The sequence below is a fragment of the Arachis ipaensis genome, chromosome B5, assembly GCF_059453495.1.
Source record: "Arachis ipaensis isolate K30076 ecotype BB chromosome B5, ASM5945349v1, whole genome shotgun sequence".
NCBI lineage: Eukaryota > Viridiplantae > Streptophyta > Magnoliopsida > Fabales > Fabaceae > Arachis > Arachis ipaensis.
This window is the reverse complement of record NC_142440.1, coordinates 152,996,091-153,068,179: the sequence shown is the minus strand read 5'-3', so window position 1 is coordinate 153,068,179 and position 72,089 is coordinate 152,996,091. Positions and strand designations below refer to the sequence as shown.

Below are 72,089 nucleotides of genomic sequence, written 5' to 3'. Positions count from 1 at the left end.
GCAACCATGTGTTAGGCATACAAATAAATTCAATAATTGTGATTTAATAGAATGGATACTAATATAATACAAAAGGGGAAGAGAATTTGAAGAATTTATTGATTTGAATAAGTATCAAATTTTAAAATCAATTATAATAATACAAGAGAGGAAAAGGATATAAAAAATCGTATTGAATTGAATGCTTGTGATATTATAGAATCAGCAAAAGAAAGAAAAAAATTAATCTTAAGAATTGGATTAACTTGAATGATTGTGATATTATAGGATCAATAGAAAGGAGAAAAAGAAACTCAGGAATTAGTGCTCACTAGTGTATATTTCTGTGCACTCCATTGGTTATTACATAAAAATATATGAAGTTTTTAATTAAAAAAAATAAACAAAAATTAAAATATATAATAATTATCACTATAAATATTTTACAAAATTATAATTAAAATTAAAATTTAACAATTTTTAATGTTAAAAATATTAAAAATAATTAGTATTTATCTTAACTAATTTGGATTGATTTTGTGATCATCTCACTCGTCCAATTGAAGTAAGTATTAAAGATTCAAATTCTACATTGTGTATGTAACAACTTATTGACTAGCGACAGACCTTCCTGCTGAGTTGGAAAATAATATAAACAAAAAATATTTGCCTTTAAAGTTGAACAATTTCTCATTGATAACAATATTATATTTATGGATCGGAGATTTTTCTTTGTTAAAATTTATTTATAAAAATTTTATTTATTGTTATCGTATTTATTATTGAAGTCAAGACAAAATAACCTAATGTTATTACTTGTTAAAATTTCGTTCTCATTTTATTACATATTTTCAAGTTCTAAATTTATGGACTTATAACGTTACAAAAGCTATTAAATTACTTAATATTCTTTGATAATATTACCAAAACACTATATAATTGAGTATTAATTCGTGTGAAGAAAAATTATAATAATTTTTTTATTCAATATATAATTTATTCTATTTAAAAATAAATTATTATCCCCTAGATTAGTAAATATATTTTTCTCTAATTTTTTACACCATAATTATCATTAAAAAAACGATTACATTATCCGATAATATGATATATAAAATAATTTTTTATTTTGAAATTAAAAAATTACATTATTCAATAATTGTAATCTAATAGAATGGATGTTAATATACAAAATAAAGAGAAAGAGAATCTGAAGAATTTATTAATTTGAATGAGTGTAAAATTATAGAATCAATTCAAATAATACAAGAAAGAGAAAAAGAATATAAAGAATTGTATTGAATTGAATGCTTGTGATATTATAGAATCAACCAAAAAAAAAGAAAAAAAAAATCTTGAGAACTATATTAAGTTGAATGATTGTGATATTGTAGGATTAATAGAAGAGACAAAAAAAAATCTCAAGAATTAGTGCTAACTAGTGTTTAGGGTTTAGGATTTAGGGTTTCTTTCTTTCTTTTAGTTGAATAAATATAAGTTCATTCTCTTTTAAGTAATTTTGCAGTATTATGTACTTTTTTTTCTTTGTTTGATTTTTTTTGTTTTTATTCTTATTAAGAAAGTAAAATAACAAGAAACTTGAGAATGTAAAACAAGAAGAAAAAGATGAATAAGAAAAAAAAAAGAAGAAGATGGTGATGATGATGAAAAAGAAGAAGAAGAAGCAAAAAGTGAGGAGAAGGGAGAAGAAGAGTTTTGAATTATGCAGAACTTATCAGTACATATACACCAAAAATTCTTAAACAATACACATAAATATCCTAGTTTTATACCGAAATTTGCTGTAAATACACCAAAATTTTTTCTTTAATACAGAACTCCTACATTACATTCAATTCAAACTATCAATGATGAACAAAAATTTTTACAAACAAAAATAACATTATTATTCCCCTACAAAATCATAAACTACTAACGAAAACATTAACTAGAATCGAGCCACACCTCAGTCACTTGATTGGATTCAAATCAATAATCCACTTTGCTATGATTCAATTGACAATCACTACAAGAAAAAATAATATTTGTAACAAAAAAAATTATTACAAAAAATCAAAATTTTGAAATAAAAAGATTTTGTAACAAAAAAAGGATCGTTGCAGTATGCCTCGTTACAAAAAGTTTTTTTGTAACAAAAAATAGAACTGTTAGAATTCAAAGTAATATTTTGTAACAAATTTTTTTGATACAAAAAAACAGAAAGTTATTACAAAAGTGATAACAAATTTTATCCAATGAGATGTTTTTCGTAACAATATAATTTTTTTTATCACAAAATTTTGTTGCAAAATATAATTTGATTTTATAACATTTTTCATTCCTCTAATTACCAAAGTACAATATTTATTTTATAACAATTTTTTTTAATACAAATTACACACATAATTTGCCAATTTGTATTTTTTAAATTAATTGATATATCACTACAAAAAATTACAAAAATAGCGACCGATTTAGCAACCGATTTTTCTTGAAAATCGGTCGCTAAACCCTTATTTCATTTACATGAAAAGGAAAAAAAAACCTATGTACATTCAGAATCCAAAGACAGAAATATATTTAAACAAGGACTCATAATGTTACAGAGTCTACAAATACTATAACAAAACAAAATTCCTGTATTCTACTTTTCATTTTAATCTTTGGAGTTCGATTGAAGGCAAATAAACTCAATTTAACTGAAAAAGTTTATGATCACCATATGGTAAACCAAATTGCAAAGAACAACATCAGCAAAAGCACGTTCAGGAGCAAGATCCTGCAGTAGCATGAATAAGCAAAATTTTATAAAAATATGTCATGTGAAGAAAGCAAACATAGAATAACTATGCTTGCTATTTTAGTATCAATACCAAACAATTCCTCTAGCATATTTTCATTTAGCAAAAAGTACATTACTTATGCAATGCAAACATGTTTATAAGTTTTAACTTACTATAAAAGTCTAGCACCATCCCCTATAATCTCAAAGGATAAGAGTGACATATTTAATTCAAGCATATAGATTCACTATGATTTTCACTAACTATAAAAGTCTAGCACCATCCCCCACAATCTCAAAGAATAACTACTGTATATACCTAATTCTAAAACAGAACTAATTAAAATAATAGCACTTCCAAAACAATTTTTTTAAAGATAAAGATAATTGCTCAAACAACCAACAAAATTATTACCAAAGATCTGTTTGGATTAGCATGATGCGCTGGAGTTTAGTTTTGACAGTTGAATCTGAGCAGTCAAGTACCGAATCAAGTTCAGCTTTCTCCGGATGATCTAACAAAGGGAGTAAAGACCTCTGCTCTGACTTGCCTGATCAAAACACCAAGCAGAAATAAAACAACCCGCATTTCAAAGTAAATACCAAGATACCATGCACTTGAACCTTAATAAAAATAAAATAATAGTAACAATACTTCATTTGACTTTAGCTCTTTTGTAACCTAAGAAGTAAGAATTCAACTAATTAAATTTTCTCTAAGTACTAAAACTAAAATCTTGATCAATAACTAAATTAGTTAAACCTTAACTTCAATTATTTTTGGCTCAACTCCGATCCCTTTTCAAATATTTCAACTTGGGGAAGTACCAAGCAAGTCAGCTAACACATGAATTAATACAAGTGAATACAGGTGTACCTTTGACAAAACAATGACATAAAAAAACAATAATATGATAAGAAACTAATAGAAAAATAATATATGATAAAGAATTGAATTTGAAAAACCTACAAGTTTGGTGCTTGAATTAGGCTGGTTGGATGTGTTCAGATATAGAAAAATCTTAAATATTCAATATAATCTTGTTAAAGTGTAGTTATTTTCAATCATGAATGTGCTAGATTCAAAGAATAGTGTATTAGCATTTGGAAGACAACTTACACAAAATCTTCTGGTTTAGATATCCAATCTTGCAGTGGTCCAGTTAGATAGTAATTAATGTCTTGTATATATGAAATAATGGGACAAGGGTCCTGCAGTGGAAAAATAATTGCACAAAGAACTATAATCAGAGTTAGTTGGACTGGTTACATTTTAGAAAAACAGAACATAATAGTGAATTAGTTGAAACACTTTCTTTGTATTCGTTAAAATTTTCTCATTAACCTTTAGGCTTTCAAACAACTAAACTTAGTATTTCCTTATCCTAACCTATAAAAAGAATTCTCAAATAAAGAAGCCCACACCATTATCCTTTTCTAGTTTCACTCCCATTCATTTTGTTTAAATCATTTCAAAAGCTCTAGATTTCAATACCTAATGAGTATATGTATAATCACATACAATAGCAATTATAAGTTCAATTATATGAGTTAAAATATAACATAACTCAATGTTAAAATTTCAAATAATAATCATTAAAATTACCCTAAGTTGAGACTCATATACCTCTTTTTCTTTTCTTTTAGCCACATATGAAACTCAGTAGGTTTATATATTACAATAGTAACAAGAAATAGAACAAAATCATAAAAGACACTCAAAATCATAGAACAAACAAAATCAAAATCAACTTCTCAAAGAAACAAAAAAACCAAAAAATAGATTAGCAAACAGATTATAGAATAATACATTCATAGACAACAAGAATATTAAAGAACAATATTATAGGCAACAATATTCAAGTAATCTTTACCATCAGCAGATAAAAAAACCAGCAACCAAGGGACGAGCAGCAGAGATGCACTACTGTGGAGGAAGGAGAACGACCGAGATGAACCAGGGTAGCAGAGATAGAGGACTAGGGACCAGGGATCAGGGTAGCAGAAGCAGAGGAGCAGCACGAGCAGGAACGACGACGCAGAGGATGCGATGGCAGACGAGCACGAACGGCAATGACGCAGAGGAGCACCACCGTGGATGACAGAGCAGGAACCGACGATGACGTACAGGAGATGACGAACACGAACGTCGATGCAAAAGAGGACGGCGCTGGTAGATGCGAGTGCGCAGGAGAGGCAGAGATGAGATATTGCTGACGACGCAGGCTCTTCCTCCAGGAGCTCTATTGTTGAGGACTTGAGAAACTGTGGGAGGAGGTCAGAGGAGAGGCGCAGCGCAGAGAGTGATAAAAGTGCGAGGGTTAGAAACTTAGAATTAGATTTTTACTTTTTCATATTTATTTTTATTTTTAAGTTTTAATTATTTTTATTTAATTTTAATAATTAAATTTTTTAATTTAAAAAATTAGTTTTTAGTCAATATTTAGAAATTGATTATTAGTAAAATTATATATTAATTTTTCAAAAGAATATAAAATAACATCTCTAATTATTAAAATTAATCATTTAATCTTTAAATTTTTTACAAAAAATAATTAATTAATACAAATAATATTTTAAAAAATTAAATTTTTGAAACAAAAATAAAATTATTTGTAAAAAATTTAAAAACAAATTTTTTTCACCTTTAAAAATTCTAATATTTTGAAATAATTTTTTTAGTTACAACAATGTCTTTGTATTTTGTGACAAACAAATAATTTGTTACAAATAATATTAGATTTTGTGACAAATTAATTTTTTGTTACAAAACAATTGTACCTTTTGAAACAAATGAATATTGTTACAAAATATTTCAAATTTTTGTAACAACTTCATCTTTTATCACAAAATATTATAAAATTTTGCAACAAAATACTGATTTATTACAAAAGCTAACATAATTTGTAACAAAAAAAATCAAATTGTTACAAAATATTAGAACATTTTGTAACAAATCGTATTGTTGTTACAAAATATTGTTATTATGTAACAATCACTAATTTTTGTTACAAATATTTCATTTTCTTGTAGTGAATCTGAACTTGAATCATTCATTATCTTCAACAAGGAGATAACTGTTCAAAACTAATTTCAGAGCTTGATTTAAAAAAGTAGAGAACAAAGGAAATTGCAAAAAACAAAGAAAGAGAACGCAGAGAACGAACAAAGAGAAATGCAAAGAACACAGAAATAGAAGATAATAAACCACAGTCAAGTGTGTAACAAAATAGGCCACACAGCCAGAACCTGCTGGTACAGGTATAGTAAAGATTCCTATGAAGGTGACTATGAAGGTGGAGGATATGAAGAATACAACAATGCAAGTAATCAGACCTATAGCAATAAAGAAAACTCTCAGAGGGCACTGTCTTTGTGAGGATGTCAGCTAACTGTACTGATCCTGGGATATGACTGACACAAATTTGCTTATTGTTGACATGATCCCTGACAAAATGCAAATCTATTTCGCAATGCTTGGATTTGGAGTGGAGGATAAGATTGGCAGCAAGCAAAAAAGCGCTCAAGTTATCACAATATAGAATTGATCAACAACAACTCACTGGCAATGAGAATTGTTCAACCACTAACAAAGAAGAATAAAGATCACTGGAGATGATGATAGGTGTTATGGCTTTTGTTCAACAAAAATAGAATGAAGACAACTAGAGATAATGATAGGTGTTGTGGTGTGTTTAGCATAATTTTCAGTTAATTCTGTTATAAGTCAGTAAAAGTCACAAGTCACTCCCTTTCTCCATTATTTTTTTCTGCCAATTCTGTTAAGTTAGTTAGTAATTAAAAGAATGTGCTAGAGCTTCATGTGCTAGAAGCTTCTCTTGCTTTCTAGAAGTAGTGGCCTGCTGCTTGTACAGAACTAGATTTTCATTCTTTCATTCTTCAATCATTCCATTCTTCTCTCATTCCTCTGCTTTCTTCTTCTTCAGTCTTTCTTTTTCTTCGATCTTTACCATCTAAGATTTGGTACCTTCAGAAAAGAACGTAAATTGAAAACGCTGAGAAAATTTGAAAACGGAAACGAAATTATTTTGAAAAAGGCAGTTATATATTCGCGCATTGATTGAAAAGTTAATTAAAGATAGTAGCGCGTGAGGTGAATTAGGTTAAAGATACTTGTATGGACTTGTATCGAAAAATGACTTGTATGTAGAGAATATTTGTTATATTTATTGTCTTAGATGATGGCGACTTAAATTACTTATTTCGCATGTTAAATAATATAAATTATATTTTTATATTAAATTTTTGAAATTATTCATATATATTAAGAGAAGAAAAATTATACAATAAATCATACGTTATAAAGATTAGTTGGTTTATACTTAAATTATATTTACAAGAAAAATATTTATCATATATAATAATCTTTCATATATGTAATGTCATGTATATATTAGAATGATCTTTTTTAATTATGTGAATCATTATTATTATTTATTTATTTTATTACATTAGTAAATAATATTTAAAACTAAAAGAGAGAAAAAAAATTAGATTTTTTTTTAATTTACAACCTTAGAGAGTGATAATGATGAGATCGTCATCTTTAATGTGTACTATGTTGCTGAATTTTGATGATGATGAGATCAATCAATTTGTATATATAGAAGAAGCTAAGGCTTTTTTTTTTTTAATACCATCTTGGTATCATTGAAAGGTGTCATTGACAGTTACTACTTATGTCGTTATTTAATTTAATATTGTTATTTGTATATTAAATTATATAAAAATAGTTACTATATATTTATGTATAAATATATGTAAATATATATAATTTAATATATTTTTAATATATATTTTATATTTTAATTATTATTTTATATTAATAATTTAATTTATTTATTGATTTTAGTATATACCTAAAATAATTATATTTAATTATTACTATTTTTGACTCTTATGGTAAGATATAGACAATAAATTATTAAATCATTTCACGAAATAACTTATTTTATGTATGCGACCATGTGTTAGATAGGGGTGTTCGCGGTGCGGTTTGGTTCGGTTTTTGAGAGAAAAGTCATCCGATCCAATCCTTTAATTAAAGTGCGGTTCAGTTTGGTTCGGTTTTTTCTCAAAGCCATCCGAACCAAATCAAACCAATTAAATTTGGTTTGGTTTGGTTCGGTTTTTTCGGTTTTTTCAATCAATTCAAAAAAATACTACCATACTATTTCACAAAGTTATAACATTGAAATCGACAAACACAAATATACAATAGCTAACAATAATAATAATAATAATAATAATAATAATAATAATAATATAGCACTATCAGAATTGAATAAAATCATGGGGATATTCACATACAACTTTAATCAAACTTCTTTTCAATAACAGATTATAAATTAACCGTTCATATTTCTATCAATCCAGCATTCTAGCTCCCCTCACTGAAATTGTAAGCCTTAAAATTCATTAACCTGGTCACCATCCTTGATGCCATAATCTCTAAGATAAGTTGTTTCAATGACAAGCTTACGTCCTTCATAACATAAGCAAAATTGCCCCCAAATATGAGCCCTACAATTCAAAAATCAATGGAAATATAATAAATCAGCTAACAAATTATGATAATCTGGTAAATTAACTACACCATAACACCACCTTCTGCTCAAAGAAGATATTATATTAGAACTTACACTTGACATCTAGTATAATTGAATAATTGAAGATCAAAGAGTGACTTGTTCCAACAATATTCTAGCATCATGGTCATTATCATATCAGAATTCATCATAAATCACATAATACTTCACATCAAAATAACATATCAACTCTCAAGTCTCAACAGATTTAAAAATTATAACACAAAAAAGTAATTCAGTAATTCAACAGAACAACAACAATATCAGAACAACAATTCAGTAATTTAGTAATTCACTTCAAAATTAATTCAGTAATTTGACAGAATAGCAAAACAAAACAAACCAGAAGCAGTTGAAGCAATTGGAAAGGAACAACAAACAGAACAACAATTTCAGTCAAGTTACATACCTGAGGGTGGTGGTGGGTGCGACTTGCAAGGGTGGTGCCGAGCTGCTGGGCGCTGGGCGCTGGGCGCTGGCTGTGGCTAGCTGTGTGCTGCTCTGTCCGCGAGCAGGTCCTGGGTGGGAGCAGTGGAAGGGCGGCGATGGGAGGAAGGTCGGCGGCAGCTGCGAGGTAGTGGGAGGAGGTCTCTCACCGGCAATGGATGGTGCAGAGAGCGAGGCTATGAGACTTAGGGAGTAGGGAGAGAGGGGCTAGGGTTCGTTTGGGGGTGGGTGGTGGTGTTATCCTGGCTGTTGGGTCAGTGGGTCAGTGGCGTTATCCTGCGACAGCTTCGTGTTCGTGGTGCACCGGCAGTGGGGGATCTCTGCTCTGTTTGCGAAGAGGAAGGCTTCGACATTGGGACTTCGGAGGAGGCTTCGAGGTGGTGGGAGGGACGTTGGTGCCGCTGGCCTCGAGACTCAAGGACGTGGGTCAGTGGGTAGCCGGCTCCGTGGCTGGGTGGTGGGTGCGCAGTGGGCGAGATTTGGAGAAGAGGGAGGCTGGATTAGGTTTCGAATTGGGGGTTAGGGTTAGGGAAGCGCAGCGCTGCAGCAGTAGCACACTAGCACTCGTTTGGGGGGAAGGGGGGGTTTGGGCCTTTGGGGGGTGGGGTTGGTAATTTTTAGAGTTTTTGTTAAACCGGTTCGGTTCGGTTAGAGTTTTCATGGTAAGAACCGAAAACCGAACCGAACCGCACAAAAAATAGTAAAATTAATTTTTTTCGGTTTTTTCGATTTTCGGTTTATTGATTTTCGATTATTTCGGTTCGGTTCGTCGGTTTAGTTCGGTCCGGATCGGTTTTGAACACCCCTAGTGTTAGGCATACAAATACATTCAATAATTGTGATTTAATAGAATGGATACTAATATAATACTAAAGGGGAAGAAAATCCGAAGAATTTATTAATTTGAATGAGTGTCAAATTTTAAAATCAATTCTAATAATACAAGCTAAGAGAGAAAAAGGATATAAAGAATCGTATTGAATTGAATGCTTGTGATATTATAGAATCAGCAAAAGAAAGAAAAAAAAATTAATCTTAAGAATTGGATTAAGTTGAATGATTGTGATATTACAGGATCAATAGAAAGGAGAAAAAGAAACTCAAGAATTAGTGTGCTCACTACTGTATATTTCTGTACACTCTATTGATTAATACATAAAAATATATAAAGTTTTTAATTAAAGAAAATTAAACAAAAATTAAAATATATAATAATTATCACTATAAATATTTTATAAAATTATAATTAAAATTAAAATTTAATGATTTTTAATGTTAAAATATTAAAAATAATTAGTATTTATCTTAACTAATTTGGATTGATTTTGTGATCATCTCACTCGTCCAATTGAAGTAAGTATTAAGGATTCAAATTCTACATTGTGTATGTAATAATTTATTGACTAGCGACAGACCTTCCTGCTAAGTTGAAAAATAATATAAAAAAAAATATTTGCCTTTAAAGTTGAACAATTTCTCATTGATAACAATATTATATTTATGGATCGGAGATTTGTCTTTGTTAAAATTTATTTATGAAAATTTTATTTATTGTTATCGTATTCATTATTGAAGTCAAGACAATATGACCTAATGTTATTACTTGTTAAAATTTCTCATCTTATTACATATTTTCAAGTTCTAAATTTATGGACTTATAACGTTACAAAAGCTATTAAATTAATTAATATTCTTTGATAATATTACTAAAACACTATATTAATTAAGTATTGTTTGTATGAAGAGAAACTATAATAATTTTTTTATTTAATATATAATTTATTCTATTTAAAAATAAATTATTATCCCCTAGATTAATAAATATATTTTTCTCTAATTTCTTACACCATAATTATCATTAAAAAAATGATTACATTATTCGATAATATGATATATAAAGTAATTTTTTATTTTGAAATTAAAAAAATTACATTATTCAATAATTGTAATCTAATAGAATGGATGTTAATATACAAAATAAAGAGAAAGAGAATTTGAAGAATTTATTAATTTGAATGAGTGTGAAATTGTAGAATCAATTCAAATAATACAAGAAAGATAAAAAAGAATATAAAGAATTGTATTCAATTGAATGCTTGTGATATTATAGAATCAAAAAAAAAAAGAAAAAAAAATCTTAAGAACCACATTAAGTTGAATGATTGTGATATTGTAGGATCAATAGAAGAGACAAAAAAAAAAACTTCAAGAATTAGTGCTAACTAGTGTTTAGGATTTAGGGTTTAGGGTTTCCCTTTTTCTTTTAGTTGAATGAATATAAGTTTATTCTCTTTCAAGTAATTTTGCAGTATTATGTACTTTTTCTTCTTTGTTTAATTTTTTTGTTTTTATTCTTGTTAAGAAAGTAAAATAAGAAGAAAATTGAGAAGGTAAAACAAGAAGAAAAAGATGAATAAGAAAAAAAAAAGAAGAAGATGGTGATGATGATGAAAAAGAAGAAGAAGAAGAAGAAGCAAAAAGTGAGGCGGAGGGAGAAGAAGAGTTTTGAATTATGCAGAACTTATCAGTGTACATACACCGAAAATTCTTAACAATACACATAAATATCCTAGTTTTACACTGAAATTTGCTACAAATACACCAAAAAATTTTCTTTAATACAAAACTCCTACATTACATTCAATTCAAACTATCAACGATGAACAACAATTTTTACAAACAAAAACATTATTGAATTACAGAATCATAAACTACTAACAAAAACATTAACTAGAATCGAGCCACATCTCAGCCACTTGATTGGATTCAAAACAACAATCTACTTTGCTATGATTCAATTAACAATCACTACAAGGAAAAATAATATTTGTAACAAAAAAATTGTTACAAAAAATCAAAATTTTGAAATAAAAAGACTTTGTAACAAAAAAAGGGTCGTTGTAGTATGTCCCGTTACAAAAAGTTTTTGTAACAAAAAATGGAACGGTTAGAATTCAAAGTAATATTTGTAACAAATTTTTCTGATACAAAAAACCAAAAGTCGTTACAAAAGTGATAACAAATTTTATCCAATGAGATGTTTTTCGTAACAATATAATTTTTCCTATTTCAAAATTTTGTTGCAAAATATAACTCGATTTTGTAATATTTTTTATTCCTCTAATTACAGAAGCACAACATTTATTTTATAACAAATTTTTTGAATACAAATTACACACATAATTTGCCAATTTGTATTTTTTTAAATTAATTGATATATCATTACAAAAAATTACAAAAATAGCGACCGATTTAGCAACCGATTTTTCTTGGAAATCGGTCGCTAAACCCTTATTTCATTTACATGAAAAGGAAAAAAAAATCTATGTACATTCAGAATCCAAAGACAGAAATATATTTAAACAAGGACTCATAATGTCACAAAGTCTACAAATACCATAACAAAATAAAATTCCTGTATTCTATTTTTCATTTTAACCTTTGGGGTTCAATTGAAGGCAAATAAACTCAATTTAACTGAGAAAGTTTATGATCACTAGATGGTAAACCAAATTGCAAAGAACAACATCAACAAAAGCACGTTCAGGAACAAGATCCTGCAGTAGCATGAATAAGCAAACTTTTATAAGAATATGTCAAGTGAAGAAGCAAACATAGAATAACTATGCTTGCTGTTTTAGTATCAATACCAAATAATTTCTCTAGGATATTTTTATTTAGCAAAAAGTACATTACTTATGCAATGCAAACATGTTTATAAGTTTTAACTTATTATAAAAGTCTAGTACCATCCCCTATAAACTCAAAGGATAGGAGTGACATATTTAATTCAAGAATATAGATTCACTATGATTTCCACTAACTATAAAAGTCTAACACCATCCCTCACAATCTCAAAGAATAACTATTGTATATACCTAATTCTAAAATAGAACTAATTAAAATAATAGCACTTCTAAAACAATTTTTTTAAAGATAAAGATAAGTGCTCAAACAACCAACAAAATTATTACCAAAGATCTGTTTGGATTAGCATGATGCGCTAGAGTTTAGTTTTGACAGTTGAATCTGAGCAGTCAAGTACCGACTCAAGTTCAGCTTTCTCCGGATGATCTAACAAAAGGAGTAAAGACCTCTGCTCTGACTTGCCAGATCAAAACACCAAGCAGAAATAAAATAACCCGCATTTCAAAGTAAATACCAAGATACCAGGCACTTGAACCTTAATAAAAATAAAATAATGGTAACAATACTTCATTTTACTTTAGCTCTTTTGTAACCTAAGAATTTAACTAATTAAATTTTATCTAAGTACTAAAGCTAAAATCTTGATCAATAACTAAATTAGTTAAACCGTAACTTCAATTATTTTTGGCTCAACTCTGATCCCTTTTCAAACATTTCAACTTGGGTAAGTACCAAGCAAGTCAACAAATACATGAATCAATAAAAGTGAATATAGGTGTACCTTTGACAAAACAATGACACAAAAAAACAATAATATGATAAGAAACTAATAAGGCAAGTTTGGAGCTCAAATTATGATAAGAAACTAACAGAAAAATAATATATGATAAGGAATTGAATTTGGAAAATCTGCAAGTTTGGTGCTTGAATTAGGCTGGTTGGATGTGTTCAGATATAGAAAAATCTTAAATATTCAATATAATCTTGTTAAAGTGTAGTTATTTTCAATCATGAATATGCTAGATTCAAAGAATAGTGTATTAACATTTGAAAGACAACTTACACAAAATCTTCTGGTTTAGATATCCAATCTTACAGTGGTCCAGTTAGATAGTAATTAATGTCTTATATATATAAAATAATGGGACAAGAGTCCTGCAGTGGAAAAATAATTGCACAAAGAACTATAATCAGAGTTAGTTGGACTGGTTACATTTTAGAAAAACTAAACATAATAGTGAGTTAGTTGAAACTCTTTCTTTAATTCGTTAAAATTTTCTTATTAACCTTTAAGCTTTCAAACAACTAAACTTAGTATTTCCTTATCCTAACCTATAAAAAGAATTTTCAAATAAAGAAGTCCACACCATTATCCTTTTCTTGTTTCACTCCCATTCATTTTGTTCAAATCATTTCAAAAGCTCTAGATTTCAATACCTACTGAGTGTATGTATAATCACATACAATAGCAATTATGAGTTCAATTATATGAGTTAAAATATAACATAACTCAATGTTAAAATTTCTAATAATAATGATTAAAGTTACCCTAAGTTGAGATTCACATACCTCTTTTTCTTTTCTTTCAGTCACATATGAAACTCAGTAAGTTTATATATTACAATAGTAACAAGAAATAAATAAAAATCATAAAAGATACTCAAAATCATAGAACAAACAAAATCAAAATCAACTTCCCAAAGAACAAAAAAAAAACCAAAAAATAGATTAGCAAACAGATTATAGAACAATACATTCATAGACAACAAGAATATTAAAGAACAATATTATAGGCAACAATATTCAAATAATCTTTATCACCAGCAGATAAAAAACCAGCAACCAAGGGACGAGTAGCAGAGATGCACTACCGTGGAGGAAGGAGAACGACCGAGATGAACCAGTGTAGCAGAGATAGAGGACTAGCTAGGGACCAGGGACCAGGGTAGCAGAAGCAGAGGAGCAGCACGAGTAGGAACAGCGACGCAGAGGATGCGATGGCAGACGAGCACGAACGACAATGATGCAGAGGATGCGATGGCAGACGAGCACGAACGGCAATGACGCAGAGGAGCACCACCATGGATGATAGAACAGGAACCGACGACGACGTAGAGGAGATAACGAACATGAACGGCGATGCAGAAGAGGACGGCGCTGGTAGATGTGAGTGCGAAGGAGAGGCAGAGACGAGGTATTGCTGACGGCGCAGGCTCTTCCTCCAGGAACTCCATTGTTGAGGACTTGAGAAACTGTGGGAGGAGATCAGAGGAGAGGCGCAGCACAGAGAGTGATGAAACAGCGAGGGTTAGAAACTTAGAATTAGGTTTTTACTTTTTCATACTTATTTTTATTTTTAAGTTTTAATTATTTTTATTTAATTTTGATAATTAATTTTTTTAATTTAAAAAATTAGTTTTTAGTCAATATTTAGAAATTGATTATTAATAAAATTATATATTAATTTTTGAAAAGAATATTAAATAACATCTCTAATTAATAAAATTAATCATTTAATCTTTAAATTTTTTTACAAAAAATAATTAATTAATACAAATAATATTTTAAAAAATTTAAAAACAAATTTTTTTCACCTTTAAAAATTTTAATATTTTGAAATAATTTTTTTCGTTATAACAATGTCTTTGTATTTTGTGACAAACAAATAATTTGTTTCAAACAATATTAGATTTTGTGACAAATTAATTTTTTGTTACAAAATATTTAGAATTTTTGTAACAACTTCATCTTTTATCACAAAATATTATAAAATTTTGCAACAAAATACTAATTTATTACAAAAGCTAACATAATTTGTAACAAAAAATAAATCAAATTGTTACAAAATATTGTTATTATGTAACAATCACTAATTTTTGTTACAAAAAAATAATTATTTTGTAACAAATTTAAATTTGACACAAATTTTTTGTTACAAATGCTTCATTTTCTTGTAATGAATGTGAACTTGAATCATTCATTATCTTCAACAACGAGATAATTGTTCAAAACTAATTTCAGAGTTTGATTTCAAAAAGTAGAGAACGAATAAAATTGCAAAAAATAAAGAAAGAGAACGCGGAGAACGAACGAAGAGAAATGCAGAGAACACAGAAATAGAAGATAAGAAACCACAGTCAAGTGTGTAACAAAATAGGCCACACAACCAAAACCTGCTAGTACAGGTATAATAAAGATTCCTATGAAGGTAACTATGAAGGTGGAGGATATGAAGGATACAGCAATGCAAGTAATCAGACCTATAGCAATGAAGAAAACTCTCAAAGGGCACTGTCTTTGTGAGGATGTCAGCTAATTGTACTTGTAAGAATCGGATTTCTCACGGATAAAATTATTTAAATACCCAAATTAAATTCCGGAAGGATAGGATGAGATGAAAATTTGGGGATTTAAATGTGATTTTTGGACTCATTAGGTTTTTCTGAGTCAGAAAATGTGTTTTCTGTGAAAAATCGTGAAAAACCGCGAACCGGCAGTCGAACCGGTTGAACCGATTCAAGTCTGCCCGGTACCGCACGAGAAAAGTGAAAACCATTGAAAACCTTAGAAAAATATTAGAAGTTAAAAACCGGGCGTTAATTTTAAAGGTTTGGCCCGAAGTTGGGCCAAACGAGCTAAAAACGCTAACGGGTTGGACCGGGCCCAAGTTGGGCCCAAGCTCAACATATAAAAGGGTTCATTAAGTGAATCCATCATCCACAACACACTCACTAACACATACCACCATCTGAGAAGAGAATGAGAAGGGTGACTCCATTAACACTATTCACTTCAAACTTCCAAAGCTCATATCTTGAGCTAGAGAGCTCCGATCGCCACATCGTTTGCGGCTACGCGTTCCTTGTGAAGAGCTCTACAAAACCCATCCAAAAAACTCTTGAGGTAACTATGAAATCTTCTCAGTTCTGATCTCCAAAATTTCGGATTTCATTAGGGTTTTGGGTTAAATGGTGTTAAAAATATGAAATTCTACAAAGTTGCAGAATTTCATGATTTCTGATATGTGCGGATGCATACCCTTGTGCGGGTGCACACCCTGTGAAAATTTTGATCTATGCATATGCACACATTTGTGCGCACGCACAGGCAGGGAGATGCGTTTTGTTCACAGCACTAGCATAGCTTGTGTGTCCACATATCCAAGAAAGAATTTCAACCTGTGCAGACGCACAAGTTGGGGAGGCCAATCTGTTAGGGGCGCTGGCACGGGTTGTGCGAGTGAACAGATTCTGTAAGTTTTACCACTTGTGCGTACGCACACACTCCTGTGCGTACGCACACATTTTTAAATTTCCTGGGTGTGCGCACGCACAAACCCCTGTGCGGCCGCACACGTCTTGTTTCTAAAAATTTTATTTGTTTTCAACTATTCTACCTTCCCAACAAGGTTGTAAGCTTCTTTAACACCATTTTAAGACTTTTGGGTTTAGTTTTGAGTATTAGAACATGGGATATAATTTAAGGGTTCTAGTACATGATTTTATGAGAAATTAGAAAATGGAGGCCTAGGTTTCTGGTGTGTTGAGAAGGGTTTGATGTTAGGTGAATTATGATTGTTATATGAGATGAGGAATGATGAACTTTTGATAATTGGAAACTGAGTTATGAATGGACAGTGGTTGAGATGAGTCGGGGACTCGGATTGAGGTGATGGATCTCTGTATACTGAAAAAAGCTTTTTGAAAACCACTGAAATAATGATTTTCTGAGATTATGAGATGCTATGCACCCAGGCAGGGGCTGAGGTTGGATCCCGCTTGTTCGAGGTAGCGGCGGCGGCGTAAGGGCGGTAGTTTGTCCCGCTTGTGCTTAGATATGAGGTCGGTGGCAATAGATCCCGCTCGCATCCCTTCGGATCTATAGGGCGTGCAGGCACCGGTACCTAGACAGTGATCCGGGCACTATATCTCGGGGGTTCCCATATGAGAAATCCGAAGGGCGACGTCTCCATGGAGATATGTCGGGTTGGCAGTTGAACCGACAATGTGATATCACAGCCTGTAGGGCAGGCATTCATCATATGCATTTTCTATCTGTTTGTATGCTTTGTTTACTTGTAATGGCTTGCCTAATTGAATAACATGCTTACTTGCTATCTGAATTATTTGCTTTATATGCTTCTACTTGTGCTTTACTTGCATTGTATATTACCAGTGTTTTCTACTGGGATTGAGGAGGTTCGGAAGGCGGTGGCGATGGGTTCGCATGGAGGATCGGCTGGTAAAGGCTGTGGGACAGTGGTGTTTGTTTAGAATAGAAATTCCCTAAGATAGATAACCTGGTTTAGTTAAGTCAAAGTTGGTATATTATGCTTGAATGTTTTAGAATGCTTTAAGTTGAATCTTATGATGGATATGAAGCTTAGGATTGCCTTTGGCATCCCGGGGTCTTAATCCTACATCACTGGGCACTGTTACCATGCTGAGAACCTCCGGTTCTCATACCATATTGTTATTGTGTTTTTCAGCTGCAGGTCGCAACCCACCTCGGTGAGTTGCTTTGGATGGTGACAGAAGCGGAGGATCTTGGATTATTTTGGAGTCTTTTTGGTTTATTTTGTTTATACATCTCTCCTTTTGTATTTTGTTTTGCCTAGAGGCATGTATTTGAGAGAACAAAACTTGTATAAGCTGTTTTCACTGTATGGTTCTGTATACGTGTATATGGCTAGCCAGCTTAAACTTCGCAAGTCGTGACTAGTTTCCTATAATATTATATACTTATCTTTTGTTATATCTTATATGTTTCTTGAGCTTTAAGCTAGTGGTTTCGTTAGTACGTTTTGCGCTTTGAAATTCTATTTTTGAGCTATATCCTTCATCGGGCTTCTAGATTATACTATTCTTCCTATATATGTATTATGTATGAATTAGAAATGTCATAATCTCTGATTAACCTTTGCTTTATGACGCGAGGTAAATCTTAGGCTAATTAGGGTGTTACAGTACTGATCCTGGGATATGACTGACACAAATTTGCTTATTGTTGACATGATCCCTGACAAAATGCAAATATATTTTGAAATGCTTGGACTTAGAGTGGAGGATAGGATTGGCAGCAAGCAAAAAAGCGCTCAAGTTATCACAATATAGAATTGATCAACAGCAACTCACTGGCAATGAGAATTGTTCAACCACCAACAAAGAAGAATAAAGATCACTGGAGATGATGATAGGTGTTATGGCTTTTGTTCAACAAAAATAGAATGAAGACAACTAGAAATGATGATAGGTGTTGTGGTGTGTTTAGCATGAGTGTCAGTTAATTCTGTTATAAGTTAGCAAAAGCCACAGGTCTCTCCCTTCCTCCATTATCTTTTTCTGTCAATTCTGTTAAGTTAGTTAGTAACTAACAAAATGTGCTAGAACTTCATGTGCTAGAAGCTTCTCTTGCTTTCTAGAAGTAGTGGCCTGCTGCTTGTACTGAATTGGATTTTCATTCTTTCATTCTTCAATCATTCCACTCTTCTCTCATTCCTCTGCTTTCTTCTTCTTCAGTCTTTCTTTTTTTTTCAATCTTCACCATCTAAGATTTGGTATCTTCAGAAAAGAACGTAAATCGAAAACGCTGAAAAAATTTAAAAACAGAAATGAAATCATTTCGAAAAAGGCAGTTATATATTCGCGCGTTGATTGAAAAGTTGGTTAGAGATAGTAGCGCGTGAGGTGAATTAGGTTAAAGATACTTGTATGGACTTGTATCGAAAAATGACTTGTATGTGGAGAATATTTGTTATATTTATTGTCTTAGATGATGGCGGCTTAAATTACTTATTTCGCATGTTAAATAATATAAATTATATTTTTATATTAAATTTTTTAAATTATTCATATATATTAAGAGGAGAAAAATTATGCAATAAATCATACGTTATAAAGATTAGTTGGTTTATACTTAAATTATATTTACAAAAAAATATTTATCATATATAATAATCTTTCATATATGTAATGTCATGTATATATTAGGATGATCTTTTTTAATTATGTGAAGGATTATTATTATTCACTTTTTTTTATTGCATCAGTAAATAATATTTAAAACTAAAAGAGAGAAAAAAATTAGATTTTTTTTAGTTTCAATTGAAAAATCTCTTGTAAGTATATCCAACTTTTATATATACCAAATGTAATAAAATTTAATAGTATATCTAGTGTTTGTTATAGATATGACTCAAAACATTAATCTAAGATATACTTGGGCCCAATAAGACTCTCAAGAGAGCAAGATCAACCTACTAAGTCTATTATTAGCATCTCAAATACGACTTAGATTCATTACTTTAAGGCCTAATGCAAAAGAAGTTCACATGCCCCATCTCAAATCGGCTCAGATTGGATTTATTTTCTTTGTTAGTTAGATATGGTAATAAATACTCGTGGGGTGCGGCTGACCCTCTTTCCCATCGCTCACTCCCGTTTTAGAAATACGTTATGTCTTATTTCCATCTTCATCTCAAGTCCCTATGTAATAATTCCCTCAAGGAATGAAGTATCCTATAAATATTCTTTGAAAATTTTTGAAAAAAAATTAACAAAAAAAGTCATAGTATAATAAACATAGAATAATCAATTTAATATAATTCAACATAATTCATAACATATTCACGATGAAAAATAATATTTTAGAAAAATATATAAAAACATCTTTCAACATAACATCATTTTTTGAAACAAGACTTAGTGACGAAATGATGAACGTGAGAGGCAAGAAAGTCAGTTACAGACACACAATAAATCAATAATTTTATATTCGTATGTATTTAACGAATCTCATGAGATGGATACCTATGTTTCCGTCTCTGTCCATTTCACTTGGACAGGTCCTCACCCGTAGAGGTTTTTGGGTTTCCATATTTAGGGACTCAACTAAAAAAAATATATAAGAACCTAATTTATAAAATTAATAAAATTATAGAGACTAATATAGTAATTAAACCTAAAATAAATAAAAATATTATGATATAAATATGACAAAAATTAAAAACAATGCACCTTCGTAAATATGAATGTTATAATTATGTGTAAGTACGTGTCGTAATTATGTTATAATCATTATATATGAATATAGTCGAGTTAGCTTACTTATTAATGCGTTAAGCTTATTCAAAACGAAATTTAACTCGTTTAATGGATGATATCAAATTTAAACTAAAACTCGATTCATATGTTGATGAGCTTAATTTATTAAATTATTAACGAATTGAGTTTAAAAATTGACTTGACTCATTTTCAACTCGTCATATTAAAAATACGAAATAATTAATCTTAAATGCTATCATGTTGTAATAATGGTTCATGCACAAACTAATTTAGAAAGATTTAAAAATAAAAATAAAATTTTAATAATAAAAAAATAAAAAATATTTAATAATAAAAAAATTAATCAAAAATAATAAAAACTTATCTTATTTTATATATATTAATTATTGTTAAAAATAATAAATATTAAATAAAATAAGTCTTTAACTGTTTTTTTTTTGTTTGGCCTCCCTCTTATTACCGTAAGAAAAATATGTGAATAAATGAAACTTCAAATAATAAGAAAAAAAGCCCTATTATTTATAAACACAGCATAGTCTTTTGTGTAGCAACCCACCATTGCGCAAAGTAGGAGTTAGTTTCCAAAACCCTAATAATATCACTTTATACAATATTGACAATTGTTATTTCTTTCAAGTTGAATGTTGGAGAGAGTGCAGATGGATTATATTTTCCTCCTAAAACAGTGACAGTTCGAATCACCAACCGTTTGAAAGATCTGCAACTTGGTTTGCATTGCAAGGACAAGCAATCGGATTATGGGTTTCAAACACTTAGGTAGCGTTTGTTTTTGGGGGCAGGACACGGAGACATGGACAACACTTGTTTAAAAAGTGTTTGGAAGCAGAGACATGGACAGTGGACATATTGTCTTCGAGACAGTTTTTTATACTTTTGTGTCCACTCTTTCACGAAGGACAATGATGGACACGGGATTTGGAAGAGTGGACACGGACAATTTTATAAATTTTGTTTTCCTTTTTTTCCACTATTACCCCTTTTTATTTTTCCTATTGTGTTGTTCAGAGATATTTTTTCTTCCTGTTCTTCCTCTATCTCTTTCTTTTCCAGGTACTCTCTCCTTTCTGTAGAATTTTTTATTGGGGGTAGATAATTCTTTTCTTTTTATCGTTTTACTTCAATACCATTTTAACCTTATATTATATTATTTGATTTGTAATAAAAATAATAACAAAAATAATTAATCTTAAAATTTTTGAAAGATAAATATTAGCAAAAGTAAAATTAATCTTTTAAAATGCTAAAAAATAATTTATAAATTGTAATTGATTTTATATAATTTAAAGGAAAATCAGTTTTTTATAAAGAAAAATCAATTTTTAGATAAAAAAAATTAGTTTTTTTTTAAATAAAAATAGATTTTTATATGCAAAAACTAATTGTTTTTTCATGTAAAAATGGATTTTTTTTAAAATTAATTTTTTATTTAAAATTAATTTGGCTTATTAACTTAAACAAAATTTTTTATTAATCAAACTCAAATTTATTTTTTTGTTAATCTTAACCATATGTATTCCTACATATTAATAATAAATTTTAAAATAAAATAATTATATTTATAAATTTTATTTTAATATAAATACTAATATATTTTTTTATTAAAATTTTTTGCCTCTTCAAATATTTTTTTCAAGTTCCGTCTGTACTTCTACGTACTCTTATTTTTTATTAAATTAATTTGTATTGATGTAGAAAATTTGGAATCACATGACTATTTTAGTCATTTCATATAATATTTTAGTCTTGTCCATGTGTATCCAAACATAATACTAGACATTACATTAGTGTCTTGTCCATCGTATCCAAACACAATACACAAAAGATAATTTTTAGTGTCTCCGTCCTATTGTCTCCGTTTCAGTGTCATGTTCTGTCCTGTCTCTACAAACAAACGCAGCCTTAGGGTTGATGAAAGTTGGAGTTTTCAATTTCACCCTAGCCAATTATGGCCTACATCATTATACTTTTGTAGCTTCACATGGCTCATGGATAGGAGGTTGTGGCACAATGGGTACAAAGAGTCACTTTCAAAATGTTGGGTTTGGATCTCACAAAGGAGAGAAAAGCCCAACACTACACTACTTTGATATTTATTCCTATAAACGTGATTGATGCAAAGAGTGTGACTGCGAGGTTCATGAACAGGATTGTTATCATCATCATCATCTCTTGGTATGTAACTTTGTATATATATCTTTTCTTAGACTGATGATTAAAGTGTTAACTAAAAATAATAAAGGTTTAATTATTCTGTTGGTCTCTATAATTTTACAAAATTTTTAATTAGGTTTCTATATTTTTTATCCTTTTAATTGAGTTCTTGCATCAATTTCTTTTTTTAATTAGGTTTCTACGCTTTTTTTTATTTGGATTCCTGTACCATTTTTTTTTATGTTAGGTTCCTGTATAATTAAGCCAATTATTATCAAGAGAGACCTAATTAATTGAAAAAAATAATTGGTACAGGAATCCAATTAAAAAAAATATATAAACACCTAATTACAAATTTTGCTAAACTCTAGAGACCAATAGAAGAACCAATAATAAATTATGCTGAACTTTCAGTTTTCTCAAATATAGGCATCAAATTAGTATCATGCAACAAATTGTTATCTCAAGCATTTTCTAATTCAAGAATATTACAAAGTGTGACTTTACCTATTTTCTCTTGGATCCTTACCCTCTACACTCTACACCATATATATATATATATATATATATATATAAGAGGCAACTAATTAACAAACTGAAAACAAGTATGATTTTCATGTGTCTAGCTTGGTAGAATACAACACTTCCTATATATGAAATTGGTTTCTTCTACCACAGCTATAAATAATAACAGGGTAATGTTAGAGATAATAAAAAATTAATAAAAAATTATTTTATTTTATATTCATTAATTATTTTTAAAATAAATATATAATATTAGATCTAATAAATATATAATTTTAGATATTATATACATAAAATTATAGATGTTAAGTACAATAAAATAATTTTAAATTATTGTCTACTTAACATACATTATTCAATCGATTATTTGGTTGAAGCATTTAACAACTATGTATGTAAACTTCGAAGATTCAAAATTATATACATAAATTTGTCCAATACCCTTTTTTAATATTCATGACAGTGAAATTTTTGTCTACAAGTAATTAAACATTCTCTTGACAAAAATAAATCAAAATTAAACTAACCATAAAACAGGACATTAAAATAGAGTTATCCTTGTCTAAAAAAGAATTCCCGTGTGAAAATTTTGACCAATCATCCACACATTTCAAACAAACAATGTGAATATGGGAAATATGTACAATAATAATGAATGATCAAACTATCATATAACAAACGAAAAAAGATCAAACCTAGCCTGTTGAAAAGTTGGTCGATGATGAATGAAAAAATTGGATTGAACACTTTATGTTAAATTTCTGGGAGAAAGAGCAGAATAAGGAGATAATAATACATGTGAAGTTGTTGTATTGAAGTTGTTTTTACATGATACAAAAGTCATGCTATTTATAAAGATATTTTCAACTAACTTCATAAATATCCATCTACTAACTACTAGTTATTACTGACTTAACTCCCAACTACTAACAACTCTAATAATACTTTAATATTTTATGAACCAAGGAATTTGCCAAAGTTAAAACTAAAAATCGGAAAAATTTAGAGCAAGCTAGTTTAATCAAGTAACATTAAATAAACAAATAATCTAAAACTTCTGCTTTAAGCTTAATCTCTTCGACGAGGTAAAACATCAAACACTTTGTTTTTATCTAACATAAATATAGAGAATACGTAAGAAACTAAGCAAAATAAAAAAAAAAAAATCAAATTAACAGTTTGTTATAGAAAATTAATACAATAGTATATATGATGCATGCAGAGGACATGAAAAAGAACTCAATTTTTTATGAGAAATTTAAAGAGAAATTGGCGAAGAAAAACATATGCGAACACGAACTCAAATAGAGAAAAAAAAAAGAGATAAATAATCTTCTGTTTAAAAGAAATAATTTAGTCTTTAATTTGTTATCTATATTCCAATTTCATTGGAATGAAAAATAACTAAGAGGAAGGTGAGAGTTAAATTAATGGTACAATATTATTGTAGAAATAAAGTGTGAAACATAGATGGAATATAATATTCACATTCTAAAGTTCTTGGGAAATCTCGATAAATCAACCAACTACACACATTCTATTTTCAATCATTGTCAAACGTATGCATGTATAATTAGGAGAATTTTATCAAAGTTGTAATAATGTGACAAAGGTAAAAAGATATTTAGTATGTGAGCTATAAAGATCTGTATCCCTCAAAAAAATTAGGAATACGTGCCTAAAACTCTAAATAAATAAATTATATCATTTTACCCATTGCGAATCCTTAAAACCTTAAAATTTGCAATATTTGGTCACTAGTTATTTGTACATTCATTAAGTTTTAGGGCATATTAAGTTATTATTTAATGACTATGATATAATAGAATTGATGCTAATATAATATAAGAGAGGAAAAGAATGGAAAAAATTATATTGAATTAAATGCTTGTAAAATTATAGAATCAATTCTAATAATATAAGAGGGGAAAAGAATAGAAAGAACTATATTAAATTGAATGTTTGTGATACGTACTATAAAATCAACACAAGAAAAAAAATCTTAAAAATTATATTAAATTGAATGATTGTGATATTTCAGGATTAATAATAGAAGAGAGGATCAAGAAAAAAAAATCTTAAAAATTATATTAAATTAGTGCTAACTAGTGTATGCTTTTGTGCACTTCATAGAAAAACACATAAAAATATATGAAGTTTTTTTTATTATATAAAATATATATAATAATTATTATTATAAATACTTTATAAAGTTATAATTAAAAATATTAAAAATAATTAATATTTATCTTAACTAATTTGGACGATTAGTTGAGTAATTATTTCACTCATCTATTGTGTATGTAATAATTCATTGACTAATAGCAGACCCTCCTGCTAAATTGGAAAATACAATATTAAAAAAATAGTATGTCTTTAAAGTAGAACAATTTTTCATTGACAGCACACAATACTTATAGAAATTTGTCTTTGTTAAAATTTATTTATAAAAAATTTATTTATTGATATTATATTCATTCTTAAAGTCAAAACAATATGGCCAATGTTGTTACTCATTAAAATTTTATATTTTATGACATGATTTTTAAGCTCTAAATTTATAGACTTATACTATTATAAAAATTATTAAATTAATTAAATTCTTTGATAATATTATCAAAACATTATCGTTGAGTATTAGTTTGCATTATATAAAAAGAAACTATAATAACTTTTATTATTCAATATATATTAAAAAATAAATTATTATCGCTAGATGGGTAAATACATTATTTTTCCCCGACATACATTTACACCAATTATTATCACCCCTCTTTCCAAGGAAAACATTGTTGATCAAAACCCGAAACCCTACATGGATTGATCTCGTAGATGTCCCAAGTACAATCTTGGTTGCATTTTTTACCATCACGTTCACCCTCATAAATATCAAAGTGACGATCTGGCGCCCCATGCCAAGAAAAGGTACAGGAGTACAAAGGCACGTAAAAAGGGCTTGCAAGGAATTTGAAACTAAAACTTCGACCAGTTGAAACCGTTTGGTCCCCTAAATCATCCTGGGCACTGTGTTGATCCTTGCAGTGAAATTTAAGATCCGAATCGATCAGTTTGTTGTTTATGGTCACCTCAACCGCAATAGGTTGAGGAGCAACTTGAGCATCAATCATACTAACATTGAGATTGAAAGAAACAAGTATGAGCATTATTACAACCTTAGAGAGTGATAATGATGAGATCGTCATCTTTAATGTGCACTATGTTGCTGAATTTTGATGATGATGATCAGATCAATCAATTTGTATATATAGAAGAAGCCAAGCCTTTTTTTTTTTTAATACTGTCTTGGTATCATATTGACGGTTACTTATGTCATTATTTAATTTAAAATTATTATTTGTATATTAAAATTAGTCATTATATAAAAATAATCACTATGTTTTTATGTATAAATATATGTAAATATATATAGTTTAATATATTAATGTATATTTTGTATTTAAATTAATATTTTATATTAGTGGCTTAATTTGTTTGCTGATTTTAATATATACCTAGAATAATTATATTTATATTTAATTATTACTATTTTTTACTCTTATGTAAGATATAGAAGGTTAGAAACAAATTAGTAAATCATTTCATGAAATAACTTATTTTATGTATGTGACTATGTGTTAGGCATACAAATAAATTCAATGATTATGATTTAATAGAATGGATGTTAATATAATACAAAAAGGGAAGAGAATCTAAAGAATTTATTGATTCGAATGAGTGTCAAATTTTAAAATCAATTCTAATAATACAAGAGAGGAAAAAGACATAAAGAATCGTATTGAATTGAATGCTTGTGATATTATAGAATTAACAAAAGAAAGAAAAAAAAATTAAATCTTAAGAATTGGATTAAGTTGAATGATTGTGATATTATAGGATCAATAGAAAGGAGAAAAAGAAACTCAAAAATTAGTGTTCACTAGTGTATGTTTTTAATTTGTGCACTGTGCATTGGTTAATATATAAAAATATATGAAGTTTTTTTATTAAAAGAATTAAACAAAAATTAAAATATATAATAATTATCATTATAAATATTTTACAAAATTATAATTAAAATCAAAATTTAATAATTTTTAATAGTAAACATATTAAAAATAATTAGTATTTATCTTAACTAATTTGGATTGTTTTGTAATCATCACACTACAAAAAAAAGTATTAGAATAGCGACTGATTCTGGTGGTCGTTAAAACCTTGATCACTAAATTTAAAATAGCGACCGATGTTGATTGGTCGCTAATATTTAGCGACCAATTTCAGCGACCGGTTTTCACCAACGCCACCTAAGCTATACTAAATAATTTCGGTCGCTAAATCGGTCGCTAACAAGATTGGTCGCTAAATAGCAACCAATCTTTCGATCACTGAAGTATTCAGTCGCTAAATGGCGACCAATATTTTAGTTGCTAAATTGATCGCTAATTTTTCAGTTGCTAAATTAGTCGCTAATAGCTAATTTCAAAATCGGTCACTACTGTTACTTCCTAATTACAAATTTTAACTAAATTTCGCATACATCACTATTAAAATTGAATTTTTAAATATAATTCTAATTCAACAAAATATATAAATAATCAAAAATAAATAATTATTTATTAGGATAAAATGCCAACAATTATTGAAAATCAAAATGAAACAAGAGTGAAATCGTATAGAGATAAAATGGAAAATGGATTCTAATACAAATAAATTTATATTTATGTATACTATATATATGTATTGAAAAAAATGAAGGTAGAAACAAATCCATAAAAATACAAAAAATTTATATTTATGTATACTATATAACTGTCCATCTTTAATCACTGATAATGACTTCTTCAGTTTCCTCTTCTTTTCCTCTTCTTTTTTTCTTATTTTTCATCACCACAACGTGACAGCTTCAATGTCAGGTCTATTTTATTACTGTACACTTCTTCTATTTCTCATCATAAACCCTCTAAAATAATAAGAGCAAACAATGAATAAGAGCAAATCATATATTAAAGATAGATTATAATTAACACTAAAACAGAAATAACAAACCATGAAAACAGTTTCATCATGATCAATGGGGTAATCCTAATCCTTCCCATTATACATACATGGAGCCAGCATAGGTTCCACCATTGCATACTTTTGGTCTAGCAGATCACTCATCCAATTGAAATAAGTATTAAGGAATCAAATTCTATATTTTGTATGTAACAACTCATTGACTAGCGATGGACCTTCCTCCTAAGTTGAAAAATAATGTAAAAAGATAAAAGTATTTGCCTTTTAAAGTTGAACAATTTCTCGTTGATAATAATATTATATTTATGGATCGAAAATTTGTCTTTGATAAAATTTACTTATAATAGTTTTATTTATTGGTATATCCCTACAAAAAAAAAGAGCGTATTTTTCGACGTAAAAAATCGACGACTATCTCTCCTGTCGATATTTTTTGACGGCTTGATGTTGATATTTAAAAAAAATAAAAATAAAATAATAAAATCAACGGCCTAGTCGTCAATTTTTTATGATGTATTAAATCTTATTTTAACTATTGTCATATTGTCGACGAACTAGAGGCCAGAAATACTTTTATTTTAAAATCGACGAACATGGCGTCTATTTTTATATTTAAAATATCGACAACGTTTACATCGATAAATTTAAATGATCTAGAGTGCTTTCTAAAATCAAATAAATGATATAAATTTAATGTATAAAATAGACACTAAAAATGTTGCTTTTTTTCAAATTAAAATCGACAAAAAATATCGTCAATTTTTATTGCTAAAAACTCCAACCCCGCGCCCACTTCCCGTTCCAAGTTCAGAAACACAATATTAGCCCAAATCTCCCTTTTCCTCACTAATTCACCAACCTTAGTTTTAGCTAAAATTTCTCATTTTATCCCAAATTCGCCAACCCTCATTTTCCGTTGTCGATGTCACGGGTGCGCCGCCATCACTCCGTTTGCTCGCGCTGTCGTCGCGCTCTGTTGTTGCCGTGCCACTGTCGCTCTCCACATTCGCGCCAATGTCTCTCCTCTTGTTCGTGTCGCCTGTCGCTCCGCTGTTGCCGTGCCGCCGTCGCTCCTCCTACCTTGGTCCTTCTCCGCTCTCTCTCAATCGAGCTCACAAGAACCAGGTATCGTTTATTGACTGTTACTAAACTCTTTTCAAAGCCAACTTCAGTTCCATTTGAAAATCCCCTAATTCAGGTGTAAACTATGACCTAATCATAAACTTCTATTTTCTATGCATCAATTGAGAATATAAATGTTTGCATTATTGATGCAGCTCAATGTCATCTTGCACTGTGGATCTGTTACTCTAAATATTATTTCTTAATTATTGAGTATTATTCAAGATATGAAAAATTCACAAATGTGTGCTTTGATGTCAATTTTTCTGTGACGGAGCATTATTATGTTTGGTGCAGCTGCAGATTCCGCTGACATTGATTGCATACTGAATTGTGATCATGAGTCCATCTCTGTCTCTCTTCCCAGTGCGGAAGCATACTTGCATCTCCCAACTCTAGTGAGTATATATGAAGTGGAGTTAAACCTTGATTTTATCTAATTGATTTTTATACTCATTTAATATATATCTTTTGATGCCAGAGTTCAAAGTTTGATCGTTTTTCCTTATTCAACAATCTACATTCGGCGGTGAGCTTTGCACGGTTGAATCTCAGCCAGGGAAAAAGACTTCTTGTTTGTTGTGATAACGGTAAAGCCTCTCATAAAATTTTTAATTTTATTCCTAAATTACCTCTACTTTAATAAAAAATAAAACAAAAGAACGCGTGTGTATTTAGGGGGAGAAAGAAAAGAGAAAGGATGCGGGAGAAAGGGAGAAGGGTCACACCATTGAATAAAATCTCACACCATTAAAAATATCAATGATCGTTAATTGATGATTACAAATCACAAAACTTGCTGACCCTCTAACACTCCTCTTATATAATTAAACTAGTGATTTTTTCCTAATATAATGATGTTATTTTGAAAAAGAGACACTCTAAAAAAAAAGGATATATTGCCCTTTGCCCACAGTTACATCAAGTGTGCCAAATCCAATCAACATGGCTCAGATATTTAAAAAAGGATAATGCTGTTCTTTAATTAGTTTACAAAATCTAAATAACAATAGTATTATAAACTGAAGGGATGACTTGAATATGTACTTACATGATTAATTATACTGAAATATTATTTATTTTATTATATGAAATTCAAATAATATATATAGAGAGTGAAAGCAAGTTATTGCACCTACCTCATGATTGTTATTAAGTAGAAACTCAAATACAGTTATTTTCATATAAAGTTGACATTTAAAAGTCGTTAAATAATTTGATAAATTTAACTAAATTACCATTTAATAATTTTCAATTATCAATCTCACATGAAAACAATTACATATGAATTTTTACCTTATTATTAATTATCCCAAGGATAACATAAGGGGGCGTCATAACCGGAAACCCTACATGGACCTCCTTCACGAATGTCCCAAATACAATTTGTGCATTCTTCATAATCACGAGCATGATTAAAGATTTCAAAGTGATGCTCTCCTTCTCCTAACCAAGAAAAGTAGCACCAATACAATGATGTGAACCAAATGGGGTTAGGAGAAAAATTGAAACTCCAAGACTGACCAGGTAAAATATTTATCATCCCAAAATCTGTATTCTTGTCCCTGCAATGAGTATTCAGATTCTTATTATTCCTCAATTTGTTGTTAATGATGATGGTTATTGATTTAGGAGGGAACAATCCACGTCGACTCTCACCAACATTGAACATGAATGAAACAAGTATGCCTAATATTATTGAAAGTGACACTACAATTTTGCAATGTGATGAACTCATTTTTTTTTTCACAATATAATATATTTCGATAATGATGATACAACCAATTTTGTGGAAGACATACACTTCTTTTTATATGCAGTACTTGGCGTAAATAAATTGTCAATTATGTCCTTTCTCAAATTACTAATGTGTGTTTGTTTTTGTTTTTTTTTTAAAGAAGTTATTTATTTGTTTGTTTGATAATTTCTTTAAAAATAATTTTGACATCTAGAATGAATATATATAAACCATAAAAAAATTTAAGATATGAGGGTTAAAGATTTAAAAAATAGAGAGTACAATTAGCAATTTTACCTCTTCCAAAATAAACTATTTATATGAATTATTATTCAAAATATATCTATTTTATAAAGGTTTAATTATATTTTTCTCTTTAGTTTTTTCTTCTTCTTTGTTTTTTATATTAGTTTATTCATATCAGAAATACTAGATAACTTAACCAATACTTTTTCTAGTTGACAATAATTGTCATTTGGGGTTATTTGTACATTATTAATTATATATGAGCTAAAAAAAAGAAGAATTGCTTGTAAAACTATTTGTCAAAAACCAATTTATAATATTGATGTTTTATATTTATTATTCTTGATATCAGAGTAGTTATTTTGTAAATATTATATTGTGACGCCACACAACAAAAAGTCTTCAGTATGGACAAATTTGCTCACTTATTTCAACCCTCAATTTCAAAAGTATAGTTAAAAATTCAGAGAAAGAAGGATAGGAAAAAACAGAAACAATAATTACTCAGACAGAGTATATATAACTTCAATCAATAAATATTGATATTTAAATTTGAAATCTTCTATGAATAACTATGCAGTGTGATTCAGTTTTGAACACAATTCTGCCGCTCATGTGCTTGTAAGCTTAACAAATTTCTTTATGACTTAAAACCCCAAGAATAGATAATAGTTCTTGAAATTCAATACAACCTTAAAATCTTTTGGTTTTGTAAGTAACCTCATTTACTTTAAATTTACAATTTACAATCTTTTTAAAGATGCCTTTAGTATTTTGATTCTTCATGACATTCGTGTTTTTCTTTTCAACAATGCTAGGGAATCAAGAGGGTACCAGTCAAAAACTAGCCAAATGACTCTAGGTGAATCCAAAACTTTTACGTAAATGATGTTTATACTAGGCATTAGGATGTTTCTTCTACTAAGTATTAGAATGTTTTTTTTTCATACTAAATAGATGTTCTTTTATATATTTTATAAATTTTTTTATATACTAAAAATTAGAATTGTTGAAAGTTTCGTGATCACCACCCCTATTTCTCCAACGTATTATTTAAAATTTTAATTTAGAATAAGAAGCAATTAATATCAAATATTATAAATTAAAAACAAATAAAATTAATTAAATATAATTATAAATTAGTTAAATTATTTACTTTTTAATTAATTACTTCTTGCTTCTATATACTTTTCCTTTTCTTTAATGCCTTTGTAATGTGAACGCTTCACGTAATCGCATTTTTTTGTTAGAAGTGCTTACTGAATTAGTCAGCACGTGGAAAGAAAAAGTAAAACCTGAATAAATTATTTAAAAAATAATATTTTAATAATAAATTTTGAAAATAGTAACGTATTATTAGTAAAATTTTTGACAATGAATATAATAAAAACTTTATCTATTATGTGTCTTAATAACGACACATATTAGTGTTATTAATTAAAAAAGTTTATATAGAAAAAATACAAAATTCAATTTTTTACTAAATTTGTTATTTATTTATTAAAATAAAAAAAAATAAAAATGTTTACTATTAATAACATTAATATGTGTCCTTAACTCACAAATAAGTTCTATAAGCCAATGAATAATAGCTCAAATGGCATAGTCTCCCCATACTCAATTAAGAGGTTGCGGGTTCGAGTCTCCTATCTTTAATAAAAAAAAAAAAAAAAAACAAATAAGTTCTATAATAAGTTATTGACATTTGACATAAATGAATTACTATTTGAATTAAATTTGTTGTTATTTGCTTGTTACTTTTCTCTTCTTTCTCCCTCTTCATTAAGCTTCCAACCCACCAATTATTTGTAATAAAGTAACGTTGACGAATTAAATTCAGTGAAACAAGGATTGAAATAAGAGAAATAATTAGAAGATGACTTAGATGGACAATGAGAATTTGAGATTCCTATAGATATAATAGTTTCAGATTTCGATGAGGTATTTGATGAGTTAATTAATTTTGTCTTTTCGAGTTTGGTATAATGAAATTAGGATTAACAATATATATTCTATCTGTGAATATCTAATTTGGATTAATTTATTTAGGTAAGATTGTCTATCCTATTTGCTGGATATGAATTTATAGTATATCCTACTTTATTTTATCTATTATCAATCCTAAATGAAATCACTCATCCCAAAAATTTAAATTTATGAGATGAGTGATTTCATGACACTTGATTTACAGTTAACTGTTAATCAATTATTTTAATGATCAAACAATACTAGCACCGACTTTAAACGTTGTTGACAAAATAAATAATCAATTATTATCAAATATTTATGGTGATAAAAAGTGTATTTTAGTTCAGACAATTTTTGGATTAAAAAAAGTAATATGTAAAATTACTTAAAATTTTTGGATCCAAACGTATTGAATGTTCTTAATTATTTTGGTCTACTACCTTATAAGTTCACCCTTAAAATTGGTATTTCGATAATGCTATTTAAAAATAATATAGACCAGTCGATTGGCCTATGTAATAGTACACGGCTACAGGAATGTATTAACAATGTGTTTAAAATAGGAATATATTTTATCTAAAAAATTTAAACTATTTAAAATAGGAATGTATTTTGATAAAATTTTAATGTTCAAATAAAATTTAAACTATTCTCAACTAACAATGTGTTTATCTAAAAAATAGAAATGTATTTAATTAAATTTTAATAAAATAATATTATTTAAATTAAAAAATTGACTAAAAGTTGAAATTTAAACAACAATTAATATTTTTGATATTATATTATTAATTTAACAACTAAAATATATTACATAACACTTCTTATTAAAACCAGAAAAAAAAAATTTCTAAAATTAGGTTTGATTTGGTAAAAAATTTTTGAAGAGGTGCTTGTACTTTTTGAAAGTTCAAACTCCTCATTTTGTGTTTGGTAAATCAAAAGAACCATGTGCTTGTACTTGTAGCTTTTAAAAGATTGGGATACTTTTGAAAGCATCTAAAATAGAACTTTTTAAAATTAGCTTGTACTTTTTAAAATTTAAAAGTTTAATATAATCCTATATATTAACTAATTTTCAAATTTAATACTTACATTTATGTCTATTATAATATTTTTAATTTTAAAAACTATTTTACTAAACACAATTAATGTTGCTTGTGTTTATTAAAAGTTATTTTTAATTTGATTTATCAAACATAAATGTTACAACTTTAAAAAAATTATCTTTTAAAAATTAACTTTTATAAACTATTTTTAAAAAATAAAACTTTTACCAAACTAAACCTTAATAAACACCCTTCCTAATTCCAACCTTCCAGTTTCAAAAACAACGTTGACAATTTCAGTAAAATAAGGATTTAGATAAGAGAAATAATTGTGGAGAGAGAAGAATGGCTTCTATTCGATCCTACCCCAAAGGATAATAATTAAGATGCAATGTACGTAACATGGTAATAAATATTTGTATCAAATGCAATTAATATTCACATGAGTAGCTTTCATTAAAGAGAACGTCCATTTAAACAAATATTAAATATTCGAATTTCACATTATATATATAATAACTCATTGACTAGCGATAAATTCTCTTGCTGAGTTGAAAAATACCATAAAAACATAATATTTATCTTTAAAATAGAACAATTTTTTATTGATAGTAATATTTATGAAGATTTGTATATCTTTATTAAAATTTATCCGTGACAGTTTTATTTATTAGTATCATTTTCATTTTTTTTGAAATCAAAACAATATGACCAATGTTGTCATCTGTTAAAATTTCACATTTTATGACGTAATTTTTAAGTTCTAAATTTATAAACTTATATCATTACAAAAGTTATTAAACTATAATATTATTTGATAATATTATCAAAACACTATCGTTGATCGATGAATATTAATTTGTGTGAAAAAAACCATAATAACTTTTATTATTCAATACATAATTTAATTATTTTATTAAAAAATAAATTATTATCACCTAGATGGATAAATATATTTTCCCCTAGTTTTTACGCCAATTATTATTACACCTTAATTATTCCAGGGATAACATACAGGAGCACCCTTACCCGAAACCCTACATGGACCTTTTTCGGAGATGTCCCAAGTACACTGTTGGCATAAATGAGCATCACGTGTATCAACATAAATATCAAAGGCATGTATTCCCCCGTTTAACCAAGAAAATCTACAGAAGTACAATGAGTTGGAAAAATCGGTTGTATGGAAAAGGAAAGTCCAACTTTGACCAACTGGAACTATTTGTAACTGTAAATCATGATTTTTATCCTTGCAATGAAGAGCAAGACGCAAACCGTTCAGTTTGTTGTTGATGGTCACATGAACGGTCCAAGGAAGAGTAATAGTTCTATCAACACTCGTACCAACATTGAGATTAAAAGAAGAAACAAGTATGAGCATTATCATGGAAACTGTTATTACAACCTTAGAGAGTGATGATGATGAGATCGTCATCTTTAATTTGCACTATGTTGAAGAATTTTAATTTGATGATGAGATCAATCAATTTGTATATAATTATATATAGAAGAAGCTAAGGCGCCTTCTCTTTTTTTTTTTTTTTAATGTCTTGGTATTGTTTTTTTTTTTTTTACCAAAGATAGGAGACTCGAACCCACAACTTCTTAATTGAGTATGAGGAAGACTATGCCATTTGAGCTATAACTCATTAGCTTTGTCTTGGTATCGTTGAATTGACAATTATGTTATTATTTAATTTAAAATTGTTATTTGTACGTTAAAATCAGTCATTAAAATTAATTATTATGTATTTATGTATAAATATAAATATAGGTATAGTTTAATTTATTTTTAATATATATTTTATATTTTAATTAATATTTTATATTGATGACTTAATTTATTTATTAATTTTAATATACATCTAATATAATTGTATTTAATAATTATTACTATTTTTTTACTCTTATAATAAGATATAGACAACAAATTATTAAATCATTTCACAAAATAATCTATTATCTATTATATATCTCTAATTTTACAACTAAAATATATCACATATTACTTTCTTATTGCAATTAGAATCAAATCTTTTTCTTTAAAATTAAGGAATTCTCCTCTCCCCCTTACTAATTTTATAACAAAAATGTGCCACATGTCACTTTTCTATTGTCATTGAAATTAAATCTTTTCTTCCAAATTAAAGAATTCTATCATCCTCCTTAGGGATGTGCATGGCCCGGCCCGGCCCGAAGACCTGGCCCGGTCCCGAACACTTTAGGGGCTAATTTGATGCGATTTTATCGGGTCTAGGGTCGGGTATGGGTCTCAAAAGTAGACCCGGTCATTATTTCGGGTCGGGTCCGGGCCATAACTCGGGTCACCCGAAATTGGCCCGGTGGCCCGGTTATCATACACGATTAATATTTTGTGTTATTAGTGATGGATGATGGCTATTATTATGTGAAATTTAAGTATTGTAAACCTTAATATTTTGTGTTATTAGTCATTATATATAAGACTATAAGTTAATGTTTTATGTTTAAAATGCATAAGACTTTAGACTAATGCATAATTTTGTGTTATTTGTATTGATTTAAATATTTGGTGTTATTAGGCAATATTAGTATTGATTATGGTTATACTTTAATTTTAGAGAAGAGTTACTTCTTATTATATTTTTCTAAGTGAATTTTACCATGTCAAATAATGGTTGGAGTCTTGGAAATTTGGATATTTTTACATGCTAACTTACAAGAAGGTATCAAGGTAATATAATGTTAACGGCCCGGTTTTTATCCGGTTTTTACCCGGTATAATCGTGGCCCGAAAGTGTATAGGTTTCATCGGGTCTAGGGTCGAGTTCGAGTCTAACAAATAGGCCCGGTATATATTTCGGGTCGGGTCTGGGTCACATCAAACCCGGTTTCACCCGGCCCATGCACACCCCTAAATTCCTCCTTACTAATTTTACAACCAAAATGTGCCACATGTCACTCTCCTGATTGCAATTGAAATCAAATATTTCCCACCAAAATTAAAGAGTTCACCCCTCCTCCATCTTCCTTTCTCTATTTCTCTCATTTCTTTAACTACTCCATCTATTTTATATATATTATTATCAATATCAATGACTAATTATTAATTTGACAATCAAAATGTACAACATGACATCCTTTAATTGCATTAAAATTAAAATTAAAATATTAAAATTGAAATTGAAATATACCTATATTATATATCATATATTACTATCTAATTTAATAATCAAATGTGTCACATGACACTCTCTTATTAAAATTGAGAGAAAATAATTTTTTTCAAAATTAATAAACTCCCTTCCTAAATTCTCTCATCTATCACTCTCCATTTTTCTATTTCTCTCTACTATTTTTACTGTAAATATAATTTATATTTTATATTAGTAATTTGACAAATCAAAATATGTCATCAGATTTTTTTTACAATTAAAATAAATTTTTTCTTCCAAACTTAACAAACTCTCACTCTCACTCTCATTCTTCATCTCTATCTTTCTCTCTCTTTTCTCTCATTCTCTATTTTTTCTATCTTTCTGTTCTACAGAAAATAAAATTAACAAAATAATATATTTCAAATAAAAAATATTATTATTATATATACATAGTTTTTTAGTTTTAAATTTTCACTACTTATCTTTTTAATTTATATTTTTTTTCTTCTTTCAAATATTTGTTACATATAATTTGGAGAGAATACTAATGTTATAATTAAAAGTTATAATCAAGATTCAATTATTTAAAAAAAATATTTTGAGTTAATTTTATAACTATCTGTATAATTTTTTTGTGCTAAGATCTAATTATATTTTTATATACGTAGAGAGAAAAAATATTATTTTTAAATAACAAGTATACAAATTAATTATTTTTATTTGTGCAACAGACTTAACAGTTAACACCTAATTAAATGTAAAAGTATATACGTTAAATTATTTTAAATTTTAGATAATGAATGTTAAAATTAATTATTAATAAAAAATTAGACTTTTATATATAAAAATAATAACTAAAAATTTTTTTATTTAATTTTTTATCTACAGATACCTTGGTTTTCTTAGTTAAATACTTTTGTCAATTTATAATTTTTTTTGTAAAAATAGTTTAATTTTATAAAATTTTTGTATCATGCATAATTTATACTATCAGAATAAAGTAGACTATAATTTTAAAAAATTTATATTCTCATAATATTATTACGAATAAAAATACTAGTTTATTTTCTGTATGCGATCATGTGTTAGGCATACAAATAAATTCAATGATTGTGATCTAATACAACGGATGTTAATATAATACAAAAGAGGTAGAGAGTCTGAAGAATTTATTGATTTGAATGAGTGTGAAATTATAGAATGAATTCTAATAATACAAGAGGAAAAATAATATAAAGAAACTTATTGAAATTAAATGCTTGTGATATTATAGAATCAACAAAAGAAAGGAAAAAATTAAATCTTAAGAATTGTATTAAGTTGAATGATTGTGATAGTATAGAATCATTTGAAGCGAGAAAAAAGAAACTTAAGAATTAGTGCTAATGTGTATGTTTTCGTGTACTGTATAGAATAATACATAAAAATACATGAAATTTTTATTAAAAAAATTAAATCAAAAATATATATATATAATAATTAATTAATTATCACTATAAATGTCTTACAAAATTATAATTAAAATCAAATTTTAATAATTTTAATATTAAAAATATTAAAAATAATTAATATTTATTTTAACTAATTTGACAAATCAAAATATGTCATCAGATTTTTTTTACAATTAACATAAATTTTTTCTTCCAAACTTAACAAACTCTCGCTCTCACTCTCATTCTTCATCTTTATCTTTCTCTCTCTTTTCTCTCATTCTCTATTTTTTCTATCTTTCTGTTCTACAGAAAACAAAATTAATAAAATAAAATATTTCAAATAAAAAATATTATTATTATATATACATAGTTTTTTAGTTTTTATTTAGTTTTAAATTTTCACTACTTATCTTTTTAATCTATATTTTTTTCTTCTTTCAAATATTTGTTACATATAATTTGGAGAGAATATTAATGTTATAATTAAAAGTTATAATCAAGATTCAATTATTTAAAAAAAATATTTTGAGTTAATTTTATAACTATCTGTATAATTTTTTTGTGCTAAGATCTAATTATATTTTTATATACGTAGAGAGAAAAAATATTATTTTTAAATAGTAAGTATAAAAATTAATTTTTTTATTTGTATAACAGACTTAACAATTAACACCTAATTAAATGTAAAAGTATATACGTTAAATTATTTTAAATTTTAGATCATGAATATTAAAATTAATTATTAATAAAAAATTAGACCCTTTTATATAAAAATAATAACTAAAAAATTTTTTACTTGATTTTTTATCTACAAATACCTTGGTTTTCTTAATTAGACACTTTTGTCAATTTATAATTTTTTTTATAAAAATAGTTTAATTTTATAAAATTTTTATATCATGCATAATTTATACTATCAGAATAATATAGACCGTAATTTTAAAAAATTTATATTCTCCTAATATTATTATGAGTAAAAATACTAATTTATTTTCTGTATGCGATCATGTGTTAGGCATACAAATAAATTCAATGATTGTGATCTAATACAACGGATTTTAATATAATACAAAAGAGGTAGAGAGTCTGAAAAATTTATTGATTTGAATGAGTGTGAAATTATAGAATGAATTCTAATAATACAAGAGGAAAAATAATATAAAGAAACTTATTGAATTAAATGCTTGTGATATTATAGAATCAACAAAAGAAAGAAAAAAATTAAATCTTATCAACAAAAGAAAGGAAAAAATTAAATCTTAAGAATTGTATTAAGTTGAATGATTGTGATAGTATAGAATCATTTGAAGCGAGAAAAAGAAACTTAAGAATTAGTGCTAATGTGTATGTTTTTGTGTAATGTATAGAATAATACATAAAAATACATAAAAATTTTATTTAAAAAAATTAAATAAAAAATATATATAATAATTAATTAATTATCACTATAAATGTTTTACAAAATTATAATTAAAATCAAACTTTAATAATTTTAATATTAAAAATATTAAAAATAATTAATATTTATTTTAACTAATTTAGATTAGTTGAGTGATCATCTTAACTCACTCGTCCACTTAAAATAAGTATTGAAGATTCAAATTTTATATTGTGTATATAACATCTTATTGACTAGCGACATACTTTTCTATTGAATTAAAAAATACCATAAAAAAATGATATTTGTCTTTAAAGTATAACAATTTCTCATTGATAGCAATATTTATGAAGATTTATCTTTATTAAAATTTACTTATGTCAGATTTATTTATTAGTATCATATTTATTCTTGAAGTCAAAATAATATGGCCAATATTATTACGTGTTAAAATATCATATTTTATGACATAATTTTCAAGTTCCAAATTTATAAACTTATACCACTACAAAAGCTATTAAATTAATTAATATTCCTTGATAATATTACCAAAATATCATCGTTGAGTATTAGTTTATGTAAAAAAAATTATAATAATTTTTGTTATAGAATAAATACATATATAATTAATTTATTCTATCTAAAAATAAATTACCATCTTTTAGATTGGCAAATACATTTCCCCCAATCTCTTACACCATAATTGTCGGTTAAAAAAATAAATAACTATATTATCCTATAATATGATATATAAAATAATTTTTTATTTTAAAATTAATTATGATTAGTGAGATAAATTTTAAATTATATTTTATTTTTTATATAGTTAAATTTAAATTTAAAATAATTATTCTCCACATACAATTCATTTTTTGATATAAGTCTATACAAGCCATTTAATTATATTCACGCGCGCATGTTCTTTTTCGTGCTGTTACTGCACGTTCTTTTCGTTGTTATTTTTCTCTTTTGTTATCATTATCACCAACACCACCTCTTCCTCCTTCTCTTTTTTCTCCTTCTTTTTTCATTAGAATTTCTTCTCTTCCTTTTTTTTCTCCTTCTCCTCCATCATTAGTTATCTCGTTATTGAAGATAATGAATAATTCAAGTTTAGATTGTCAATTGAACCAGAATGAAATTGATGATTGTTTTGAATTCAATCAAGTGGCTGAGGTGTGGTTTGATTGTAGTTAATATTTTTGTTAGTAATTTATAATTCTTTAGGTAAATAATGTTGTTTTGTTTATGAAAATTGTTGTTCATCGTTGATAGTTTGAATTGAATGTAATGTAAAAGTTCTGCATTAAGGAAAATATTTTTCTGTATTTGCAGCAAATTTCGGTGTAACATGAAGATATCTGAGTGTATTGTTTAAGAATTTTCGGTATATGTGTGCTGATAAGTTCTGCATAATTCAAAACTCTTCCTCATCCTCATCTTCTGCTATTTCTTCTTCTTCATCTTCTTATTTCATATTCTCATAATTCTTTTTGGGAGGAAAAAAAACAAACAAAGAAGAAAAATACATAATGTTAAAAAATCAATAGAAAAAGGATGAGAAAAAAAATGCAGCAATGACAACAGTAATTAAAAAAATGATGATGAAGATGAAACACGCAAAGAAAAAGAAGAGAAACGCAAAGAAGAAGAAGAAGAAGAAGAAGGAAGAGGAGGAGGAGGAGGAGGAGGAGGAACGCGGGATACAAAGAGGAATAACGTGATTTCACGCGTGCGTCATGTAAGTGAATTTTGTTGGGTTAGGGTTAACTTGTATAACTTATATGGCAAAAAGACTTGTATGTGTAGCAGTACTCAATTCAAAGTTAATTAACAACTCACTCTTTTTTAATTTTAATAACAAAACAAAATTAATTAGCTGCAAAATATTGTCCATTTAATAATTTTAATAATTTAAATTTTAACTACCATAAATTAGGTTAGAAATTAATTATTAATTAATAATCAATAATATATATTAGTATCTAAACAATAATATCTAACATATAATTTATTTATTTTTTGACAGTATTAATGTATAATTTATCGAAAATTTATTGTTCATTTTTTTTTATAAATTTTATGGTATGTTAAAAATAGTGATCTTATTTTTTATTATTATTTAAAAAATTATTTATAATATTTTTATTATGTAATTAAATTAATTAATAATATTTATTATTGCTTTTCTAACATAAAAATTAATTTATACTATTTATTTATTTTTTTAATACTAATAAATAAGTAGGTATTTTTATTATTATATTTATTATATTAGATGATGGTTTAAGTTGCTTATTTTGTATATTAAATAATATAAATTATATGTTTTATATTAAATTTATTAATTTACTCATATTAAGAGGAAAAAAACTATGCAATAAATTATACGTTATAAAAATTAGTTGATTTACACATAAATTTTATTAAAAAAATTATTTATTATATATAATAATTCTTGATATATATAACGTCATGTATATATTAGGATAATCTATTTTAATTATGCGAAAGATTATTGTTATTTACTTTTTTATTGTATTAGTAAATAATATATAAAATTAAAAAAAAATTAAAAAGTTTTTTATTTAAATTGAAAAATCTTTTGTAAATATATTTAATTTTTATATATACTAAATGTAATAAAATTTAATAATATATATAGTATTTGAAAAGATATAAACAACAAATTATTAAATCATTTCACAAAACAATTTATCTTCTGTATCTAACCATGTGACAATGGATACTAATATAATACAAAAGAATTAAAAAATAATTTGAAGAATTTAATGATTTGAATGAGTATGAAATAATATAATAAATTCTAATAATACAAGATGAAAAAAGGATATAAAGAATCATATTAAATTGAATGCTTGTGATATTATAGAATTAACAAGAGAAAAAAATTTAAAAATTGTATTAAATTGAATGATTGTGATATTATAGGATCATTTGAAGAGAGAAAAAAACATAAGAATTAGTGCTCATTAGTGTATGTTTTTCTGTATAGGATAATACATAAAAATATATGAAATTTTTTATTAAAGAAAATTAAACAAAAAATATATATAATAATTATTATTATAAATATTTGATAAAATTATAATTAAAATTAAAATTTAATAATTTTAAATGTTAAAATATTAAAAATAATTAGTATTTATTTTAATTAATTTAGATTGATTGAGTGATCATTTCACTCATTCATTTAAAGTAAGTAATAAGGATTTAAATCCTACATTGTATATGTAATAACTCATTGTGTAACATCCTCACTATTAGAATATCACGCTTCCGGCTGCGCTACTCGGATATCAAGAAGTGTTACGACGATTTTATAGTCGACACCGCATTGCTAACTTCTTTAAAAACCGGAAATAAATACTTTAACTTAAAAAAAAACAAACAGTCATAGATTCATATACAAGGCTTCTTACATAATAACTTATAATATAATATACATATAAAACATACAACTCCTACCCCTCTTACAAAATTGTAACAACAAGACGAGGAAAGAAAAATTATCTAATTAATACAATATCGTATAAACCAAAACGTAGTATAACTTTTTATAATGCTCCTTCATCCGATTCCTAAAAAGGTAAAGCTGTAGGGGGGTGAGAACCTAACCACACAGTGTCACCACGCAATTTTAGAATTGTCATAAGAAGATACTTAATAAGAAAACTGTTTTTAAACTCAATGATTATCATTGCCTTGTGAACCTTTTACAAACCAATAGCTAATCATTCAAAAACCTTTTCAAAGAAACAAGATTTAATCTTTCTGAAATCCAAAAACCTTTCTTTTCTTATAAGAAAATCTTAATTAGAAACCAACTATGCAATCAATCAAAACAATCATCAATTCAGCACCAAAACTCATTCTCAGAAGTAGCACACCAGGACAAACACAAGCAAAATAGACAAGGAAAGCACAAATTTAGGTAACAGATACATCAAATAGTTCAGGTAACAGTTAAGAACAGTTTAACAATTAGGCAAAATAAAACAAATTCAAACCCAAGCAAAGCATACAAATGCATATGATGCATACCTGTCCTATGGCTAATGAGCTCATCTGTCGATTATCCAGCCAACCCGACAAGTCCGAAAACCTTAGACTGTCCTCCATTACACATCCCCATGAGTCTATGCATAGATTTTACATTCATACATTATTCAAATCACTCACTGGGGGCTATCCATACCCGGGAATTTATACGTGCCTGGTCACCCTTACGACATAGGGTCAACAGAGTATCGAGATTCAACCCGAAACACGTGGTGGCAAGCTACGGTACTTTACACAGGAAAACTCGTATCTCAGATAAAAGTGCGGAAGCCACATATATTTATTCATAATCATTCATCCATCATCATTTCCGCATTTCATTAACAATTCATATCAACCAATCATTATTCAAGCCATAAGTCACTTTTTATTTCTCAAATCTCTTTAAACTCATAATTCAACTTTTCCTCAAAGTCAATTCTCTTTCAAATCTTAGTCACTTAATATAACATTTCACAAAACTTCCAAGAGACTTTCAATCATCACCTTAAAAAAGAACTTTCTTTGAGAAGACACAAGACTCTAGGGAAGAACAACCTGCCTCACTTCTTAAATTTTCTTTAGAAATCCTCGGAATCATAATTACTCAAATTGAAATCATTTAAAATGGAGACTTAAAATCAAAATCAAGGCATGTAGGCCAAAAGTTATGAGCCACTTTCAAAACCAACTTATTTATGCTTAAAAACCAATTTCATTTCGTTCGTAAATCAGAAACCTCTTCAAGGTTCGGAGTTGTTTAGTCTTGCTAAATCAAAATTTAAAGAATACTTCAAAAGCAAAACCAACCTAATTAATCAAAGTTCAACTTCTTTTAAAATCCACTAAAACTCTTCCAAAAGTACTTCTTTAATCAAACTTCAAAACATAGGTTCTTACTTATTTAAATCAATCTTAAAACATCCACTTTTCGTAGATAGATTAAACTCGAAAAACATCTATTTTTTAATAAATCAAAAACAAAGTAATAGAACCTCTCAAATTCATTCCTTTTTTAAATCACATTCTTAAAACAAAATCTTAAATTTCATAAAAAAGTTTGGCAGTATCTCCCCTAAAACTTGGACTTTGCCTCCCTTTTCGGTCCCAACCAAAATCATGTTTTCCAATCCATTCTCATCCAGCTTCAATATCGTAGAATTTCAATGTCAAATCACTTTCAAAATCGAACCAACTTTAATATTAAATCGTTACCAACTCTCAACCCATTACCAATAAATCAAACTAACAGTTTTTCAGATTCTTTTCAACAGTTTCAAACCCAAATAATTCTTTAATATATAAATAAATATATATAAATTAAATTTCCAAAATAAAATCACTTTTCAGTATAAACTTTCAATCCATAAAACCCACATAAAACCAATCAAGCAAATAATTTCACTTGTCCAAAGCAAATCAATTCAATCCATAAAACCCACATAATCACCAAACATATATTTTTGCATCAATATCGATTTATAACAATTCTCACAAATAAAATGAATTTGAGGAAAACGCCCCTACCTCAATTTTGACTTAACCACGCGACAGAAATTCTTTTTCTCACAGCCCGCAACTACACAACCTCAACCACAGCAACTTTAATCACGACACGTAAGAACCGAACTCAAACCTAAAGCATTAACGTTGCAAAGACCTTAGGAACATATCACAGAATAGTGACTAAAAGAAATCGGAACAGGAAAAGGCTTACTGAACCTACGAGTATCCGAGAAAACGAAACAGCGGCGACTCCGTTGACGACACGACAGCTTGATGTCACATGCACGGCTACTGAACTTAGCATGCAAGAACTACAACTCAGCCCTACATTACCATTATCTTAGTTACTCTAATAGGCTATGATGGAAAACTGATTTCAAAAGTTTCAAAGACAATAACGCTTACCAAGGGAAAAGGGACTTCAGTGACAGTTTCCGGCAGCGACGTGGCATGGTGCGGCGCGGCGGATGATGGCGGATCTGTGGCGGTGAAAGGCAGTGGAGGCACGGCCGCATGAATAGTAATCCCCTCCGTCAATCTATCTCTCTCCTTGAGCTTCTCTCTCTTCGAATCTTGCCGGCGGCATCCATGGGAGCTCGGCAACGGCAACAGCACGTGGCGGCGCAGTTTCGCGCAGTGGGTTTTGCTTGTAGTGGCTCGATAGCAACTCGCGGCGCCGGTGCGACACGGAGGTCCGGCAGCGATGATGACGATGAGGTGCGACAAAACTAGCAGCACAAGGTGCGACGGCGAAGGCTTCTCCTTCCTCGCGCGTCTTCCCACCGTTCACCGACCTCCATTAACGGTGATGATGAAGATGCTTCCAGCGGCGGCATGCGGTTCTGACAGCGACAGAAGCGTGAACGGCGGCGGAGCAACGACACGGTGCAGCGGTAATGACTGCATGTGGTGGCGCGTGCTTCCTCCAAGGCTCTGTGAGGACGCGATGGCGGCGGTGAGGCCCAGCAACGCCGGTGCGCCTCCTTCCCCTCTTCTCCTCTCGGCTCTCCCCTTTCCTCCGATCTCCCTCTTCTTATTCTTTTATAACTGTTAATTTATATCATTTAAATATAGAAAATTATTCAATAATTATGAGATTAAGTAAAATTTTTAATTCAATTATCAAAACTTGATTTAATTACTTTTAATATAATAATTTCTGAAAGTAAATTTTGTAATGAATAAATAAATTGAAATTAACTCATAATAAGGTTTTTCAAAAGTTTTGGGTCTTACACATTGACTAGTGGCGGTCCTTCTTGCTAAGTTGAAAAATACCATAAAAAAAAATAATAGTTGTCTTTAAAGTAGAACAATTTTTCATTGATAGCAATATTTATGGAAATTTATTTTTGTTAAAATTTACCAGTAGTGTCAATTTTATTTATTGGTATTATATTCATTCTTGAAGTCAAAACAATATAGCCAACATTATTACCTATTAAAATATCACATTTTATGACTTGATTTTCAAGTTCCAAATTTATAAACTTATACCGTTACAAAAATTATTAAATTGATTAATATTCTTTGATAATATTACCAAAATATCATCGTTAAGTATTAGTTTAGGTGAAAAAAAATCATAATAACATTTATTATTTAATATATAACTTATTCTATTTAAAAATAAATTATTATCCCTAAATTGATAAATACATTTTCTCTAATTTCTTTCACTGTAATTGCCATTAGAAAACATATGTCTACATTATCCTATAAAATAATATACAAAGTAATTTTTTATTTTAAAATTAATTATGGTTAGATAAAATTTAAAACATTTTTTTACACATTTAAATTTAAATTTAAAATTGATTAACAACTCATCTTTTTTAATTTCAGTAACAAAAATAAAATTAATTAGGTGCAAAATATTTGCCATTTAATAATTTTAATAATTTAAACTTCAATTACCATAACTTAGATTAGAAATTAATTATTACTTAATAATCAATAATATATATAGTAAATAAATAATAATATCTAATATATAATTTATTTATATTTTTGACAGAGTTAATGTATAATTTATCAAAGGTTGATTTATTATCCAAAATATTTTATAAGTTTTGTAGTATGTGAAAATAGTGATTTTATTTTTTATTATTATTTAAAAAATTATTCATAACTTTTTTATTATGTAGTGAGATATTTTTTTACAATTAATTTTGAATATATACGGAGATATTATCTATAATTAATTGTGTTCTATTTTTATTTTTTTAATAGTAATTATGGTATAAAAAATTGAAAAAAATATATATTTATTAATTTAGAAAATAATAATTCATTTTTAAATAGAATAAATTATATATTAAATAACAAAAGTTATTATGATTTTTTTTCACACAAACTAATACTCAACAATAGTGTTTTAATAATATTACTAAGGAGTATTAATCAATTTAATAGCTTTTGTAATGGCATAAATCTATAAATTTGGAATTTAAAAATCATGTCATAAAATATAAAATTTTAGTAGGTAATAACACAGGCCATATTGTTATGACTTCAATAATGAATATGATACCAACGAATAAAATTGTCGCAAGTAAATTTTTAATAACGACAAATTGTTCTACTTTAATTTAAAGACAAATATTATTTTTTTTTTACAGTATTTTTCAATTCAGCAAGAATGTTTGCGTTAGTCAATAAGTTGTTATATATACACAATATAAGATTTAAATCCTTAATATTTACTTTAACTAGACGAATAAAATGATAACTCAACGAATCTAAATTATTAATTAAGAGAAATACTAATTATTTTTAATATTTTTAACATTAAAATCGTTAAATTTTAATTTTAATTATAGTTTTATAAAATATTTATAGTGATAATTATTATATATATTTTTTATTTAATTTTTTAATAAAAAACTTCATATATTTTTATGTATTATTCCATACTCTACACAAAAACATAGAGTATTGAGCACTAATTCTTGAATTTCTTTTCCTCTCTTCAAATGATCATATAATACCACAATCATGCAACGTATTGCAATTCTTAAGATTTATTTATTTTTTTCTTTCTTTTGTTGATATCACAAGCATTCAATTCAATCCGTTTCTTTATAACCTTTTGTCCTCTTGTATTATTAGAATTCATTCTTTAATTTCACACTCATTCAAATTAATAAATTCTTTGGATTCTCTTCCTCTTTTGTATTATATTAGCATCTATTCTATTAGATCACAAACATTAAATTTACTTGTATACCTAACACATAGTGGCATATAGAAAAAAAGTTATTTCGTGAAATGATTTAATAATTTGTTGTGTATATTATCATAATAACAAAAAATAGTAATAATTAAATACAACCATATTAGGTGTATATTAAAATAGCATATAAATTAAGCTATTAATATAAAATATTAACTAAAATACAAAATATACATTAAAAATAAGTTAAATTATATATATATATATATATATATATATATTTATTTATTTATATTTATACATAAATATATAATAACTAATTTTAGTGACTAATTTTAATATATAAATAATAATTTTAAATTAAATAATAATGACATAATTGTCAATTCAATAATACCAAGGCAGTATTAAAAAAAAAAGGCCTTAGCTTCTTCTATATATACAAATTGATTGATCTCATAATCAAAATTCATCAACATAGTGCACATTAAAGATGACGATCTCATCAAAATCACTCTCTAAGGTTGTAATAATGCTCATACTTGTTTCTTTTATGTATTAACCAATGGAGTGCACAAAAATATACACTAGTGAGCATTAATTCTTGAGTTTCTTTTTCTCCTTTCTATTGATCTTATAATATCACAATCATTCAACTTAATCCAATTCTTAAGATTAATTTTTTTTTCTTTTTTTGCTGATTCTATAATATCACAAGCATTCAATTCAATACGATTCTTTATATCCTTTTCCTCTCTTGTATTATTATAATTGATTTTAAAATTTGATACTTATTCAAATCAATAAATTCTTCATATTCTTTTCTCCTTTTGTATTATATTAGCATCCATTCTACTAAATCACAATCATTGAATTTATTTGTATGCCTAACACATGGGCGCATACATAAAATAAGTTATTTTGTGAAATGATTTAATAATTTTTTGTCTATATCTTACCATAAGAGTAAAAAATAGTAATAATTAAATATAATAATTCTAGGTATATACTAAAATCAGTAAATAAATTAAATTATTAATATAAAATATATATTAAAAATATATTAAACTATATATATTATATATATTTATACATAGTGACTATTTTTATATAATGATGAATTTTAATATATAAATAATAATTTTAAATTAAATAACGACATAAGTAATAACAGTCAATGACACCTGTCAATGATACCAAGACAGTATTAAAAAAAAAAAAAGCCTTAGCTTTTTCTATATATACAAATTGATTGATCTGATCATCATCATCAAAATTCAGCAACATAGTGCACATTAAAGATGACGATCTCATCATTATCACTCTCTAAGGTTGTAATAATGCTCATAGTTGTTTCTTTCAATCTCAATATTAGTATGAGTGCTGAGACCGTTTATGTGACCATGGTCAACAAACTGAACAATACGCAGCTTGTTATTCATTGCCACGATTATAATTGGGATTCAAAGCCCCAAGTAGCTCCAATTGGTCAAAGTTGGGCTTTTGATTTTCAATATAACCCTTCTTCAAATTATTTGTTCTTCTGTAGCTTTGCTTGGGTAGAGGGGGGAATATTCGAAGTACGTCGCTTTAATATTTATGAGACTGGACGTGACACTGATGTATGCCAAGACTGTGTTTGGAGCATCTCCGAAGACGGTCCATGTAGGATTTCGGGTGATCCGGGTACTGAATGTTATGAATGGGAACCGAAAAATGTATAAGGTGACAAAAGTATCTCATCTATGGAATAATAATTTATTGAGTAAAGTATCGTTTTTGTCTCCAACATTTAGGGTAAATTCTATTTGTGTCTCTAATATTTAAATCGTCCTATTTGTATCTCTAACGTTTGTAAAAGTGATTCAATGTTATCCTCCCATCAATTACACATCATGAACGCTTTAGTTTGAGTTTTAAAAATCTCTTCTTGAAGTTAGAATACAAATACCTGGGATAGAATCGATGATCCACTCTGAAAAATAGCTCATCAAAAGTTGAAACTAATTCCTACAACATTTACATAATTCACTTTTCTAAGAACATAATATTGAATCTAAACACAAATAGTGGATATAATATTAAAATCGAACACATTTAAGTGAGGCCTAATTGAGAATGAATACATCCAAGTGAGAATAATTGAAAAATATAATCTGATTTGTTAGTATAATTGATAATAGGATAACATTGAATCACTTTTATAAACGTTAGGGATACAAATAGGACGATTTAAACGTTAGAGACACAAATATGACTTACCCTAAACGTTGGGATAAAAACGATACTTTATTCTAATTTATTTTTTAATATAATAAATTATATATTGAATGACAAAAGTTATTATGATTTTTTTTTCACATAAATTAATATTCGACGATAATGTCTTGGATAATATTACTAAGTAATATTAATCAATTTAATAGTTTTTATAATAGTATAAATTTAGAAATTATGTCATAAAATATTAAATTTTAATAGATAATAACATTGATCATATTATTTTGATTTTAAGAATAAATATAATATCAATAAATAAAACTAGCATGAGTAAAATTTAATAAAGATAAATTTTTATAAATATTGCTATCAGTAAAAAATTATTCTATCTTAAAGATGAATACTATTTTTTTTTCTATCATATTTTCGATTATCCTATCCAAAGGTTAAAGTCACTCAATATAATTAACATGTTATCTCAAAGAATGCTTAGTTATAGTATTTATCGCTGAGTTTGTAAATGAAAAATGTTATATGATAAGTAAATATTATTATTTTTTGTTACTACTTGATTAATAATAATTTATATTTATATTTTAGAATTTTACACATATAAATAAATATCGTTTGTATTTATATTTTTTAAAATTTATATATATATAAATTAATAAAATTTATTTGTTAAAAATAATTTAATATTTATACTAACTAAATAATAATAACAAAAAATATTAAAAACTACTAACTCTCCAAGAATTTATCTTTATAAATTACACTCAATTGTTAATGAATAAAGCTATAGTAATTGTAGTGAGTGATGAAGCCTTAGTAATTGTATATATCTCACATGCCATGATTATTATTTTTATTAACTTTTCCAAGGATAACATATGGGAACACCACCTGTTTCCCTACATGGACCTAATTCATAAATATCCCAAATACAAAATCATGCAATAAATTTATCGTCTTCAACGTCAACCTCCATCACCTCGAGACAAATTTGCTCATGCTTCCAACCTTCCAATTTCAAAAGCAGCGTTGACAATTTCAGTAAAATAAGGATTTGGATAAGAGAAATAATTGTTGAGAGAGAGAAACTTGGCTTCTATTCGATCCTACCCCCAAAGAATAATAAGACGAAACGTATGTAATAAAGCGGTAAATATTTGTATCAAAATGCAATTAATATTCACATGAGTAGTTTTCGTCTGCCTAATATACTAAAATTGAGTTTTTTCCCACTAATGAAAATGAGGTGTTGATTCCTCATGAATTTATTTTTCTGCAAAAATAAATGCACTATTTTCTTTTCTAAGTTTATTTTATAAAAATATTTTTATTATAAATTATAATTATACTATAATTAGCATTTAAATAATAATGCATAATTATACTAATTTAGAAAAATATCTTTATTTTTAGAAAGTACTATTCTCATGTAATAAAAGCACTATTCTCTCTTCTAAAATTATTTTTAGAAAAATATATTTATTATAATTATATTACAATTAGCATTTAATGAATAATGCATGATTATACTAATTTAGGAAAATATCTTTATTTTTAGAAAGTACTATTCTCATATAATGAAAGCACTATTCTCTCTTTTAAAATTATTTTTAGAAAAATATCTTTATTATAATTATATTACAATAGCATTTAATAAATAATGTATGATTATACTAATTTAGGAAAATATCTTTATTATACTTATATAAAATAATCTACTTAATATACTAAAATTGGATTTTTCCTCATAAATTTTTTTTTTCAAAATAAAAACACTATTTTCTCTTCTAAAATTTATTTTAAAAAATATCTTTATTAGAATTATATTACAATTAGCATTTAATGAATAATACATTATTATACTAAATTAAAAAATATCTTAATTCTAATTGCTATAAATATGATACTAACGTTCATAGTGATAAATTGATATTGTAATAATTAATTTCTATATTTATTTTTATACTACTAAAGGCTATATAGTGTTTCTTTGTGGTTAGTGAGTCTAAATCTAAGAATCAAAGCATTCTTTTTTTCTAATCTGTTAATTGGGCAATTATTTCTAAGAAGATTTGTAGGTAAAGTTCAAGTCACATCCCCTCCACGTTTTCTATATTTGTCCGAAAATATTTGAAGTGAAGCATATAATGAGATTGAATTTTCTCAATTTAGGTTCAATTTTAAAAAATTCGTGCCATCCTTGAAGATGCAATTTAAAAATTGGTACTATATTTAAATTTTCTTCTCTTAAGCTTTTTGTATTAAAAATAATTTTATAACATATTGTGATTTTTTTCAGAAACTAGCTACCGGCCTTCTGGTGCATTAATGTAATGCCATTGAGGAGAATAAAAGTCAATTTAATTTGACAATTTTAACAAGAAGATAGTCTGAATTTTTACGGATTCTAAGTGTTCAATCTTATGATGTTATTTCGGTTGGTTGTTACGAGAATGATTCTAATCTATACGTATCTAAGGATTAAAATAGATTAAATATTATTTAAATAATTTAGTTCTAATATTGATAATTGATTAAATTAATTTTAGAAAAAATTTAAATTATTGTATCAATTTATATATTAGGACTATTCTTTTTGGATATGTTATTTTTAAACTTTTTAATATGATTTTTTTTTAATTTTTAAGTTTGTTTTCTTTTTTGGATATATGTATCACCTTTTTTTTTTGTATTTCAGATTAATAATGCAATTATTAAGAGAAATCTAATTCATCAATAAATTAGAATGATTAAAAGTTTAATTATATTGTGTGAACAAAAGATTGATTAATTAAGATTAAGGCGTGAAAAAGAAAAAAGAGTCACAATACGTGGTTTTACTTTCTTGCTAATATATAAAAATACATGAAAGAAAACAAAAATTAAAATATCACCGTTTAAAAAAAAATTGTTAATCATGCATATGAAAAGGGATAAGAGAATATGCATGAATATAAAAAATAAAAAATTATTACTCGATTGTAGAATAAAAAATAATCATCTATATATATATATATATATATAAACAAATATTTAGAATTATTTAACAAAATTAATATATATGTATAGATAAATAAAGATGTTATTATAATTTATGAAAATTACACATATGATGATATTAATAATAAAAAATAAAAAAATTATTGAATGATTGTAGGCTCAAAAAAATTAATCATGATAAAAAAATAATTAAGATATGCGATTAAATATATTTACATATAATTAATATATATATATATATATATATATATATATATATATATATAAACTACATAAAGAAATATTTATATAAACTACATAAAGAAGTATTTAAAATTATTTAACAAAATAAATATATTCTAAAAATAAAAAAAATTATTAACTAAACAATTGATATATATACATATAAATAAATACGAAAATTAGTATGATTTATGAATATTATTATGCGTATGATGATATTAATGGAATAACAAAATCATTGAATAATTATAGGCTAAAAAAATATTTATAATTATAAAAAAAATTAATATATGTGACTTAATATATATGTATACTTAAATAAGAAAATATTTAAAATTATTTAAACAAAATAAATAAATATATCCTACGAATAAAAAAAACTATTGACTAATCGATTAATATATACTGGTAGTATAAATAAAAAATTATTAAATAAAAAATAGTATGTTTTTAATTTTGGGAATAAAACGTAAATAATTATAATATAATAATTTTTTTAATTATTAATATTTATAATTTTTATTTTAAATCATAAATTTAGAAAAAAAAAAGTAGATTAACAAAAACGATTAATAACTATATTAGAGTTGATACACATAACACTAGATTAAGAAAAAATAAACGCATAATATGTTACTTTTTTATTAATCAAATTGTTACAATTCAAATTAATTTTAATAAAATAATTTAAAATTATAATTTCAACCTTATCACGTGCATAGTACGAATTATTGAACAATTTATTATTACATGCATGGCACAGATTATTAAACAATTTCTCATGTGTTTTTTTTCCAAAATAAAAAAATTATTTTTACTTATAATTATTATTTTTTATCAATTCTTTCATTTAAACACTAATATTATTTATTAATTTTTTTATTTTTATTTCTCACATTTATCAAAAATTCTTTTTCAATATTTTAGGTATTAATTGTTGTTATTTAATTAACTTATTTTAGGTATTTACTTATTAAAATTTTAGGTATTAATACCTCAATTACGGTATTAAAATTTTGAACATAATTTCAATTTAGTTTTGGACAATATCAAAAACAAATATATATATATATATATATATATATATATATATATATATATGATATTTTAGGTATTAATTATTAGTATTTATTAACTTATTTTAGGTATTAAAATATTAGATATTAATTATATTCCATTTATCGTATTAAGACTTTAGATATAATTCCAATTTAATTTTGGACAATGTCAAAAGCAAATATATATAATATTAAATTAGAAGAGTATATTTTAATTTTACATAAAATAATATAATAGATATAGAGTATAAATAAATTTATTTGACAAATATAATTATTCATAGTGTGATATTTTATTACGATAACATATATTTGTGTATTGACTCTCTATATAGCAATAATATATATATATATTAGTTTATTATTTTTCTATCACATAACATATTATTATATTTTAAATTTAGAGTTTCTTTGATCTAACATTACAGTAAAAGAATGGCAAATAAAAAAAATAGAAAAAAAATATGGGAACATTCCAAACATAATTATCGCTAATTTTTTTCTTTAGCTTTTAAATATATTATTTATTTTATTTATTTAGAGTAATAACTAAATTTATTATAACGATAGTAAAATTATCTTTAAACTATTAGTATTATTAGTAAATTTTTAAAATTATTGACATATTATTAGTATATATAATAAGCAATAGTAAATTTTCATTCATATTTATCATTTAAAAAATTTATAATTTTCACATAGTCTTTATTCTATTTTTTTATACCTAATGACTATATATTGACTACGATCCTATCAATAGTATCACCTATAGTAGATTATACGAAGAGAAAGTATAGAAAATAAAGACAAGAATTATAAGGTCATAGAAAGTCTCATTCAAGTTTGACAAGAGCAAGACGGTTTATATAGAAATAGTTCTAATAGATGATAAGATTAGTTGATTCATTTACTAAATTTTTTCAAGTAATGCTAAGTTCAATTTATAAATAGAGTTTAATTTTGATGCGCTGACAATGTAAAACGTTTTACACAGTCGTGCAATCACATCCGTTCTTTTGGATGACCATTCACGCGGTCAATGTAAAATGTATTTATTTTTATTGATGTGTTATTCGTAATTGGGATGCACGTGTAAAACTACTTTACACTGTTAGTGCATCAAAATTAAATTCTTATAAATATTTGTAGTTCATATTTTAAGTTAATTTTATAAGTACATCATTTTATAAGTCAAAGACAATTCTTTTTAATAGCTTTGTAAATACTAATAGCTTTTATATTTAATTTATTTTGCAATATGATAAAACTCATTGTTCAATCAAGAATTATTTGACAAAAATATTTGAGAATGAATTGGTAAAAAGGAAGATCTATGTCTTCTCAAATTTTGAGATTAAGAAATCAAGTGGAATATATCTTCTGACTATACATACGTACAAAATATCTTTTAAGATGGAGTCACGTATAGTACATACGGTCGATGATCGTAAAATTCCGGATAATCATTTTAATTTGCTTACCCATGCTCATATATTGAAACAAACAAATGAACGATTCTACTTATTTGGTACGTAATTAATTTATATTAATCCACACAAAATTATTTTCCTTTTGATTTTAAGTTTTGCCAAAAAATTGTATAATAGCATCATTTTATCGATAACAAAAATTTTAACACTTTATTTATGAAAATATTTGAAATTGTATTGTGACTTTTTTTAAAGGTATATCCTTTTATTAATATACTATTGTTAGTTTTATTGTTTAACATAAAATAAACCAGTAAATTCTCTTTATTTTATACACGTATGAAGTTATAATTTCTTATATTATTCGCTTATTTGTCCTTAATTTGGTACTTTTAATTCAATTTTTTTTGTTCAATTAGATGTTATTGAATTCTTGACTAGAAAAGAAAAACTTATATCCTGGTTAAAAATAGAGAGAAGTGACCAGTACATTGTGATTGATTTTCATAATTTGTAGTATGTAAAATTTTAATATGAATATTTTTTTGGTAATAATTATGTATTGTGGTGCAAATTTTTTTTCTTTATGTATTACTACTTACTCTCTTAATTCTCGCTTTCATTCAAAAATGAGAAAAAAATAAGATGTACACTATGAGATCAATTTATAATCCAATTATTTGATCATCTATGTGATCACCAAGCAACCGAATACATAATTTATTCTCTAATTTATAAAATTTAACAAAGACAATAGTAAACATATTGGTTTTGTATTTATTTATATATTTTATTTATTTATGTTAGATTTGTAATTATATTATATCTATTTTTATCAATATATTTTTTAAAAAAATACCATTAGTGTTAGCACATAGTGTATTTTTGTTACTTAGACAAGACCTACAACATGACAGACACTTAGAGAATGCAATGAAGCATGGTCAGTCTATCTCCAAGGCTCTAATTAGGATGAACTGCTCTGATACCATAATGTAACACCCTCACTATCAGAATGTCACGCTTCTGGCTGCGCTACTCGGATAGCAAGAAGTGTTACGATGATTTTATATAATTAATATTAAAATAGGAGCCTTTGACTCGACACCGCATCGCTAACTTCTTTGAAAACTGAAAATAAATACTTTAACTTAAAAAAGAACAAACAATCATAGATTCATATACAAGACTTCTTACATAATAGCTTATAATATAATATACATATAAAACATACAACTCCTACCCCTCTTACAAAATTGTAACAACAAGACGAGGGAAGAAAAATTATCTAATTAATACAATATCGTATAAACCAAAACGTAGTATAACTTTTCATAATGCTCCTTCATCCGATTCCTGAAAAGGTAAAGCTGTAGGGGGTGAGAACCTAATCACACGGTCTCACCATGCAGTTTTAGAATTGTCATAAGAAGATACTTAATAAAAAAACTATTTTCAAACTCAATGATTATTATTGCCTTGTGAACCTTTTACAAACCAATAGCTAATCATTCAAAAACCTTTTCAAAGAAACAAGATTTAATCTTTCTGAAATTCAAAAACCTTTCTTTTCTTATAAGAAAATCTTAATTAGAAACCAACTACGCAATTAATCAAAATAATCATCAATTCAGCACCAAAGCTCATTCTCAGAAGTAGCACACCAGGACAAATACAAGCAAAACAGACAAGGAAAGCACAAATTTAGGTAGCAGTTACAGCAAATAGTTCAGGTAATAGTTAAGAACAGTTTAACAATTAGGCAAAACAAAACAAATTCAAACCCAAGCAAAGCATACAAATGCATATGATGCATGCCTGTCCTATAGCTAATGAGCTCATCTGTCGGTTATCCAGCCAACCCGACAAGTCCGAAAACCTTAGACAGTCCCCCGTCGCGCATCCCCATGAGTTTATGCATAGATTTTACATTCATACATCATTCAAATCACTCACTGGGGGCAATCCATACCCGAAAATTTATACGTGCCCGGTCACCCTTACGACGTAGGGTCAACAAAGTATCGAGATTCAACCTGGAACACGTGGTGGCAAGCCACGGTACTTTACCCAAAAAAACTCGTATCTCAGATAAAAGTGCGGAAGCCACATATATTTATTCATAATCATTCATCCATCATCATTTCCGCATTTCATTAACAATTCATATCAACCAATCATTATTCAAGCCATAAGTCACTTTTTATTTCTCAAATCTCTTCAAACTCATAATTCAACTTTTCCTCAAAATCAAATCTCTTTCAAATCTTAGTCACTTAATATAACATTTCATAAAACTTTCAAGAGACTTTCAATAATCACCTTAAAAAGGAACTTTCTTTGAGAAGACACAAGACTCTAGGAAAGAATAACCTGCCTCACTTCTTAAATTCTTTAGAAATCCTCGGAATCATAATTACTCAAATTGAAATCATTTAAAATGGAGACTTAAAATTAAAACCAAGGCATGTAGGCCAAAAGTTCCGAGCCACTTTCAAAACCAACTTATTTATGCTTAAAAGCCAATTTCATTTCGTTCGTAAATCGGAAACCTCTCCAAGGCTCAGAGTTGTTTAGTCTTGCTAAATCAAAATTTAAAGAATACTTCAAAATCAAAACAAACCTAATTAATCAAAGTTCAACTTCTTTTAAAATCCACTAAGACTCTTCCAAAAGTATTTCTTTAATCAAACTTCAAAACATAGGTTCTTACTTATTTAAATCAATCTTAAAACATCCACTTTCCATAGACAGATTAAACTCGAAAAACATCTATTTCTTAATAAATCAAAAACAAAGTAATAGAACCTCTCAAATTCATTCCTTTTCTAAATCACATTCTTAAAACAAAATCTTAAATTTCATAAAAAAATTAGCAGTATCTCCCCTAAAACTTGGACTTTGTCACCCTTTTCGGGTCCCAACCAAAACCATGTTTTCCAATCCATTCTCATCCAGCTTCAATATCGTAGAATTCCAATGTCAAATCACTTTCAAAATTGAACCAACTTTAATATTAAATTATTACCAACTCTCAACCCATTACCAATAAATCAAACCAACAGTTTTTCAGATTTTTTTCAACAATTTCAAACCCAAATCATTCCGTAATATATAAATAAATATATATAAATCAAATTTATAAAATAAAATCACTTTTCAGTATAAATTTTCAATAACCGTATGCCAACTCAAGAAAATCAATAATCCAATCAAGCAAATAATTTCACTTGTCCAAAGCAAATCAATTCAATCCATAAAACCCACATAATTACCAAACATATATTTTTGTATCAATATCGATTTATAACAATTCTCAGAAATAAAATGATTTTGAGGAAAACGCCCCTACCTCGATTTCGACTTAACCACGTGACAGAAACTCTTTTCTCACAGCCCGCAACTACACAACCTCAACCACAGCAACTTTAATCACGACACGTAAGAACCGAACTCAAACCTAAAGCATTAACATTGCAAGGACCTTAGGAACATATCACAGAATAGTGACTAAAAGAAATTGGAACAGGGAAAGGCTTACTGAACCTACGAGCATCCGAGAAAATGGAACGGCGGCGACTCCGTTGACGACGCGACAGCTTGATGTCACATGCACGGCTACTGAACTCAGCATGCAAGAACCACAACTTAGCCTTACATTACCATCATCTCAGTTACTCTAATATATAGGCTATGACGGAAAACTGATTTCAAAAGTTTCAGAGACGATAACGCTTACCAAGGGAAAAGGGACATCAGTGACAGTTTCCGGCAGCGACGTGGCGTGGTGCGGCGCTGCGGACGATGGCGGATCTGTGGCGGTGAAAGGCAGTGGAGGCACGGCCACATGAACAGTAACCCCTCCGTCAATCTCTCTCTCTCCTCGAGCTTCTCTTTCATCGAATCTTGCCGGCGGCAGCCATGGGAGCTCGGCAACAATAACAGCACGTGGCGGTACAGTTTCGTGCAGCGGGTCCTGCTTGTGGTGGATCGATAGCAACTCGCGGCGCCGGTGCGACACGGAGGTCCGGCAGCGATGATGACGATGAGGTGCGACAAAGCTGGCAGCACAAGGCGCGATGGCGAAGGCTTCTCCTTCCTCGCGCGTCTTCCCACCGTTCACCGACCTCCATTAACAGCGACGATGAAGATGCTTCCAGCGGCGGCATGCGGTTCTGACAGCGACAGAAGCGTGAACGGCGGCAGAGCAACGACATGGTGCGGCGGTGATGACTGCATGTGGTGGCGCGGGCTTCCTCCAAGGCTCGGTGAGGACGCAATGGCGGCGGCGAGGCCCAGCAATGCCGGTGCGCCTCCTTCCCCTCTTCTCCTCTCGGCTCTTCCCTTTCCTCCGATCTCCCTCTTCTCTCTTTTTCTCTCTTTTTTTTTTCTTTTTTTTTTTAGTTGGGGTGTGTGGGTCCTGTTTTGTGTGTGTATTCTTGAGGAAAGGAGGGTGTGGCAGTGGGTAAGTCGGTGGCTAGGTTAGGTTAGGAGCTTAGGGCTAGTGGGTTCAATTTGAAAATTTTTGGGTAGTTTAGTTAATTTTAATAAAATTATGGGTATAATGTATAAATTTGAAATATAATTTAATTTTTGAAAGTAAAATTTTTAATGAATAAATAAATTGAAATTAACTCATAATAAGGCTTTTCAAAAGTTTTAGGTCTTACACATTGACTAGTGGCGGTCCTTCTTGCTAAGTTGGAAAATACCATAAAAAAAATAATAATTGTCTTTAAAGTAGAACAATTTTTCATTGATAGCAATATTTATGGAAATTTGTTTTTGTTAAAATTTACCAGTAGTGTCAATTTTATTTATTGGTATTATATTCATTCTTGAAGTCAAAACAATATGACCAACATTATTACCTATTAAAATATCACATTTTATGACTTGATTTTTAAGTTCCAAATTTATAAACTTTTACTGTTACAAAAATTATTAAATTGATTAATATTCTTTGATAATATTACCAAAATATCATGATTAAGTATTAGTTTATGTGAAAAAAAAATCATAATAACATTTATTATTCAATATATAACTTATTCTATTTAAAAATAAATTATTATCCCTAAATTGATAAATACATTTTCTCTAATTTCTTTCACTGTAATTGCCATTAGAAAACATATGTCTACATTATCCTATAAAATAATATACAAAGTAATTTTTTATTTTAAAATTAATTATGGTTAGATAAAATTTAAAAATTTTTTTTACATATTTAAATTTAAATTTAAAATTGATTAACAACTCATATTTTTTAATTTCAATAACAAAAATAAAATTAATTAAGTGCAAAATATTTGCCATTTAATAATTTTAATAATTTAAACTTCAATTACCATAACTTCGATTAGAAATTAATTATTACTTAATAATCAATAATATATATATATATATATATATATATATATATATATATTAATAGTACATAAATAATAATATCTAATATATAATTTATTTATATTTTTGACAGAGTTAATGTATAATTTAATGAAGGTTGATTTATTATCCAAAATATTTTATAAATTTTGTAGTATGTGAAAATAGTAATTTTATTTTTTTATTATTTAAAAAATTATTCATAATTTTTTTATTATGTAGTGAGATATTTTTTTACAATTAATTTTGAATATATACGGAGATATTATCTATAATTAATTGTGTTCTATTTTTATTTTTTAATAGTAATTTTGGTATAAAAAATTGAAAAAAAATATATTTATTAATTTAGAAAATAATAATTTATTTTTAAATAGAATAAATTATATATTAAATAACAAAAGTTATTATGATTTTTTTTCACACAAACTAATACTCAGTAATAGTGTTTTAATAATATTACTAAGGAGTATTAATCAATTTAATAGCTTTTGTAATGGCATAAATCTATAGATTTGAAATTTAAAAATCATGTCATAAAATATAAAATTTTAATAAGTAATAACATTGGCCATATTGTTATAACTTCAATAATGAATATGATACCAACGAATAAAACTGTCACAAGTAAATTTTAACAACGACAAATCTTTATAAATATTGTTATCAATAAAAAATTGTTCTACTTTAATTTAAAGGCAAATATTATTTTTTTTACAGTATTTTTCAATTCAGCAAGAATATTTGCTGTTAGTCAATAAATTGTTATATATACACAATATAAGATTTAAATCCTTAATATTTACTTTAACTAGACGAATGAAATGATAACTCAACAAATCTAAATTATTAATTAAGATAAATACTAATTATTTTTAATATTTTTAACATTAAAAATCGTTAAATTTTTATTTTAATTATAATTTTATAAAATATTTATAGTGATAATTATTATATATATTTTTTATTTAATTTTTTAATGAAAAACTTCATATATTTTTATGTATTATTCCATACTCTACACAAAAACATAGAGTATTGAGCACTAATTCTTGAATTTCTTTTCCTCTCTTCAAATGATCATATAATATCACAATCATTCAACTTATTGCAATTCTTAAGATTTATTTATTTTTTTCTTTCTTTTGTTGATATCACAAGCATTCAATTCAATCCGTTTCTTTATAACCTTTTGTCCTCTTGTATTATTAGAATTCATTCTTTAATTTCACACTCATTCAAATTAATAAATTCTTTGGATTCTCTTCCTCTTTTGTATTATATTAGTATCTATTCTATTAGATCACAAACATTAAATTTATTTGTATACCTAACACATAGTCGCATATAGAAAAAAAGTTATTTCGTGAAATGATTTAATAATTTGTTGTGTATATTACCATAATAACAAAAAATAGTAATAATTAAATACAACCATATTAGGTGTATATTAAAATAGCAAATAAATTAAGTTATCAATATAAAATATTAATTAAAATACAAAATATACTTTAAAAATAAGTTAAATTATACATATATTTATTTATATTTATACATAAATATATAATAACTAATTTTAGCGACTAATTTTAATGTATAAATGATAATTTTAAATTAAATAATGACATAATTGTCAATTCAATAATACCAAGGCAGTATTGAAAAAAAAAAGGCCTTAGCTTCTTCTATATATACAAATTGATTGATCTCATAATCAAAATTCATCAACATAGTGCACATTAAAGATGACGATCTCATCAAAATCACTCTCTAAGGTTGTAATAATGCTCATACTTGTTTCTTTCAATCTCAATATGAGTATGAGTGCTGATACGCTTCTTAATCCTTGGGGGACCGTTCATGTGACCATTAACAACAAACTGAACAATAAGCAGCTTTTTTTTCGTTGCAAGGATAAACATTGGGATTCAAATCCCCAAGTAGCTCCAATTGGTCAAAGTTGGACTTTTCATTTTCGTAATAACCCTTTTGCAAATTATTTGTTCTTCTGTAGCTTTGGTTGGGTAGAGGGGGGAATATCCGTAGTACGTCGCTTTGATATTTATGATGCTGGACGTGACGATGATGTATGCCAACAGTGTACTTGGGACATCTCCGAAAAAGGTCCATGTAGGGTTTCGGGTTATCAGGCTCCTGCATGTTATGCTTGGAAACCGGAAAATGTATAGGTGACAAAAGTATCTCATCTATGGAATAATAATTTATTTTTTAATATAATAAATTATCTATGGAATAATAATTTATTTTTTAATATAATAAATTATATATTGAATGACAAAAGTTATTATGATTTCTTTTCATGTAAATTAATATTTGACGATTGTAATATTACTAGGTAATATTAATCAATTTAATAAATTTTATAATGGTATAAATCTATAAATTTAGAATTTAGAAATCATGTCATAAAATATTAAATTTTAATAGATAATAATATTGGTCATATTATTTTGACTTCAATAATAAATATGATATCAATAAATAAAACTGGCATAAGTAAAATTTAATAAAGATACATTTTTATAAATATTGCTATTAACGAAAAATTATTCTATCTTAAAGATAAATATTATTTTTTTTGTTAGTACTTGATTAATAATAATTTGTATCCATATATATTTATTAAAATTTTGCACATATAAATAAATACAGTTTGTATTTATATTTTTTAAAATTTGTATACATAAATTAATAAACTTTATTTATTAAAAATAATTTAATATTTATACTAACTAAATAATAAAGACAAAAATATTAAAAATTACTAACTCTCCAAGAATTTATCTTTATAAATTACACTCAATTGTTAATGAATAAAGCCATGGTAATTGTACTGAGTGATGAAGCCTTAGTAATTGTATATATCTCATAGGGATGTTCGCGGTGCGGTTTGGTTTGATTTTTGAGAGAAAAATCATCCAATCCAATCGTTTAATCAAAGTGCGATTTGGTTTGGTTCAATTTTTTTATTGAAGCCATCCGAACCAAACCAAATCAATTAAATTTGGTTTGGTTTGGTTCGGTTTGTTCAGTTTTTCAATCAATTCAAAAAAAAATATTACCATACTATTTCACAAAGTCATAACATTGAAATCGACAAACACAAATACACAATAGCTAACAAAGTCTTGATCCAATGAAATTTAACGATAAAAGGAATTCAAATAGGACAATTAAAAAAGTTTAAAAGTTCAATAGTCAACACAACTAAAAATAAATATAAATTTCCATCGAAAGATAGCCAAATTATGGTGTCTTCTCCGACAGAACAGCTAAATTTCTTTACGCAAACCAACCTACCTTAAATAAAAAAGCAGTTACATAATAATAATAATAATAATAATAATAATAATAATAATAATAATAATAATAATAATAATAATAATAATAATAATAACACGCACTAATAGAAAAGCATTCTAATCTAGTTATACATTCTAATAATAAAGAGACTTGAGATGAATGAATTAATAGCAGGGTAATTAACAATATATCAGAATTGAATATATAAATATCATGAGTCAAGAGGAATGGAGTAAGTACAACAGCCATTGAGATGAATGGATTAATAGCAGGGTAACAATATATCAGAATTGAATATATAAATATCATGAGTGAAGAAGAATGGAGTAAGTACAACAGCCATTGAGATGAATGGATTAATAGCAGGGTAACAGTATTAGAATTGAATAAAATCATAGGGACATTCATGTACAACTTTAATCAAATTTTTTTTCAATAACATAAATTATAAATTAACCGTTCATGTTTCTATCAATTCAACATTCTAGCTCCCCTCACTGAAATTGTAAGCCTTAAAATTTACTAACCTAGTCATCATCCTTGGCATGCCATAATCTCTAAAATAAGTTGTTTCAATGACAAGCTTATGTCCTTCGTAACATAAGTAAAATTGTCCCCAAACATGAGCCCTACAATTCAAAAATCAATAGAAATATAATAAATCATCTAACAAATGATTATTGACAGAAATTAGTCAAATTACTTAATTACATACCTGATTCGGAGGTTTAGGCTTCATATCTCACTTGATTCGTCAAATTACCTAATTACTTAATTACATGTCTCAGCAACAATACCAGCAACCAGCAACAATACCAATAATAAAGTAATTCAACAAAAGTAATTCAACCAGCAATTAACAACAATACCAACAATCAGCAACAATACACTGATTTCAAATCTGCTCCAATTTTAATTCTTTAAATCTGCTTCAAATCTGATTTCAATATCTTCCTATCAAGATCTAGAACTAGTTTGTCTAATTTCAAATCTGATTTCAAACAACAAGTTACCAACATTACATGACAAACAGCAAGTAACAACAATGAATCAATAAACAGCAATTGGTAAACATTACCAGACTCGTTTGTTCGGGCTCCATATTAACTTAAATCGGTGGCTAGGTGGAAGACTGGGAGGTGCTGTGTTGATTGTGACCAGAAACGCTGCTGAGTGGTGGCGTGGTGCTGGCCTGTGAGGGATTTTGTGCGAGCTGGTTGTGGCTGTCTGGCTGCCGTGGCTGGGGCTTCGTGTTCGTGGTGCACTACTGAGGATCTCTGCTCTGTCCGCGAAGAGGAAGGCTTCGGCGTTGGGACTTGGGAGGAAGGCTTCGAGGTGGTGGGAGGAAAGTGGGTGCCGCCGGCCTCGAGACTCAAGAACGTGAGTGGCTGGGTGGTGGGTGCACCGGTGCTGAGGGTGAGATTGTGAGAAGAGAGGGCTAGGTTTCGATTGGGGGTGGGGGGCCTTCCTGAGTTAGGTGACGCGCATCACATTTGGGGATCGGGGGTGGGGGCCTAGGGTGGGGTTGGTTTTTTTAGAATTTTTGTCAAACCGGTTCAGTTCGATTGGAGTTTTCATGGTCAGAATTAACAATCGAACCGAACCGAAAAACAACAAAACAAGTTTTTTCGGTTTTTAGTTTGTTCGATTTTCGATTATTTCAGTTTAGTTAGTCGATTTAGTTCGGTCCAGATCAGTTTTAAACACTCCTAATACCTCACATGCCATGATTATTATTTTTATTAACTTTTCCAAGGATAACATATGGGAACATCACCTGTTTCCCTACATGGACCTAATTCATAAATATCCCAAATACAATGTTTGCATCTATATATGTCACGATTATGAACATAAATATCAAAGTAGTGAAATCCTGTTGACCATGCAAAGGAGCAGAAGTACAATGATGTGAACCAAGGAGGAAAGATGAAACTCCAATTCTGACCAACTTGAAGTTCTTTGAATCCAAAATCATTCTTCTTGTCCTTGCAATGAACCGTAAGCTGCTTGCCGCCGCTCAAATTGTTAATAATTGTGACTGTTACTTTCAGAGGTGGAAAAATTCCATCATCTATCACACAAGCATTGAACTTGAAACAAATAAGTAGGCCCAATATCGTACAAAGTGATACTACAACTTTGGAGACTGATATACTCATTATTTTTGCACAATATTATTATTGTTATATTAATGTATGTGTTGATGATGAGAGACTCTTCTTCTTTTATACATATATATATAAGTCGGCTTAAATGAAATGTCATCTTTTTATTCAATCATCAATTCATAATAGGGTCTAGCCAGCCAACAAGCATTTTTGCACTCTTTATTAATTAATTGTTATTAATTAATAATTATTTAATTTTATTTAAAAGATACAATTAGATTATTAATTATCTCTTTTACTCTAATTTATCTTTTACTATTTATTACGTAAATCCTAATTCCTCTTTCTAAAAAAATCTTGAAAATTCAAAAATAAAAAATAAAAAATAAAAACACCAAAACATAAGATAAAGAATCATCCAATCCTAAATAAAAAACATACAAAACATAGAGAAAAGAATCGTCCAAAATTAATAAAAAGAATCATCCAAATTTAAAAAAAAAAACATACAAAATATAGAAAAAGAATCATTCAAAATTAATAAAAAGAATCATCCGAAATTTAGAAAAAAAAAACATAAAAAACTAGTTAAAATTAAAGAACTATTCAAAATCAAATAGAAGGAGGGGAAGAAGAGCCGCAAGTCGGCCGGCGACGATGTCTTAGACGGCGTTGCGTGGACGGAGGGGGACTCGCGGTGGCGCGTTGTGAGGAGAAAGTTATAGAGACCACACATCACGAGTGGAGGAGTCGCCATAAATTGGAGTAGTTGATCGTGGCATCGCAATTGCTACTAATTAATGTGTTTATATATTTATTTTCTTAAAAAATTATTTGTTTAAAAATTATCAATGTGTGTAATAATAATAGCTTAATGAGATTATTGGTCGTCAAGATAGCAAGTACCTATTTAATTGGTGACCTTGAGTTAAATTTTACGGGGAAAAATGTATTTATGGTATTTTCTTTAAGAGAATAACGGATATTATTTTACGAAGAAAAAAATTGAACACCAACGAAGGAGAATAATTATCATTATATATGTAAGATAACATGTAGTAGATGATACATGAATAATTATTTACATTACTTATTTCATAAAACTTTAATTTAAATTCTATGTGTGTTCATTTATATATGATTATTTTATACTTTTTCGTTTCCTTTTTATTTGTCATTTTTTTTAATATATAATTATTAAACATGTCTTAAAATTAACCATAATCTAGTGATAATATTACTAATAAAAAATACTTAATTAATGAAGTACGAATACACTTAAATAAATATAAATTTAATTTTAATGTACTGATAGTATAAAAAGTTTTATAGAATCACCTAAATATATTCATTTGAGATGATCATTTATCGATAAATAAAAAAATAATTATTTTTACTGATATAATATTATGTAATTAAATATATATATATATATAATTATTTTATATTGATATACAGTAAATCAAAATTAATTCTAATATATATATATATAAGCAATATTTCAATAATAAATATTGCATAAAAAAAATAAAAGTGACAGATTACGTGCCTTAAAAAAAGATAAAAAATATGCAGATGAAAAGGAAAAGTAGATGGAGTAAATATATTTCTATCCAACTGCAATTAATATCTCAAATGTTCACACACATAACGCTACGTCAATGTATGTATTTGCAAAGCTTCAACAAGGAAGAGGACGTTGAGAATGGTAAGTCAAATGTGTATATGGGAAAAAGTTAAATTAAATGTGACGAAATCAATTTTTTTTAAGAATTTAATTTTAATGTATTATCAGTATAAAATTGTTTTATACGTATATCTAATATAATCACATAATTTCATATTATAAAAATAATTATCTTTTATATTGACTGCGTAAATGATGATTTGAGAGAACGGTTATGATTGCATGATTATGTAAAATATTTTACACTATCAATGCATCAAAATTTAATTCTTTTTTAATAGTTTAATTTGATAAAATCAACTACCTAATGATTATATTTCTAATATATTTTTCTATATAAGATTATCTTCTAAATTTAGATTTATATGATTCTTTACGTAGAATTTTTTTTTATTTATCTCATGCTATTTTTTTCCTCTTCTGGTAGAGATAAGAAAAATCAAATTCTAAATTTTTTAGTCATAAAAATTTTAATATATACTATATTATAAAATTATTTTTTTTCAAAAATTTAACCTGATAAAATGACTATAAAGTATATAAATAATTATATTTCTAATATTAAAATACATATTATATAAAAATTATTTTAGTATAACTATACTACAGTGACTATGATATTTTAAAAAGTATTGCTAAAATTAAAATAACGCCTTTTATTGTTAAATAACGCTTTTCAAAAAATATTACTTAAAAAAGTATTACCAAAATATTAAAAAATATTATTTTAATTTTAACAACACTTGCATATAATCATGTAACCACCTTAGCATAATCATACTAAAGTTCACCGTATAATTATGTGTCTGATAAAATAAATTTTTTATTATTATATTTATATAACACTATAAAAGTATAACACATTTATTTAAGTTCGTTAGTAAACACTTAAATTGATTTTCAAAAATTTTCATATTAGATAATTGGTTTTTTTTTTTTTTTGTGACTATATTAGATAATTTTAGATAATTGGTTTGAAACAAATTTTTATTCCGTAAAAATTTTTGAAAATTATTTTTATAGGATAGATTAATCTCTCAATCGCTAACAAATTTGATAATATACACGTTGAGTAAATAATTTTTAATAAATTTTATTATAAGACAATTATCAACAAAAATAATACTCAAAAATTTATAAAAAATAAAAATTTATTAAAAACTAAAATATCTTATCTAAATTTTTTTATAGATTAATTTAGGTATTTATTCAAGTTTTTAATTTAGAATTTAGTTTATATAAATAGTGTGTGTAATTAAAGCAATTTACACATGTATATTTGTGTACATGATTTCAAGTGCTACCGAAGTCAATTATCCCACTTATTATATATCGAAGTGCCAACAAACCAATTAAAAATTAGTTACCATTTTCAATAAAGGGTATAATAACTCCATGGTAATAAACAAACAAAATCATGCAATAAATTTATCATCTTCAACATCAACCTCCATCACCTCGAGACAAATTTGCTCATGCTTCCAACCTTCCAATTTCAAAAGCAGCGTTGACAATTTCAGTAAAATAAGGATTTGGATAAGAGAAATAATTGTTGAGAGAGAGAAACTTGGCTTCTATTCGATCCTACCCCCAAAGAATAATAAGACGAAATGTATGTAAAACGCTAAATATTTGTATCAAAATGCAATTAATATTCACATGAGTAGTTTTCATTAAAGAGAAATAATAACAAATTGTTTTTAGTATTTAATACTACAAAAGTAAAAATAAAATAATATCATTTATAATAATATTATAATAATTTATAGGAATAAAACGATAAATTACATTAAATCTGACTACAACTTTTCAATTTGGAAGAGCTTAAAAATAGAGTTTTAATTGAAGATATTTAAAGATATAATAAACATCTCTAATATACGTTTTAGCTTTGAATAACAAAATTCATGTATAGCATCTCAAATTCTCCGTCATAACTCATAAGGCTTTCTCTTCTCTCCCTTGTCCTTGTAAACCAAAGTCCACTACTGAAAAAAAATTATATTACTAACGAATTTATCGCTAGATTTTATCAACAGATTTTTTGTTACCACATTTATTCGCAAATATACCTTAAAATATGATTAATACCTATGATGCAGAGCCACTTACAGCGATACGGAACACGACACCACACGAGATACACCGGTACGCGAATTTTAAAATCTTATAAGACACGAGGACACGTATACATATAAAATATAAAGTATTTTTTAGATAAATCATAATGGTATTTTGATATTTTATTGATACTAAAATATAAATTAATTTTTTAATTATTTTTAATATCTTATTTTAATTATATCAAAATATTTAAAATATTTTTTGTTTTAATAAATAATAATATATACTATATCTAAATTTATTTCAAAAATATATGTTAAGAATAAGATTGAACACGCTGACATGTGATGGTATTTAGCTGTATCCAAGCGTGTCTAGTTAAGAATTTTTTATTTTTTATTAAGACACGGTTTAGACACAGCAGACACGCGTGTCGAACGAGTGTCGGTGAGTGTCGTGTTCAAAATGTGTCCAATACGCGGACACAACAACTCAGCGAAGTGTCCGTGCTTCATAGA

At 27.0% G+C, this 72,089-nt stretch overlaps 3 protein-coding genes and 1 long non-coding RNA gene across 4 annotated transcripts; 1 reads left to right on the top strand and 3 right to left on the bottom strand.

Moving 5' to 3' along the window:
• Positions 1-12,924: 12,924 nt before the first annotated feature.
• Positions 12,925-24,018, bottom strand: LOC148566263 (uncharacterized). Its single transcript, XR_015883626.1, has 3 exons — positions 23,921-24,018; positions 14,337-14,717; positions 12,925-13,620 (listed from the first exon to the last, which is right to left on the bottom strand). It is a non-coding gene; the product is annotated as an uncharacterized LOC148566263 (long non-coding RNA).
• A 1,972-nt stretch (positions 24,019-25,990) lies between these two features.
• Positions 25,991-26,428, bottom strand: LOC148566262 (S-protein homolog 2-like). Its single transcript, XM_088487480.1, has one exon. The coding sequence runs from the start codon at positions 26,426-26,428 to the stop codon at positions 25,991-25,993; it is 438 nt and encodes a 145-aa protein (XP_088343606.1).
• Positions 26,429-64,130: 37,702 nt separating this feature from the next.
• Positions 64,131-64,574, top strand: LOC148566261 (S-protein homolog 5-like). The gene has a single exon (XM_088487479.1). The coding sequence runs from the start codon at positions 64,131-64,133 to the stop codon at positions 64,572-64,574; it is 444 nt and encodes a 147-aa protein (XP_088343605.1).
• A 2,055-nt stretch (positions 64,575-66,629) lies between these two features.
• Positions 66,630-67,871, bottom strand: LOC148566260 (S-protein homolog 5-like). Its single transcript, XM_088487478.1, has 2 exons — positions 67,487-67,871; positions 66,630-66,700 (listed from the first exon to the last, which is right to left on the bottom strand). Exons 1-2 carry the CDS (start codon positions 67,869-67,871, stop codon positions 66,630-66,632), a joined length of 456 nt encoding a protein of 151 aa, XP_088343604.1.
• Positions 67,872-72,089: the final 4,218 nt, after the last annotated feature.

Bases quoted from the DNA above. Each gene is read 5' to 3' on its own strand.
- LOC148566262 (XM_088487480.1), bottom strand. From the start codon at position 26,428: ATGACGATCTCATCATTATCACTCTCTAAGGTTGTAATAATGCTCATA.
- LOC148566261 (XM_088487479.1), top strand. From the start codon at position 64,131: ATGACGATCTCATCAAAATCACTCTCTAAGGTTGTAATAATGCTCATA.
- LOC148566260 (XM_088487478.1), bottom strand. From the start codon at position 67,871: ATGAGTATATCAGTCTCCAAAGTTGTAGTATCACTTTGTACGATATTG. The intron at 66,701-67,486 runs GTGATGTTCCCA...GTTTGAAATCAG, and splicing joins AGGTCCATGTAGGGAAACAG to ATTTGAAATTAGACAAACTA.